Source organism: Ixodes scapularis, unplaced genomic scaffold (assembly GCF_016920785.2).
Source record: "Ixodes scapularis isolate PalLabHiFi unplaced genomic scaffold, ASM1692078v2 PGA_scaffold2__306_contigs__length_199485367, whole genome shotgun sequence".
Lineage (NCBI taxonomy): Eukaryota > Metazoa > Arthropoda > Arachnida > Ixodida > Ixodidae > Ixodes > Ixodes scapularis.
Window position 1 is genome coordinate 49,103,986 of NW_024609857.1, and position 71,772 is coordinate 49,175,757.

At 46.1% G+C, this 71,772-nt stretch overlaps 3 protein-coding genes across 3 annotated transcripts; all 3 read left to right on the top strand.

The window, feature by feature from the left end:
* Window positions 1–11,437: 11,437 nt before the first annotated feature.
* LOC8023210 (lysozyme-like) lies at window positions 11,438–17,366 on the top strand. Its single transcript, XM_029977250.4, has 5 exons — window positions 11,438–11,591; window positions 12,116–12,207; window positions 15,590–15,650; window positions 16,832–16,925; window positions 17,235–17,366. Exons 1-5 carry the CDS (start codon window positions 11,459–11,461, stop codon window positions 17,317–17,319), a joined length of 465 nt encoding a protein of 154 aa, XP_029833110.3. The 5' UTR covers window positions 11,438–11,458; the 3' UTR covers window positions 17,320–17,366.
* Window positions 17,367–23,297: 5,931 nt separating this feature from the next.
* Window positions 23,298–24,188, top strand: LOC121836477. Its single transcript, XM_042291384.1, has one exon. It carries the CDS (start codon window positions 23,298–23,300, stop codon window positions 24,186–24,188), a length of 891 nt encoding a protein of 296 aa, XP_042147318.1.
* A 6,471-nt stretch (window positions 24,189–30,659) lies between these two features.
* Window positions 30,660–37,577, top strand: LOC121836734 (lysozyme c-1-like). The gene is made up of 5 exons (XM_042291853.1): window positions 30,660–30,830; window positions 31,960–32,048; window positions 34,148–34,208; window positions 34,306–34,381; window positions 37,398–37,577. The coding sequence occupies exons 1-5, from the start codon at window positions 30,704–30,706 to the stop codon at window positions 37,462–37,464; spliced, it is 420 nt and encodes a 139-aa protein (XP_042147787.1). The 5' UTR covers window positions 30,660–30,703; the 3' UTR covers window positions 37,465–37,577.
* Window positions 37,578–71,772: the final 34,195 nt, after the last annotated feature.

A 71,772-nucleotide genomic window follows, 5' to 3' on the forward strand; every position in this document is an offset into this window, starting at 1 on the left:
GGCCCGTTTGAGAGTGAATAACTAAAGCGATAACATTAGGAGAACTCTAATACGTTTTAGGCGCAAACCATGGGTATAGCTTGCTTGTAATATAAAGTAATCCTATTTATTTAAAATTTATTTATTTTTCTAAAAATTGACAAACATGCCTGCTCGAACGACAAATGGCAAATTTTGGAGGTCTGTATCTCATGAAATAATTTAATCATTATGATATAATTTGCAGATATTATTCTACTAATATATAGCTAATATTTAAAAAATAACTAAGGTATCTGTGTGATACAATAGTTAGGATATATTTAGTCAAACATGGAAAAAAAATCAAACAAAGAAAAATTCCGATGCGAATAAAAAAAAAACACCACCCTCGATTTTTTTTAAATTTAGGTAACCTGTTATACTCTATTTCGGCATTCATTTCCATTAAAAACATGTTGCATCATTTTATTGAGAAAGAAGATACAACTCCCCAAAGTAGGGTCCTTCTTCAAAGCCTACACTTAGCAGTGTTTTATGCAAGAACTGACTCTGAGTTCCAGTTTCATGAAACCAACACACATCTTTTATATATTTTTATTCAGATGAGGCCAATGATAACTAAAGAAATCGTTCACACACTTAAATTAAGGAGAAACTACTGTGTACAAAGAGGTATCATATTACGGACTAGTGATCTGAGAAAAGATCATGCAGCCATCGGCCACTAGGAACTTTGTTTACTTTATTCTCCTGCGACACTATATGCTATTCCCTCTTCCGCTCTACCTTCATCTCTGTCTCTCTCTCTCTCATATATATCCCTGATATATATCCAGAAAAAAAACATGTTCAAGCATTCCCTTTCTGCGTGGTAGTGTTCTGTGGCTAGCAAAAATCATTTCCTCGCGAAGCTCACGATTATGGCAAAATAGTTGCCGGAAACCGCAGACGACACTCGTCGCTAGTTCTGGCAAAACGGCCGATACAATCTTTTTTTCGCATTTCCCCGCTCGCTGTCAAGGACAAGGGGGTTCGCTTCAACCAGCAAAACATGGCCGCCGACGCCTGTTTACTGAGCAGTCATGCCTGTCGCCATCTCACTCGCTGGCGTCACGGGCGATAATATCAGGCACAAAGGGGCACACCAACCGGCAGCATTATCCCCAAATACTCGAGCCTCGCGTAAATACATAGAGTGTAAACGCTGTCGCCATGTTATCGTAGTAAGACCGCCCCCCCCCCCCCCCCCTCCCTCAACGGGGGACTGCAGTACGCGACGGCGTACTAACACAACGGCGACGATATCGACATCGCGGGCTCCGAATTTTCCCATAGTTCTACTCCACGGGCATTTCTCGAAACGCTTGATATTGTGTACGCCCGCCTGGAAGGATTTCAGGCGCGTAGCTAAGATAAGGCGGTTCTCCGCGGCAAAAGAAAGCAATTTCATAAAAGCTTAAAAGCGGCGGCGACGCGTGTGCGGTGAACGCTTGTAGTTTTGGTGTAGACAGGGTGTGTGTGTTCTCGTTGTTGACACCAGCCGGCGATAAGGCACTGCAGGCGGTAGCTCAGTACAGCAAGGGCTAATCCGAGTGACCATCAACGTAACCCCACCGCCAACCCCTCGCGAACCGGTCGCCGACATGGCTCAGGCTGTGTCATGAACCACGTGGTAGAAGCTCGGGTGCTTTCATATCAGCGCGTGGAGGGACGACAGTGCGATTCCGGAAAGTCTTTTTCGAAGGCCGCTGACCACAATTTTTTTGTCTGGAGACTTTCCCTTTTTCTTCCTTTGACGTGGATCAAGCTTTGCCGACAGCCTCAGTTGTGACCTCTCTTTTCAAATGTACGTTTGCAGTGAGTGAGCTCCTCAGCCTCGGAATTGTAACTTGTGCACCCAGTAGTGCTTTCACTTGGCAATTATATGCCATCAGTTGGGGTTTAATTTCTATTATTTATGTATACATTATGAAGACGTCCTGGAGCTCCGAACGAGTGTTTTGTGCAGATTACTTTTGCAAACACAAAAAAACTATACCAAAGCAGCGGAATTTTCGAAGTGTTGGCGAGTTGGACCTAAACTCGTTGAAGCAAATTCTTCCGCCTGACTGTTCCACCAAAGTGAGTGCGACGGACTACCTGTGCTACCATTGCTTCATGCACATCACTAAGGAGATCTCGATGCGAAGCTCAGAGCAGTGCCCTGACATATTTGTGCCAGCTGAAGAAGCAATTGAAGATCTAAATCGCAGCATACTACCTACAGATGTGTCGCCGCTGAGACAACCAAGCGTCGTAAGAAGTCGGGACACGCCTGCCTATGTCAAGAGAAAGCAGACAGAACTGGAGCAGGTTGCTGTCAAGAATATACGCTCAGGGCTACGTATTGCGTACGACAGGGACGCACCATCGGGGTCGTCCGAACCAACATGCTCCACATGCACTGAGTGGGTGGACAACTTTCGGCAGGCCTTTGAAACCGCCACCTCTCTCCGGGAACGTTGTCAACTGCTTACACTCCTGCCGTCAAGACTGACGAAGAATGAGGTTCAAAAGATGATTCCACAGGCCTCAATGTACCTCATCAGTAAATCCCGAAAACTCAAGGAAAAGCATGGCGTGTGGTATGAGCCGGATCTTTACACGAGGTGCACGGTGAGCCCTGAGAACCTGTCTGCTGCCCTAGAGTACTTCACGAAAGACGAGCTGCAATGTTCGCGCCAAAGTCCCAACCAGAAGGACGTCATCTCTGTCATGCTCAACGGAGAGAAAACGTTCGTGCCAAAGCGCTTCATGACACGCTCAATACGAGAGGCCTTCCGTATATACAAAGACAAGCATCCCGATTCCGGCGTTGGGCTAACGAAATTTTATTCGTTGCGCCCTAGATGGGTCCAATGTATTCCACACCAGGAAGTGTGCGTTTGTGTGCGCTGCGCCAATTATTATCTTTGTATTGCCGCTCTAGAGAACGTTACAGGCTCAACATTCAACACTGGTAAAATGAACTCGGCATTTCTGTGCGACCCAGCAACAGAACTGTGCCTTCAAGGAGACTGTGATCACTGCCCAAAAGGCCAGTTTCTTACACTCCAGGAACTTGATATCCCGGAGGATGAAGAGATTGTGCTTGCAACATGGGAGTCCGGCGACCTTGTGAAAAAAACTTTGGAACCTGAGACTTTCCTAAAAGTCATCCAAGTGACGGTTGGAAGTTGGGTACTTCACAACCATATCCGGCAAACGCAAGGTAAAGCGATCTACGATGAAAAACAGTGCATGCAACGCGGGAGCATTGTCTTTCATTTTGACTTTGCTGAAAACTGGACCATCGTGCTTCCTGACGAAGTGCAAGCATATCACTGAAAAAAAAAAAAGTTTCGATATTTACATGTGTAGTGACGACAAGAAAATCTACAAACAGCTTTGCCATCATCAGTGAGGACCTGTGTCACGACGCCGCTCACGCTTGCTTGGCTCTAGAAAAAGTGAAGGAGTGGGTTGAAGACAACGTTGCGGTATACTCGTACGTGACGTACGTAAGTGACGGCGCCGCCAGTCATTTCAAGAATCGCCACCAGCTTCACCAATTTGCAAAGGACGATTGCCCACAAGCCCAGTAGTTATTTTCTGCATCTGGACATGGGAAAAATGCATGTGACGGAGTTGGCGGACTCGTGAAGCACCAGGCCACGCTGAAGAACCTGAGAGAACGTTCAGTAAGCGCAATTCAGACGGCCAGGACAATGGTGAGCGTTCTATCAAAGAAACTGAAAGGCGTGCATCTTGTATATCTGGACGAAAATGAGGTTGCTCGGAATCGTGAACAAAAAAAAGAAGAGTGGCGGACGGTGCGCGCCTTCCCTGGCATTCAGTCTTGGCACGCGTGGCGGCTCAGCAAGTCATCAACAGAAGGGACCTGTGACGTATATGTAGCACGGACAGTCGGATCTGCTTGGAAGCAACTTTATTAAATGGGTACAGCGAGGAAAACCTTAGCGTAAAGTGCCGAATTTGATTTCCCAAGGACTGCTCATTTTGAATGCAGGGACATCTTATTTATCACATTTTTCTTCACGGGGTATTTAACCTACTGTTTTTGTTGGTGGTTACTAATAATTTTTATCTGATCACTATAAAAAAAAAATCCCAAAATGTTATCCTCGAGCAGGATAAAATATATCGGCTTGCCACGATTCATTCATACACCGAGAGCATCGAAGCTGCTCCAGTTAGGCACTATGGCATCCGTCACCTGAAATTGTTTGTAATCGTAAATACAAAGCCAACCTAAATATCTTACTATTATATCTTTGTTCTTGTGTGTGGAAGTAAAGTTATTTATTTTACTCTAGATGTAAAATATACCGGAAGGTACAACTTCACACTGCATCATCTTTTCTCAAATCATTAGTCTCTAATATGATACCACTTTGTACGCTTATGTAAAATGCTGTATATAGTTTCTCCTCCCTTTTACTGTGTGACCGATCGCTCTTTTTATCAATGACCTCATCTGAATAAATGTATATAAAAAATTTGTGCAAGTTTCATGAAACTGGAACTCAGAGTCACTTCTTGTATAGGACACTGCTAAGTGTAGGCTTTGAAAAAGGACCCTACTTTGGGGAGTTGTTTCTTCTTTCACAGTGCAATGATGCAACATGTTTTTAATAGAAATGAATGCCGAAATAGAGTATAACAGGGTACCCAAATTTTAAAACAATCGAAGGTGGTGTTTTTTTTTTTATTCGCATTGGAATTTTTCTTTGTTTGATTTTTTTCCCATGTTTGCCTAAATATATTGTAACTATTGTGTCACTCAGATACCTTATTTATTTTTTCAATAATAGCCATATATTAGTAAAATAATGTCTGCAAGTTATGTAATAATGATTAAATTATTTCATGAGATACAGATTTCCAAGGTTTGCCATTTGTCGTTCGAGCAGGCATGTTTGGCAATTTTTAGAAAACTAAATAATTTTTTAATAAATATTATTACTTTATATTACAAGCAAGTTGTACCCATAGTTTGTTTGTAAAAAGTTTTAAAATTCTCCTAATTTTATTGTTTTAATTATTCACTTTCAAACTTGCCCCCTCCATCAGTGCGCGTTATTGCAACTGTCCACCTCTCCCTGCCTTACGATTTTTCTTGTCTCCAAATTTTTTTTCTGGTCAAAACTAAGTGTGGATTTGTTTATACCAGACACTAGACAATGTCATATAAAAACATCAGTTGATTTAAAAATGTCGACCAGCCACCCTTTGGTCGATCTTATCTGAAATCACCCAGTAGTGGCCAGATGGTGCAAAAGAAGGCGCTAAAAAGACTGATGAAACTAAGAGATAACGAAACGGCATCGCGCTCAACTTAGATTTGTGGGAGATTTATTGTTGCATGTAAATTTGTTTACATGGTGTCTTTTGTTTAGCTTTCAATTTGAGAAAATCATTATTATTATCATCATCGCAGTGTTGACTAGATAAATAGATAAATATTAACAGCTGTACTTGTAATGGTCGGTAGCTTGCGCTACCTAGCACATAAAATAAGAAATAGCCACTTTTATGGATGGATAAATGCTAGCAGCTGCACCTTTTATATCGGACGGCAGCTTGCGCCACCTGGCGTAGTTGTAGGTCATTCTATTCTTTCTAGATAATTTCCAGCAGTCTTCCAATCTCCTCTTTGTTATTAAAATGCACTTATCATTCATTCTTCCATTCTTGTCTGTTTCAGCTCAGAATTTAGAAAGCGTTTATTGGCCTGAGTACAGGGGAAGGAAAGAGTGACAGCGTCGGTGACTACGCCAACCACGGTGACGCCAATTATGCGGTCTGGACGCTAGCATCAACGAAGAGGGGAGGGGCAAGAAACAAACTTGTCAACACACCCTCCTGCCAACGCGGGTAACTAGTGCGCTCAATATCCCTACTCATTATTATAATTTTTAGAGCGCAGCTCTTAGGCGCCCGTTTCCGGCTTGAACGGCGTCGGCGTGTGGCGTGTGACGGCGTGTATTATGAAGAAGGAAAAAGGCGCTCTTACTGCCATGCCCGCCGTTCCAAAGCCCCCCGGCCCGTGTCCAGCGGATGAGAACAAGTGGATTCTGACGAGGAGAGATCAAACGATTTCATCATGCTATCACTCCTGGAGGAGTTGTCTCACAACTCGGCTGCTGCTCCTCCTAGAGCAAGCCAACCCGCGGGGAGACACCGCTATGCTTTGAGAAAATACAGACCAGTTGATCGACCCTAATGGACGCACGTATGAGAAGCCCGCAGGGGCTACCGGGTGGTCTGTGATTTGCGGGAACATTCTTAGTGTGCTCCTTATTGTTCTGGGTTCAGTGTGTTGTCCCGTTCTGTTCACTGTTTTTAGCGACCACGTGATGGTGTATTATGTGCACTTTACCCAGTGTTTCGATAGGTATCCTATAGTGAGTTCATTTCGGTCTGAAAACTAAGTGTCTTTATGAACCTGAACACAAACATCCCTTTAAGTTTTATCAGGTAAATTTTCTGTAAGAGAAAATTCCTTTTTTTGTGTGTGTGGGCGAGTCTGACGGAATGTATTCCCGACTTATTCGGTGCTGTGCATGCGGCCACGTGTGTGTGTGTGTGTGTGTGTGTGTGTGTGTGTGTGTGTGTGTGTGTGTGTGTGTGTATGTCCCGCCGTGGGCGTTCGCGCCAGATTACGAAGGATCCTCGCCTCGTGGCCAGCGGAGAAAGAAAAGGAAGAAGAAGAGGGGCGGGAAAAAAGGGCGGTTAGCCATCGCAAGCCCTCGGACGAGGAAAGTGTTTCGTAGCTGTCTGTGTCGCGCACTGAAGCCGAGTTTAGATAAAACCACATGTGCCGGACCCGGAACTAGTGCTGGGTACTGTCTCTCCTTGACGTCGGACCCTGACGACGGTGTGTGTGCAGCTCCTAACCAAAGTCTTCACAGGCGTCGCTGTCGGCGTAACCGCGCGTAACCCTCGTGATCCTCGTGGGGGTAACAAACCTCGTAACCCTTACGAAGGTTACTCTCACGAGGGTCACGAGGATTACCCCCACAAGGGTTTCTGGGTTATGAGAGTTACCCTCACGGGGGTCACGAGGGTTACTCTTATGAGGGCCATGAGGATTACCCCTGAGGTCGCGTGACCCCCCGCTGAGGTCACGTGACCTCCCTCCTTCACCCCCTGAGGTCACGTGACCTCAGGGAGTCACTTATCCCTCAGTACCCTACCCCCTACCATCCTATCCCTCAGTACCCTCCCATCCTCCTCCTCAAGAGCTGTGCCCTAATCCGGCGTTACAGGGAGTTGTAAACGGCTTTCTTTCTTTTTTACTTTTTCAATTTCATTTTTTTTTTACTCGGATAAATATTTCCAAATGTTTTTAATCTTAACGGACGTCTTGCTGCTGCAAATGCCGGTGATGTCGCAGCTTTACCTTGGTCAGTCGGATGAACATCCGTCATGGATAGCAGCCTAATAAGCTTGGCGGCTCAAACATTCCCACTTCATCGCGAATATAGGTATAAATATTCGCATATAATAAACCGCCTTTCTACTACTTTCTGTTAAAAAAATAAAAAAAAGAAATGTGTAGCAGTAGCGATTACAAGTTTTCGTCCCGCTTTTGTGTAAAAAGTTCAGCTGAAGCTCAAAAACTTGTCATTTTAAGGGACAAAACAGGATTATTGGTTAAATTAATAAAAAGGACGAGCAACGAGGGTATTGTTTTAATTAGTAGAATACATAAACTTGAGCCCAATACCCAAATACAACACAAAAAATTCATCTAGTCATAAAATACACGGAATCAAAAGATAATCTCGTCTGTGGCATTGGGAAAAAAGGCCGGCGTGGAAGGTACACTTTGCAGCGCTGTAACTTCTAAGGAAACAAAATGATGCAACATGTTTTTCACGAATAAACACGAGAGTACGGTGGAGAGCCACCACTATAAATTTCAAGAAAATCGAAGATGAGTTGTTTTTATTTAATTCCCCCAGAAATGTCTTAACTTCGTAATTTAGAACAAGTTTGGAGAGACATCCGAATTTCTATCTTTGAGATAAAACAATGATTTATATATCATTCGAAAGAAAGTTTTAATAAAAAGATATGAGATAATATTTAATAATTTAGCTATTCAATTTTTGTAGATACGCGGGCTCAGAAATCTAGTAACAAAATGTCAAAGGAGCCCTGTTTGCGCATTTGTGACGCGAAATATATGCCCTCCACAATGCTGTACATATGTCACTCAATAGTTTTGAGATTTCTGATATCTGTAGTTTGCGTAGTAGGTGTCACCAAACATGACATGAACGAAGTCTTCAAAGATCGAATATGCTCTTTTGGCGCACTCAATTTTTGTTTTCTCTTTAAATATTACGTTCCTTGCAAACTCTTTTTTTGATTACGTTCCCTACACATGTTGAGAACAATGAAAAGTAAGATATAAAAATATATTAAAAAAAAGTCCGGACTCGCGTGCATGATTTTCTCTGAAAAGTTTCGTACGGCCACATTGTTACGCGGTGTATAGATGAGAAATTTAGCCAGTACAGTACGACAGCTATCTTCTATATAGGCTCCCTGCCCGCTCATTCACACCGGAAGCGGATCCGCGTTCGCAAAGCGCTTGCGAACGCGGTTGTATAAAGATCCAGTACAATTGCACGTGCACTAGATGACATCAAGTGCGCGTGCAATTGTGAGGGAGCCAGAGTTGTGCGTCTGTTTTCCACGTGCCGCCGCGCCGCTATTCGCCGAGATCCTATCACGTGAGGAGCCGGATCAAGTGTCGTGCAGGAAAGTAGACGGCGCGCGCCCCCCGGCGTACGTTCCTCTGCTTTTGAGCGCGCCCCCACCTCGAACGCGCGGCGCCGCTATTCGCAGAGTTCAGTCACGTGAGGAGCAACTCCGCATGCCGTGCAGCAAAGCCGGCGCTCCGGGGGTGAACACGCATTTCTGGCTCCCGTAGGGACTATAACCTTGCCCCTCGTTCGGATACCTTTCGTGACGTCAGTACCTTGTGAACAGCAAGTTCGATGGTGTTTGTAATGGAATGGCGGAAGCTTGAAATCATAGCGCTCTCAAAGCAACACTGCATACACCATCAAAATTGAAGTTCTTACATTTCTCTTATTTTCGTCGATGAGGCATCCTTTGCTGACGTCCTAGCACGGTGTGCGTCCTAGTCAGCATTCGGCTAATTCTGGTGGGCCGACCACAGCGACGCTTTCGATCGCTCACGTCGCCAATAGGCTCCCTACCCGCTCATTCACACTGGAAGCGGATCCGCGTTCGCAAAGCGGTTGCGAACGCGGTTGTATAAAGATCCAATACAACTGCACGCGCACTTGATGTCATCGAGTGCGCGTGCAATTGCACTGAATCTTTATACAATCGCGTTCGCAACCGCTTTGCGAACGCGGATCCGCTTCCAGTCTGAATGAGCGGTACGGGAGCCAGAGTTGCGCGTTCATCCCCGTAGCGCCGTCTTTCCTGCATGGCATGTTGATCATGTTCCTCACGTGACTGAATTCACGGGCGCTGGGTTCGGCAACGAATGCACAGGGCCCGCGCTTGCTCCGGACGTTCTAACAGTTGAGCCATTTTCGCCGCCACAGCGATTGGACAGGGACCCCATCCCATGTCCGCCAAGGCATTGGGTTATAAGTTGTGACCACGCGCGGTGCTCGTGTCATATCTGCAGACTCGAAAATCCAGCATGTTTACCTTCCCGCAAAGTATTTAAGAGAGCCAACAACTGCAATAAAAACATCTCTGCGAAAGAAAAAAATTGAAGACAGGAAAAGCTTTGCGTTGTGAGATTGTGCATGATGCAATCATGTGAAACGTCATGCACGTATCACAGCACAAACTGTTTTTTTAAATATTTTAATTTTCTCTCTAGCTTCCTTCATAGCTTGCAGCCATTGCCTCTCCTAAGTTCTTTGCGGGAAAGTAAACGAGCCGGATGCCCTAGTGCACATGTATCGCGTTCAACTCAGTGGACTCTTTGGCCCTGGGCTGACCCCTGCGACTCAACGCCGTGAATTCCGAAGCCTATCGCCAGCAAGCTTTGCGAAGGAAAAACCAAGAGAAATAGACAGATTCTATCCTTATAGGATTAAACCGTGCGTGTATAAAATGCTTGAGCAAAGTCTGTAGCATCCAAACCCATGTGTCATGGCATTACATAAGTACTCGGAGTGCATCGCGAGGCAAAAGCATGGAACTTTTAAAAATTAAAGAAATACAGACTTTCACCAACCAGGTCCTAAACAGTTAGGAGCCCAACGACACGACCGTGGATTAAGAAGAAGCTGCTGCTCTTCACGTGCAAATAGTCGCCCCCGATGAAAAAACCGAACCGTTCTTGAAATGTCGGGCTCCTAACTGTTTAGGCCAAGGTTTGTGAAGGTTAGGGGTGCATCAGGACCGTGGGTTTAACTCAATATTGATGATGATAGAAACGTTGTTCTATTAACGTGAAAAGGAATAGACTCCCGGTTCTCTCGACTAATGTCATCCGAGTCAATGGACCTATTTGAAGTAACAGGCGCCGTCTGCAGAGCTCTCTACTAAATACAAACCAATAGTATAGGTCCATGAGAACAGATTGACACCATGCCGTTGTACTGGTTTTCATTGCTGTTTATGCTCCATACTCACAATACTAAAAAGATAATCGCAGAAAAAGATGAAATTTACACAAATACAGGTGCTGAATGTGTTGGTAGTGCGGAACGGTGCCATCGGAAAATGCAACAGCGAGAAGTAAGGCCAGGGGAGAGGCTGCACAATTGTAGAGGATTTTACTAAGGAAAGGAGTGACGGGTTAAGAGGTTAAAGGAAGCTCCTTTACCCCCTTTCCACTTGAGCAAAGCGAACACTAGAGACGCGGTCGCCTCGTTTCTGCAGTGTTCGCTCTGCTAAAATGGAAAGAGGTGGGAAAAGCTTCCACCTTCTTCCCAGCGTTCGCTCTGCTAAAGTGTTGGGAGAAGCGTCCCTCAGGCTTTGTTTTTTAGGTGTTATTGCCTAAGTCGGAGTAGGACACGCCTCGCGTAGTTGACGCGCAGCTTGGATACGAGCCAGTTCATTGACATTTGCCGTTAGGCAAGACGACTTGCGCGGCGGGAGGTAAAAGAATTCGTGCTCAGTTGAAAACTAAAGTGGTTCTCTTTACCAATCTATTCTTCACTCGAGCGTACTGCGTATTTATCTTCCTTTAGACAAAGCGGGGAAACCTCGTGTGGACATTCGAATCGGTTATCGGACCTCGCGTGGTTGCTTGATAACAGCGGTTTTGGAGGTGTTTGGCAATAAACCTCGACTTGATGCATGCAGGGGCGCAGATATGCCCGATAAGAGTGGTAATTCCGGAGTAATTGGTCGTAAACCTGGGCCGTGTATAGCGTAGCGCACGAAAGCTGCTGGAGAAGAGCTACCGCACTCAGCTCGCACCATGAGCTCAGTCCTCGCTGCCGCTCTGGCGGTTCTCGGGCTTCTGGGCGGAGGCGACGCGCGTGTTTTGACGAGGTGCGGGCTTGCCAGAGTTCTCGTGTGGTACGGAACACCCAGGGACCTGGTGCCGGACTGTAAGCGGTGCATCCTCTTTTCCTTCTGCTGTATTCGCCACGCAACATAAGTGCGTTGAGTTTTCTCTCCTCTGTTGCACGTTCCGGCCGCCAGGTCATGCCAGTGTCCTCGGTACAATTGGATAAGTAGAACACGGAGAGAGCCAATCACGACGAACGAACAGTAAAAGAATCGCAGCGAATAATAAAGCTCGTAATACGATTAGACTAAAAAAAAAAAAAAAAAAAAAGCGATCTGCGAAAGGACAGCGAGCATAATATTTCACTTGCTCATTCCTGCGCCTTTTTCAAATCTGGTACTAGTTTGAGCTTCGTCATTCGCTGGAATTTTTGTATTGTTTGTTATCCTTGATTAGCTCTCTCCGTGTTCTCCTGGAAAGTAAACTCAGAGGCTTGTTTTAGTGTGTAGCCCCTCGCTTTTCTCTTTCACGTCTATTCCGCTAGGTGACGCTTCGAATGCTTCTCTGGAACCACGTTTAGTGAATTCTTCTTGGGCATTGTCGTATTGTCCTTCTCTTTCCCAGTCGTGTGCCTCGCTGAAGCAGAAAGCAGTCTCGACACCGCAAAAGTGGCCACCACGGATGGAAGTGCGCGAAATGGTTACGGCATATTTCAGGTGAACACCGGCTAAGTTTTGTTGCAGTTTGCGTGAACTTGATACGCCTTCGGGACAGGAGTTTTTCGCTAAACTCGTATGGTTTAGTTTCTTCTACGGGCGAACAAACAAACATGCGATGCGCTGACCCAAACATGCGATGCTTGACGTAACACCTCTGTGGTGGTGATGATGATGCAAACTAAATACTTGCTTCTGGTTTGAAATTGATCTTTTGGGGGAATAAACTGTTTCAGAAAAATGAGTTCGTATTCTCAATGCAAATTCTCAACGCGCTATATAAACGTGTATAAAACACGTTTATATAGCGCGTAACTGTGTCTATAAACAATACAAGAAAAAAGTCGTATTTTTCGCCCGCAATGTTCGAAGAAATTAAAGCGATAGCTGTAGCGCGGTCGCGCAATGCGGGTGGAATGGTGTCGTCACGTACCGCGACGTGATTAATTGTGATAGCCGTCGTGGTTGACGTCGTGGATGCCACTGGCAACCGCCACCAGTACTCGGGGATCCGTGAAGCATGTTTCTTAAATCATCCAACATTACGCGCAGCAACCGGGTACTGCCAAAGTGGGATTTCGCGTAACGCGAGTAACGTTTGAAAACAAGTTTTTCAAGCAGACGGCACGAAAGACTCTCCTTTCTTCGCGTCGTTACTGGCGGGATGCTGGGTCTCCCTCTTTTTTCTCTCCGCGCTGCGCGGCCGACGGGAAAACCCGACTTCCCTGGCCTTGCGTCAAAAGAGAAGAGAAGGATAGCGGCGACGACATCCCACGAGTTTGAAATCTTTTCAAATTGTCACTTGAAAAGCTATCGCTTAAAAAAAAAGAAAATGATGATGGTGGTGGCATATTGTAGCAATTTAGAAGGATTGCGGGAATCCATGAATAGGGACGCTATTTCCCCATAGGAGGCGGAGCCCTTCTTTTTCAGGGAATTTTCGGACTCAATTTCAATTAAAAGGAAAATGGAAATTTTAACGGAATTGCAGGAAATTTTAAGGATTAACGGCGGAATTCGGGAAACAAATTAGAGACAATTTTATATTAAAGAGAAAATAAAAGTACTGTGGTCCAAACATTTCAAGAAAAGAAAGTGAGAAAGTCACGGTGCGTGAAGGAGAGGTGTCTGAACGGGTGGTTCCCGTTTCGGGGCCATTCCAAATACAACCTTACCGTTTCGACCCGGCTCGAAAAGACCTTCTCGTTTCATCCTTTCCCATTTCGCCCTTTCCCGAAACAACCTTCCCGCTTCGGCCACCGTTCGGATCGTTTGTATTGTTCGTTAACGGTTGATTAGGTACAAGTGTCCAGTGTCTGTTCTCCTTGCTCACATCACTTCTCCCTCTCCCGAAACAACCTGTGTCAGGGAGGGCTCACCCGAACATATACAACTTCATCGACCTGCAAACGGGATGAGGCCTTGACAAGGATATCGCTGCACCAGCTTGTAAATGGTGGTGCCGTGCGGGCCAGGTGACCGCCGCGAACTCTCACAATTGGAGTGTCGTCTTTCTGATGGCGCGATTTTCCTTCTCAACTTCCTCAACCAAGGCGATAGCATTTTGCGGTTTATGATTTTTGCCTGTGTACAGGACGGATCTGTGTTTGAACTTGTAAGAAAATGAAGTCGCGATCATATGCCCATCAGCCTGTCTGATTTAACACTTTTAAAAATATCCCTTTCGCTATAAGGAAGTTTTAGAATAACGTACGCAAGCGCTTTGGGTAGCTTAAAGATAGCGTCGCGATATAAAACTTAGGCAACGATAATTTTTGCTGACTCAAAGTGCTTGCCTGCGTTGCTCTAAGACTTTATTAGGGAATTTTAGTAGACCACGTTTCCCCTTTCGCTAAACCCTCCGCAACGAAGAAGCCGCTACTGCGCCTGCGCGCCGATGGCTTGGACTGTAGATTTCTGGGTATCGTAGCGGGTTGCGGAGGAGCGTCGCGTGACGTCGAAAACGGTCTACGAAAGCGATTGTTGGTTTTAGCTGTTTGTCTAAACAAAATCAGAAGACTGCCATCAATAAGTAAAATTCGAGAAAAAAAAATGCCAACATCGTGTTCGTGGTAACGTTGTCGCGCAGTGTACGTAGTCCATTTCGTAGTTAGACATTTTGGGGACCATCTTGAAAGAAACATTTTAAGTGGTTCAAGTAGACATATATTTCGTTGAAGCTAGCTTGTCTGCAAGTATTGCATATTTTAAGAATACGTTTACAAGCAAAAATATTTCACAACATAACTGAATTGCTCGCCTGCACCTTTGCATTACTTGTATTAACATGATTTCGGGACATATTCTTAAGCAGAAAAACTGCGCAAACCAGGATTAGAACGATGAACACTTTTCGTGAAGACGTTGCGATGTGCGGTGCTTTATACCAACGGGTTCAAACGGGACGAATTCCAACGTAAAATATGTCTTGGCTACGGGTTCAAATATGAAGGGCGCTTCGGGAAAAGGTTGAAATGGGACAGGTTCAAACGGGAAGGTCGTTTCGGGAATGGGTTGAAACGGGACGGGTTCAAACGGGAAGGTCATTCCGGGAATGGGTCAAAACGGGACGGGTTCAAACGGGAATGGGTTGTTTCGGGCTACACCCGTCTGAACGACTCCTAGGAGTAGCGGAACGGTCGCGTCTAAAGGGTATACCGTTTAATTATTAGAAACATAAACTGACCAGTAACATTTTCTTCAATTTAAGCAAGCGATTTTACGCGGCTTTTGTGGGGAAAATCGGCGCCAGGGGTCCTGCTTGACTACACAAATCAGCTGCTGCAAAAATAAAGGTGCAAAATGTAGAAAAATATGCGGGGATATTTCAAAAATTTGCAGGGAAAAGGTATACCTCAAATAGGGAATTTTTCTACCCAAGAAAGGGAATTCTTGAACGTGGTATATGAAACATCACTGGCCACTCCTGTGGTTCATATTTTGTAAAGGACTTAATTTTTGCAAGAACCTAACTTTCGCAAATTTCGCGAATCGCTTACAATTCGCGAAAAATAGATTCCGCGAACAATTTCGGTAAAATGTAAACACATTGGAATCTATATTGAGATCCCACCGCGTCGCGAAAATTAGAACCCGCGAATTATTACAAAACTTCAGCTTTGACCTAAATTTCCAAACATTGATCCTGATTATGTCGTTTACAGTATGTTGCAATGGCAACGGAAGGTACAGGTCCATTCCGGCTCACAATCATAGTCATTTACCGACAACCTAGGAAACACATGGCTTGGCTTGTCGTGGTCACGCTTGCGGCTTTCCGATTCGTTCTTCGATGTTCTTATCGTCAAATGCCGTAATCTCAATGACCAGCGTGACGTCTATATATAGGCTAATGCGATTGTCTGCTATCGGTGTGCTTCAGATAAACGACACAGAGTGGTGCTCCTCTTCCGGCATTAACCGCTGCAACGTGAGATGCGAGGGTAAGTGGGCAGACGCCCGCTCTGAGTGAGAGGTTAAATTTACCGGGCGTTTCAGCGAAGTCTTTCAGAAATTCCTGCCAAAAAAGTGGCCGAGAAAGAGAAAGAGAGAGAGAGAAAACTATTTCCGGGAAGATATCTGCCAGCCACGGTGAACGTCAGGAATTGGAAAAAAAACAAACGTATTTTTAGTTAAATGATTAACTAGGATTTACTAATTAACCCTAAAAATAGTAAAATTAGCGTAGGGTTACAATTAGATAAAGGAATATCCATTAGTGTATCTTTAGGGAATCCGTTAGCGTGAACCTTGGGAAACGGTGCACACACGTTCCCCTTTCGGAAACGCTAACGCCGACCCCTTCACTTTTCTGTTCTGGTTTTCTCTTTTGCTTCCCCTATTCTTTTCTGCCTCTTTTTGGCTTCTTTACGGGGTCAGTGTTACCGTTTCCCAAAAGGGGACGTGTGTGGCGTTTTCCAAGGGTCATGTTAACGGATTCCCTAAGGATCCACCAATGAATCTTCCTTTATTTTTTTTCCCGCCTGCTTGGTCCAGCGCTAGTACTTGGGTCACACTCCATTTTCTAACACAAAGCAAGGCATACGCGCTCAGCACACCTGCAAGTTCATACTCGCCTCAGCATCCTCGCGCGTGTTGGCTTCCGCCCCGTGACGTCACTTCCCTTTCGCATTTGTCCTTCACTACTCTCCTCCTCTCTACGCTGCGCACTTCCCTTTCCACTGCTTTGTCCACAGAAGGACGCCGTCAGATTTTTCCTGTCGTATGGGTATTAATGCTAACGCATTAAAACTTCCTGACCGTCATCGAAAGCCCATAAGTCAGTGAATTGTGGAAACAGCCCATGTGTGACGCGTGTGGATGCGCTTAGGTTTCCATTCGTGCGAATCTGGTGAAGCAAAAACGAGTTTCTAATTGTAGCCATATGTTTATTTTAACTAACTGAACAAGTTATTTAGTAAATTTTAGTGGTTAGCTGATGAGCATGTTTTTCGTAATCCCTGACGTCCGCCGTGGCTGGCTGTATGTTCCCGAAAAAAAGTTTATTTTCTTCTCACTGACCACGCCAGATTTATCGAATGTTTGTGAAAATCTTCGCTCAAACACCCGGAATATATTGTTGGATTTGATCTTTCTAACGACACACTTTATCGGCACTTTTCAGAGCTCCTTGCGGACGACATCAGGCAGTCTCTCGCTTGCGCCAACCTCATCTACAGCAACGCTCTCCGTTACAGCGAGTCGGGTTTTGAGCCATGGTTTGTTGCCCACCTGCCCCTAAAAGTGGTTACGCCTGCGTACTATCTAAAATACGTACTATATAAAATGATTTTCAGGAGAGTAGATGGATCGGACTTTTTAGAGTGCACGCGTTTCGTACGTCAACAGGCGGAAATCGAGGGGAAAAAGTTAAGGCGGCGTAAATGCGCCAGTTGGAGACCAGCTCCATGCACCATAGTGCGTCCGTTCAGCAAACATGATAATTTGCTATGCTTCGGTGCGTGTACCAGAAAATTCGACCAGGCGCGCAAACATTTGGTCCTTCAATCTCTGCTTTATGTTTTCAGGTTGGGGTGGAAGGAAAGTTGCAGGGGCCAAGATCTGACGAAGTTCATGGATGACCAGACGACAGGCAAAGCGTGTCTCTATTAACTTTCTAATATCAGACAGTAAACCAACACGAATATGTACACAGTCCCTATATATAGTTGGAAAAACGTTGTCAAACGCATTTTGAATCATGCGCGCAAAAGTAACGAAATAAAGGAGTGTGTCTTGTCTCCCAGTCCTTTTTTGGTCACAAATAAAGAAATGGACGAAGGCCATGTCTGCCCCGCCCCCCTCCAGCGCTTTTGATCCCATGATTGGTCAAATGGATGCCTTCTTTAAGCGCATGCAGTCTTAAAATATTTGTGACTCCTTTCCCTACTCGGGGAGGCAGTCATGATCTGGCGAACGACGAGAGATATGTTTATATATAAAAATAAAGTCTACAATCTGCCTGCGTATTTGCGATATATGAAAGGAGTAAGTGATGTGGCACGGCGACTCAATCGCTGCGGTGTACCGGGGGATATAATCGAATGATTGATAATGTGCAACCTGCAATAGAGCACTGGTCACGTGTGAATCGTTATGTGCGATGTCCCAGCGCAGGGTGCCTGTTTTTAGCGTAGAAATGTGTTCTGGCATTTATAATCTACTAAGCGGGGCGAAAAACATATTTTCGTAAGATGGAAGAAAAAAAAAATGAAGTCTACGCTGGGAAACTGTGCATAACGTAAACGTGAAATGTCATGCGCATTGTCACAGCGCCAATTATTAATTTTTTTTTCTGGTCTAAACATATTTCCAACCTCGTCATATTAGCCGAACTCCCTCCATACACTGCAGCACTTGACTCTCTCAAATGCTTTGAGGGAAGAAAGGGTGCACGAAATATTTTAATTTCATTTGGGGAATTTCAACCTTACCTCGGCATACATTATTTTTATAGTGCGTTGTGTCTGTGCGCGTTATATAGAGCGCTGTTTCCGTGGACAAATATTGTAACTCGGCGTGGAGTTGGGCTACTTAATTTAGCGTAATTTAAAGGGATGCTGAAACACTTCTTTCAAGAAATGAGATAGAGGATGATTTTAGAATAGTTTTATTCCGTGAATCTGAATATTGCCACTCGCAGGGCCGAACAAACAACGCTCGGTCACGGTATTCTAGAAGATTCGCGTTGATTGTTACTCGGGACGTAACTTTTATCATTTCTTCCTAGTTTCTGGTTCTCGAAAGTGCCTGCTCATTCTCACCCCAACGCTCGATGCTCGAACCTTCTGGGCCAAATTTTCGCTTTGCCGACGTAATAAGGACCTGCCCGTGACCTCGTCGAGTCAGTCTCGCTTTCGCTTGTTGTTACGCCGCCAAATCGCCACCCGCACTCGCGAAAATTCGGCCCAGAAGGTTCGAGCATCGGGCGTTCGGGGTGACAATGAACAGGTACTTTCGAGATCCAGAAACTGGGAAGAAATGATAGAAGTTACGTCCCGAGTAACAATCAACGCCAATCTTCTAGAATACCGTGACCGAGCATTGTTTGTTCGCAAATCGCCGCCCGCTTTTCTGCTCTCTCGACGCTCGTTCTTTATTTTGTTTGGCATAAGTTCGCCGACTAAACCTTTATTTTCAGTTTACATTTGTCGAGCTCTTTTCCATCCGTGACAATATCACGTTCGCTTACCCCGAAGATGCAACTAAACGCTTGAAAACACGAAAAACCTCCGACCAGTTTGGTTACGTCATAAGAGGATCTTTCGGCCGCCAAGCGCGTGTCGTTCGAGAAACGCGCGTGCGATCGCAAGCTTGGCAGGTATATTCCACCGCACTGGCACCAGTCGTGACGTCTTTTTCTGCCCTTTTAAAAAAATAACAAGAGTGCGTGTGCACAGCTTCGATAGACGCTGAAGCTGCGCGAGAGCGCCACTTCAGCGTCTATCGCAACTCCTTTTGTGACGTCCTCCGGGAAGGAGGGCCTTCAGTGGTATTTCGAAAATGACTTTCTGCAGCCTCCGTGCACCAAATAAAAAAATAAAAAGACATATATGTATCTATATAATTTCGATATTCGAAATCCTGGAGGTCAATTGAAGACGATTTAAGTGTGTTTCCTGAAATTCCAAACTGCTTCAGCTTCCCTTAATTGAAAAAAAAAAAAAGAAAAGCGCGAAAGGACACACATACACGGCACTGTGTCTTTGTTCTTTCAATTTGCCTCCTGATTTGTCGCGCTTTTTCTTTTTTTCCCTTAGGCGACAAAACACCGTCTCTGAAATGTCACCATGGGCCTCTTCCCACATATGCCAATGTGGGAGGGCGCCCACTGGTAGGAAATGAACGGAGATTCTCACGATGGTCGCTGTCCGTTTGCAGTTATGGGAAGCAACTTTTGCAAGAGGTGCCACTTTCTCTCATACACCATGCAAAAGATCGATGTTCGCCACAGACGTGATGACAGAATTAATTAATTTATTTATTTATTCATTCCCTCAGGGCCCGAAGGCATTATAGAGGGGAGTGGTCACACACATCTAATTGCACACAAAGACAAACAGTAATTAGGCAGGTAAGCATAAAAATCCAAAAACAGAACATTGTTAAAACAAAACACTGACAACCAAAATCCATAAAAATATTCGCAAAGTGCAGCTTTGAATCCGGCACTCTTGGCTATGCTGGCAACAGGTGCGGACACGCCTCAATCATGCTCGAGCCATGTTTTCTTCACACATTTATGTGCTTAGAACATGTCTGCAAAATTTTTTTTTTTTTGTGTAACCAATTTAACAAGATCACAAAAAAAAAAAAAAAAAGAAATACACGACTCGGACATTGTTGGGAATTCTACTTTGCATGATGTATTAGCAGTGTGACATGGGGTTTAGGGCTCTCTTTAGAGCCGCTGAACATGGCAACTCACGGTATATTTCCCCTTACCAAGTGAATCGTACAAGCCAAATTGCTGCAAGATCGGCGGATGCTGAATTCAGGGAGTCACTGTATTAGACGCTGCCACCGATGTAGATACGGCTCATTCCGTCATAAATGGTTAGGGTTTCGTTGGCGATACGCCGTGCCACCAGCTCAGCAGTGACTCTTCGACGTCTAGGTTGACGATCTCCGTCTCGATCCGAAGTTTGTTTTCCTCGCTGTGATCGGTATTGTTAGTATACTAGATAAATCTAAGAAGAGATACGCCAAATATCCCCTTCTGAAAACTATAGAATATTACTCACGGATCACGATGAACGACGGATACGAGAGAGCAAGCGCAATATTGTCGCGACTGTACAGCGAGGTTGTCTTTCGTAATCTTGCACCGAGGTATGTCCCGAAAATCGCCGCGCGCGCCTACTTTGCGGCAGATTACTTGGAGAGACAATGCTGCGATCTACGGACGGATATCGGAGAACGAAAAGGTCGAAAAAATGTTTAGGCCTAAACGCTGGGGGCGTGCGAATAGTGGCTCCAATTACGTATGTGCGAATAGTGGCTCAATCCGAATTCTGTTTCGTCATTCGTCACATTCGCAGTGTAAGGGAAAGCCACGACTACCGATTTTCTTAACAGTGATGAGTTTAGGGATGATGAAACTGCGCTATTCGATTCGAACTATTATTCGCATACCTCTAGTTCCAATTGAATAGTGCCTTCCCACTTTAACACTGTTAAGAGAACCGGTTGTCGTGGCTTTTGCTTGTAATGTGGAGGCTATGAATAATGCAGCACTTTTCCGAGCATTAGGAAGAAGGTCCAGAATACCTGTACTTTACTTGGAGTACATCCTCTAAGTATGTGTTAATACTGTTTTTTTTGGTACTTTCCGAGGAAAGTACAATTCCCGACTTCGAAGTACAGTCCCCAAGGTTGGTCTTGTTAAATTTGTATCACAAAATTATGCCTTGTCAACTATCAAGTCATTTGACTTCATCTAATATTCGCCGCCATTTCCGAAAATAACGGATGCACCCTCGATTACCACTCGAGCAATCCACACCAGTTAAAAAACAAACGCTGCATAGAGCCATGGAAGGACATCCTGAAAGATCGTGTAAAAAATGCTCGTACTTTACTTTAAAGGCAAATTATATTTATAGTACTTTACTTCAAATAAAACATCACAAAAGATAGTGTTAAAAAGTACTTCACTTTGAAAGTACACAGAGAGAAAATGGGGTCCATTTTCGACCGTTTTTAGTTTCTGGCGCGTGGAGCTCCATGTCTTCGAGAGCTCCGCCGGCCACCATTCTCCCACTGAAATTTTTAGAAAATCACTTATAACTCATAAATAAAATATCGGTTCGGGCTCAGATTTTGGCATCTGGTACGGACCCCTAGCGTTACCTTTGGGCTGAGAATAAACGTTCGGTAATGCGTAGTTTATTTTTGCACTAACAAAAAATCCTGTAATTTTTTTTTTTTTTTGGGGGGGGGGGGGGGGGGGGGGCATTGTACAGTGTATTTATAGTACTTTATTTTAAGTACATTGAACCCGGTGTACTTACTCCTTTACTTAAAGTATATAACCTCTCATTTACTCTGTACTTCACTTCACGCACGTTTTAGATGTATTTTACGCAACACTGACTATTTGATCCGAATCCCTATATTCGCCCAACCAAACTGAAAATGATAGTGGCACTCGTCATGACGTAAGAACGTGCAAAGTCGTGATCGTAGTTCTTGGAATGCATATTCAACTAGTGTAGTATTTACCGCGCTCTCATTTCTGATCCCTCGATTTTTGCGTGATGATGTCGCAGTTGTGTTACGCTGTTGGCGGCCGCGATCTTAGCGGTGGCACAGTAGCGAAGGTGAATACGGTAGACACCTGTCCTGCTCTAGGTCGCTCTATACAGCTCCGCACTTCATGGGAAATTCGATAGTTACGAGTTGGGACGCCGCGACGACGGCGACACCTGCGCTCTAGACACGCGTTCTAGGCACATATAGATGATGACATCGCAAACTTCACTTTATAGCGTCTAACCATATTTTGGGCCACGAAATTCGAGCCCCGTGCGTATATACTTCGTTTCGCTTAAGTGCAGACGCAGTCCACGCTACGAGCTGACGGGACCATAAGATGGCGTCAAAAAAGCACCATGATGGTGTTTGTCATGTTTCTGTACGTGTTCTATCATCGCTGAACGAATCATTAACGGAAAAGACAGAGTGACTTGCACTTTCGACGCTGCTAGATTGGTCTTTTTACCTCGTATAGCGACTAAGCTGAAACGAAGTATAGATCACATTGATTTGCTCTCCGAGTTCTCTGCGAGAAACTTTGACGCACAAACATTTTAAGCTCATTGAAAAAAAAAAAACAGGACAGGGCGCGTTTACTTTTTTGTTTAGCCCGCCGATAGCCAAACACTATATACACTCTACAGATCGCAGTGACCCGAAATGTGTTTCGATTCACAAGCGTAGGAAACTGTACAGCACGAAGACGCGGACTAGGGGCGTGAGCGAGCGAATCGTCGTGCTTCGGGTTTGTGCGCAGATGGCGTTATTGGAGCCTGTCTTCGTGGGCTTCGTCGGTCGCCGGTTGCGTTTCGTAAGTCGCAGATATTTCTTCTACTGGAAACGTAAATGAACAGTACTTACACTGCGCCGCACCGTTAGCGCGAACACCAAATATTTGGAGATTTTGTTTTTCACATCTTTTTTCGGAAAGGTATTAACTAGCTTCAAGATTTATCGCCGTTTGCCATCTAATTTTAAGAGAAGAACACACACACACACAAATTTCAACGATTTATCGTTTGCGATAACACTATTAAATATTGAGGACATCTCTTGCTAAATGTGGATACGTGCCCAATATACACACCTCACAAAAAAAAAGACCAAGAAGCATTTGCTAAGGAAAGAAGAGGAAGAAAATGCTTCCGGCGCGAGCAGAGCCTAATTGGAACCGTTGGTCGGTACGACACCAACCTTCAAGAGCCCTCCCCATGTCTAAACTGTAAATACATTGTATAAATTTCTTTTGTAAACCGGAGTAATCTAAATGATCGAATATTTTGGTGCCGAAACCCGGGACTTTATCGACAATAAGAGATCAGCGAACATCGAACATGGAGCGGCTCCGGACGAAAAGGTTGGTGACGCGAGCCGAAATTGAACGTCTAAGTGAGGAGATCCAAGCGGCGGTGTCAATTGAGGACTACAGGCCTCATCACGAAGAACGCTTCGCAGAAATAACGGACGAGCTGGATGCCCTGGCAAGTGAACTCAAAGAGCAAGAAGCGCTTATCGAGGTCCACGTAAAGAACGAGAACCTCGCCGAAGAATACAGGGCCGTCAGGGAGACACAAAGTGTCATCACCCGAATGCGAACACGTATTCGACGCCTAGAGGCAAGGACATCGTCATCTATTGAAAGCACGGTCGCCGAGACCACAGAACGATCGACCACTCAAACCCAGAACCCAGCTGGACAGCTTAAACTTCCAAAGCTCGAACTCCAACGGTTTGACGGAGAGAAGTTGAATTGGCTTCCCTTCTGGGCGCAGTTCCGACAGGCGATCCACGACAACATCGAGCTCTCCGGCGTGGAGAAGTTTCTATACCTGCGGACGGTGCTGACGGGCAAGGCGGCGGCGCCGGTAAGCGGCATTCAAGCAACGGAGAACAGCTACGCTTATGCCGTGGAGCTTCTGAAGGAGAGATTCGGCAAGAAAGTCGTCCTTGTTCAAGAACACCTCACGCAGCGGCTGAACCTGCCAAAAGTGAAGGCGCTGAGTGACGTCGGAGCCTTCTGTCGGCTACACGATCACGTTCATCGCAACATCCCTTGGTTGAGGACCTTAGGCATCGACTCTGATAGCTACGGGGGTTGCTGTGCGCTGCGTTGTTCTGCGTCCTGCCTGCTGACTGGGCCGTGGACTTTTACAAGAGTCAGAGCACTAGTAATGAGACACCGGGAAGCTCAAATCTTGAGGCTGTCCTGCGGTCAATGCGTGTAGAGCTGGATATCAGAGAGAATGTATACGACGGCGGTACACGGAACCAACCGCAACCTCTGAAAATACACAGCGACAAAGATCGATCAAGCGACAACCTCCGAGGATAGGGGCCTGCTGCTTCCCTCGCAGTTGGTGCCAAGCCCTCAAGCGACGGGTGCCCTCTTTGTTCCTCCGAATTACATGAAGCGCCGCAATGTAACTCTGCGATTCCGATCGAAGAAAAGAGAAGACGGCTAAGGATCGAAGGAAGGTGTTACAGAAGTGCTAAGCAAGGACACACCCCCAAAAAAATGTCGAAATCGGTTCCTTCACTGTGCAAAATGTGGTCGGCGCCATACTTCACTTTGTGGTACGCCACCTCCGTCTCGGCAAGGAGCCACTGGCGCTACCAAGCTCCACTCCGTGGCGCCTTTGAATGCCATCAACAAGAACGCCGTAATGTAACAAACGGCTCAAGTATAGCTAGACGGACAAGACTGGAAGCGTCTTGCTCGCTGTCTGTTTGATGGAGGCAGCCACCGTTAATTCGTCACTGAGCGGCTCTCACGAGAGCTGAGGTTAGAAGTGATCGGCGAGGAGGAAGTGACCATCTATTCGTTTGGCAGAACAGCCGGTGGAACTACGAGGAAACGTCGGCTAGTGCGACTGTGGTTGCGAAGCCAATACAGCCCTTGAAATAGAAAACATCTGTTCTGACCAGTTGGTCCTTCCCAACAACGTGGTTGATCTTGCTGGCGTGGGAGAGCTTGAATTAGCCGATGTAACCCTTTCAGCCTTCCTTAATTCCACGCGGAGCATTGAAATCCTAGTGAGGGCAGATCACTATTGGAATGTGGCGAGCGGGGAAGTCCGCAAGATACAAGGATCCTTGGTCGAGCTGAAGACGGACTTTGGCTTAACACTGCAGGGCCCAGTTCCCCAGGTTTCTTCTGTGCTGTCCTGCACTACTGTGGCCGTCCTGAACACCGGCGTCGCAATACCGACCTTGAGCCTCTCAAACGAACTTCGAGCCTTCTGGGAGTTGGAAAGCCTCGGAATATCCGTGAACGACTCTCCGCGCGGAAAAAAGGAAGAACAAGTGAGAGAAGATTTCAATTCCTCCTTAACTTTGGTCATGGGCTGTTCTGAGGCAAACCTCCCGTGAAAGCCCCTAAATCGACCCCTAGAGAACAACAAAGCCGTTGAACTACAGCATCTGGAAAAGTTGGTTCGGCGTTTAAGAAGCGACACCAAAAGACTGATGCAGTACGACTCAGCGATCCGTAGCTACCTGAAAGAAAGTTTTGCTGAAAGAGTGCCAGAAGGCGAGGTCTACACCGCTTGGAAACGAATTTACTACATGCCTCATCGTGCTGTTTTTAGACTTGACAGTTCTACGGCTAAGGTCCGCATCGTGTTTGACGCGTCGGTAAAGGCATCGGGCTGTCTGTCCCTCAACGATGCCTTGTCTACGGGACCAAGCCTCATTCCGGACATGTTACAGCTGATCATCAACTTCCGACGTCATGCGATTGCCTTCACCCCAGATATTGAGAAGGCCTTCTTACAGATTCTTATCAAGCAGGAGGATCGTGATGCCCTTCGCTTTTTGTGGTACGCACGTTTCCCTACAGAAGACCCCACAAGTTCGGAGACTGAAGCATGGCGCATGACGCGCGTCCCTTTTGGTGCAACGAGCAGCCCTTTCATGCTGGCAGCGACTATCAAACACCACCTTGCCAACGTCTCAGAAGACTTTTCTGAGATTGCAAAAGTACTGGATGATTGCCTTTACGTGAACGACTTGATTGCTGGCACTGAAACGCTGGAAGAAGCAACATACTTTTGCAGGGAAGCCCAGCAAAAATTGAGCTCAGCAGGAATGAAGCTGAGGAAGTGGAGTTCCAACAGCGAGTCATTGCGACAACAATTTGACAAAGATGGGGTTGGAAACCTCTCCTGTGATACTTCCACACCGAGGTCAGGTGTGACGCGGGTTTTGGGACTTGAGTGGAATAGAGAGAGGGACGAGCTGAAGTACTCTTCAGAAAACACGTTGGAGCTTCTGACAATCAACCATGACACAAAACGCTTATTACTGCAAGCATCAGCGAGAATTTTCCACCCCCTCGGCCTCCTCAGCATAGTGACGATAACAGCCAAGATGTTATTTCAAGGACTTTGGGCATTTGGGCTAGAATGGGACACTCCGCTACCTCCAGGCGTAAATCTGAGATGGAGTAACTGGATAAGGGCTCTGCATCATCTCGAGGACATTTAGATTCCCCGTCACTATGCTGCATACAGCGGTCGAACTGTGCTGCATGTCTTCACGAACGCTAGCCCCCAGGCCTATGGGACAGTCGCGTATTTGCGTAGTGACAGTGATAACCAGACGACAGTGAGCCTCGTTATGGCCAAGACGCGCGTTGCGCCAGTAAAGACCTTGACTCTAGCGAGACTGGAACTGATGGGAGCGTTACTAGGAGCTCGACTATGTGCCTACTTAAGGAAGTTCTTAAGTCAGATCTCTCAGAAGTGACGCTTTGGACATACTCTATGATTGCTCTACACTGGGTAAAGGGCCTGGCTACTCAGTGGAAACCATTCGTGGCAAACCGAGTTATGGAGATTCAACAGAGGACAAAACCCAGCAACTGGAGACACTGTTCTGGAGCTGAGAACCCGGCGGAATTACTAACCCGGGGTGTCCCTCCGGATTGTCTACAGAAGTGTTACCTATGGTGGAAAGGACCAAAGTGGCTGGCAGAGTCACAACACATGTTGGCCTACTATGCCCACTGGTACCCAAGATACTGCAGCCAAGGAAGAAAGAAGGACCTCAGAACTAACGGTGAGCCATACTGCTACGAGCTCCTGTATGCCTGTGGTAAATATCGGAAAGTTTGGGGAGCTGAATTGCCTACAACGAGTCACTGCTCGGGTGCTACGTTTTGTCAATAATTGTAGACACACCAAAGAGAATATCCAGGCAGGGTCCACTCAATACTGAAGACATAGGGGAGGCCCGTCTTAGGTTGCTCTGTCAAGTTCAAAGGGAAGCCTTTAAGGGTGAACTAAACCAACTAGAACGAGGCGAACAGTGCAGTGGCTCGTCAGATCTGCGCACTCTGAATGTATTTATAGCTGGCAGAGGGTTGCTACGACCGAGAGGACCCCCTACAACATTCAGACCTCGGTTATGAGACGGTACATCCTGTCAATTTGGTTTCGATGCACCACTTTGTGAAACTGCTGATCTTTAGCAGACATCGACGGCTGCTACATGCAGGGTGCATGGACACTCTAACTCAGCTGCGCGAGACGTTTTGGATTTACGAGCCCGACAAGTGGTTAAAAAGGCCTTGAGCCGTGGTCTTTTCTGCAGAAGGATGATCAGCAAGAGTGCGACCGAACCAGTCGCGCTGCTGCCACGAGAACGAGTGTTGGAGGCGGGCCCTTTTGCGGTCACGGTACTCGACTTCGCCGCACCTGTCCTCAATAAAGACGAAGGCAAGATAAAAAGAAATCATACATTCTGCCACTGACCTGCACAGTCACTAGAGCAATACATCTAGAGGTGGTGAGCGACTCGTCTACAGGTAGTTTCATTTTGGCATTTCGTGGCTTTCTGGCCCGGCGCGGACCCTGCCGCACGATCTACTCTGTCAATACCCTAACTTTCCACCGAGCGTCGGCTGAATTCAGAAAAATATAAAAAAAAAAAAAAGAACACGAGCCACTCAATTACCTGTCTAGTCAAGGCATCAACTGGAAATTCATCGCTCTACGAGCGGCTTGGTGGGGCGGGTTTTGGGAGCGATAGGTTCGATCAGTTAAGACCCTTCTGAAAAAGGTTCTGGGGGTGCAGTTACGTAACCTTTGAAGAGCTGAGCACCATATTGACGGAGATAGAGGCTGTGATCAATTCTCGACCTTTGACCTCCATCTCCTCGCACCCGGACGAACCAGAACCATTGACACCCGCACATTTCTTTGTCGTTAAATGACTGACTTCCTTGCCAACTCGAGGAGGACAGCCTGCGTTGTCATCAGCCAAAGATTTAACTCGCCGTTGGAAGTACCGTGAGACGCTATCGACCACACTATGGAAGCGCTGCCGCCAAGAATACCTCTACACATTAAGGTCATTTCATCACAGCTGACCGGCAGCCTCGAGTACTTTACGGGTGAATGACTTAGTGCTACTGCACGACGACTTCCATCCGCGACAAACCTGGAAAACTGGCCGCGTTGTGCAAGTGTTCCCGGGACGAGACGGCCACGTCCGATCCTGCTTGGTCCGTTTGTCAGGAGGAACAACCATTAGACGTTCCATTCAACTGTTACATCAACTGGAAGCTCATAACGAATGAGCAATGCTCATTCGGTGGGGAAGATATTAAATATTGAGGACATTTCTTGCTAAATGTGGATACGTGCCCAACTATACTCTGCTTCACCTTGTGTTGTACCGCACGAAAGGATACAAGCGCGAGCTCCTTACTGTAGGGCACATCTCGGCGGCACAAGCTCTCGTGCACCAAGGGCAGCTGCCAACGATATGAGTTCGCGCTTCTAGCCTTCACTGCGGTACAACAGAAGGTGAAACGGAGTATAGGGAGTATTCACTGGACGCCATATTTGTGGGTGCTGTTTAGAGCGCATGCTCAGAACGAGCTCACATCAATAGGCTGCTAAGACCAGCACTCTTGATGGTGCGGAATGCACGTTGCGAAAGAACAGTGGAAGCTCGCCATCAACACGCGCTCAGCATTCGCGCACACAGCTATGGCCTCCAGTGCATACTCCCTATACACACCTCACAAGGAAGAGAACAATGAGCATGTGCTAAGAAGAGAAGAGGAAGAAAAGTCTACCGGCGCGAGCAGAGCCCAGTTGGAACCGTTGGTCGGCACGACACCAGCCTTCAAGAGCCCTAGCTGCCATGTCTAAACTGTAAATACGTTGTTTAAATCTCTGTTGTAAACCGGAGTAATCTAAATTTTCGAATAAACACTATCGACGCGCAGTACAGATAAATAGATAAATAGATACAGGGAAGAAATGCGCCTAAAAGTGTCTGCAGACTGTTTTTTGTGCGATGTATTGGCAGTGAGACTGCGGATATATAGAAAACGTACGAAAGCGCGCCTTTCTTCTTGCGTACATCTACGAATAAAACGGCCGTCAACAAAGGCTCGTTCGAGTAATTGCGACTTGAGAAAGCGGCGGTAAAAGCAATGGTCACGCTTTTTTCCATCTTATGGGAAGTAGGACTTTAGATATGTGAGAATTCTGCGGCGTCACTCGCAGAGGGAAGTTAGTGTAGCGGGTGTTAGGATGCACGCACCGACTCAAACGTTTTTGTTTTTTCGCGACGCCAAAATGTTTGTGTTACAACCGTGGAACGGCAAGTCGCACTGTAACAGTACGCGTGAAGTTCTAACGCGGGATGTGTTTTATAATCGGCCGAATTCTATCGGAAGACCGTCATAATAAAGAACCGGCGCGAAAGACTGTGACGTCACGTGGTACCGTCACGGCGTGTGATGTCACCCGAGCATGACATGTGACCAGCCCATTCACAACGTGTTCTCTGCTACCATGTCTCTGTCAGCACGATGAAGCTAGCGTAATAATTTTTTTTCTCGATGCTTTTCACCGCCTGATGCACTCCGACTACTATCTATTCTCCTATTTATCGGTAAAGTAAAAATATAAAAGTACTGAAATGCATTATATTTTTTGGAAAAAAAAGACAAAAAAAGTGTATATGTATATATAGAGAGAAAGCGCGTGTAGAAGCTCTAATAAAACATGAACAATTAAAAACTAGGCAAAACAACAACGACACCTTTATAATTTGTCATACGATTGTCAATATTTCTCCCGACAAAATGAAGAACCAAGCATATAAAAAAAAAAGGCAGATATACGACACGGATATTTACAGAATAAGGTTTCACCCGGGGAGCATAAGCCAACAGGGAAAACCCAAGTCCGCGTGAAATGCAAACACAGAGCAACCAAAATAACGGATGCCTTTTGCACCCGTAATCGCGTAGTACGCGAAGCAGTTACACAGGAAGGGGTCCTTGCCCCCATCGTTATTTATTTGTACATTCGCCTTTCTCTCACGGCGACTCATTTAGCAATGGGAAAAACCTGGACACCCACCCCAGCGCGAACTTTGTCTCCGACCGGCGACCGATGCTGTCAGTTTACCGGAGGATGCGGAAATATCTGACGCGTTCACCGGTAAACGAGGATGCGGGGTACGTATACCGCCAAACAGGACCGATAAGCGTCCGCAGACCGGGTCAAAGTGTGTATGTATCTGTGTGTATGTGTTTGGGAAGGGGGGGGGGGGGGGGAGGGGCTTTCCGCTGACAACGTGGCATGCAAGAATCGGACTCTGAGAGCAAACAGGAAAACCGGGGGACTCGAATAAAAATATAAATCGCAACGGGTTGTACGATTTCTATCTAGAAGATATTGGGTTCGTTGCTTGTTTCAGTCTTTCGTCCATCACGATGCGCGTTCGCCTGGCGCTGCTGGTGTTTGCGCTTCTCGAAGCGTCCGCTGCCAAGAAGTTCACCAGGTGCGAACTGGCTTCTGCGCTGGTGAGGGACGGCGTTCCCAAACCGCAGATTCCTGACTGTAAGTCCGATAGTTTAGAACGTGCCGACAACTGTTGGTGCGGGACGGCCGTTTGTAGTGAAAGGCGCCTTTTTCTCAAACACTTACTAAAGTAACTTTAGCGTTTACATAGCCGTTACTTGTAGGCGCAGACATTACGTCGATCGTACGTCACTTCTGCTTTACCGCTTGTTCTGCTATGGCGTTCCAGTGACCCCGAAATTGGCCAGACAATAGGGAGTTTTTGTACACAGTGCTTCCTCCTCCGTTCTTCACAACGATGACGCCGACTGCGGATGCGTGGCGCTAGCCTTTTCTGTAGGGTTCCGGATCCTGCAGCATGTTGCGAAGAATGTTGCGGGATGTCGGAAACGCTCTAAGAGAACTCTATAGTGGTGGCCTTTTGTAATGGCTAGTAGACACGACAGGACAAGCTATAAAATAGGTGTGACATTATAAGCGCGACAGGCAGCTTATAGCAGCAATGGTGCGACGAGCTTTAAACGCCAAACTTATTATAGTCTGTTTTTGCTGCTTGCCGGGAGATCCGCCTGTTATGTCAAAATACGATTATAGCGAACCGCTTCTGGACTGGAAGTGTACTTCCGTTAAAATGTGTTTTACGTTGTCTGGTTTCCACTTGGCCTGGAGGCAGTTTGAGGTCGGCCCTTGCAGCGATAAGGCGAAGCATTGATGGCGTGAACTATATGTCCTAAATTGTCTTATAAACACAGATGGCAAAAAAAAAAAAATGCGTATGCTTTGAGGATTTTGCAAACAGCGTGCGTTACGTATTCTAGAATGACAAAAGTAAAAAAAAAAACTTTGTGTGTTTTTTTCTTGACGGATTGGCTAATTTTATTTATAATCCTCTTTTTAAAATTCAAAACCTTTTCTCGTCTCTTTCTCTCTCTCTCTCAGGCACGTAGCCAGAAGGGAGGCCCATGCCCCCCCCCCCCCCCCCCCCCCGAAATCTTCCATTTTGCTGGGGCCTCCTCTCTCCCCTCCCACTCATATAGCATTTTGTCATGGACGGGCCCCCCCCCTGAAACAAAATCCTGGCTACGTGCCTCCTCTCTCTCTCTCTCTCTATATATATATATATATATATGTGTATGTATATTACTTTTTTTTTTACGTCATACGACAGGGATCTGCCTGGCTCAAGCTGAAAGTAGCTTGAACTCGAGGGCCACAAACAGGAACAAAAATGGAAGCACCGACTTCGGCATTTTTCAGGTAAGTTGCGCTAATTTTTCAAGTTAGCCTATTACTCATACCAGGAGGATTCCGGTCGTGCCTAGAAAGCTGCAGCAGGGGAGTACCCCACCCAGGTGGTAGCACAAACTGAGATACTAAGCGCACAACGCAAACATAACACACAATGCAGATTTGTCAACTATATTTGAGTGAAAAATAGCACCATGTCCGTTTTGAGAGAAAAATAGTACCAACTCCGTTTTGAGTAAAAAATAGCACCAACTCTGTTTTGAGTGAAAAATAGCACCAACTCTGTTTTGAGTGAAAAATAAAAGCAACTGATATTTAAATGATACAGCACGAACTCTGTTTTCAGTGAAAAATACTCTGCGACATGTACCACTGTCGCGTTCACCGTGCCCGAGCTCGAGCGTCAGGGTTTTCGCCGAACTCTGGCGCAGTACTCGTGTGCAGTCGTACGGTGGCAATTACCCCTGAAATCGTGTCCGTCGGCAAACAAATGGTGGCACAGAACTCTGGACAGCTACCGCCATCTATGAGCGATGATGGCAACCAGACAACCGGATTGCCGGTTGTCTGCTTGCCGCCGTCGCTCATAGATAGCAGCAATCTTTCCAGACTTTCCACTCTGGCTTGCCGACTTGCGGCCGGCCATTACTTCATTCCCACCATAGTACAGGTTCGCTGGTCTTTCTTCTTCACCTGAGTGGAAAGGTTGAAAGTTTTATCGTGTTTTTTTTCTTGCGTTTTAGAAGTGAAGACCGCGCCTGCACAGCTCTGTACACAGGTACCCATATAAAGCTTTGGCTTCATCGCCAGAAAAAAGTTGTCCCTGAGGATAGCCAGTGTATAGCAGCCAACGTATACCATGCTTAGAAGGAGCTCAATGTCTTAGCGAGAGTCGTCTGCCACCCTAAAACCGTGGTCGCTTTGCTAATATATCACAGAAAAGACAGCCATCGTTTGAGGCGTGCTTCTTTCTTGTATGGCGGTCCCGTCATATTGGTCGAACAAGGCCTGTCTGCAAACATGTCCTAAGCATGTGTAAAGCAAACATGCTTAGAACATGAATCTTGAGGCGTGTCTGCAGATAGTTCTGCTTTCTTATCCGCGCAGCAAACGCCGTGTCTTGAGTGTGACGTTTGAACAGCGATACCACGGTTTAAAGGGACACTGACAGGGTATTTAGGCTCGCCAACGTTTTCATTTGTACATGGCATATGAGAGTCCAACTTCCCAAAAAACAATTCGCGACTCGAAATTTGTTTTCTTTCCGCCCGAAAAACTGCCGATCGAGAACTGGCCGGTTCGAGTCGTGCTCACTCTCTTCTCCGTGGTCACGTGCCGTTTTCCATGGTTTAGACACAATCACCAAATATAATCGAAGTCGTGGGTCATCGAAGGCCGCCACACAATATTAAAAATAGGAAAAATAAGATACCGATTTTTTGTGACTTCTTAAAAACTGCAAATACGTTGATTGGAAAAAAATAAAAAAAGTTGCACAGCCACGTAACTCCTGCGAACTCTCTCCTCTATATTTCTTCTTCCTTACCAGTCCAGTTTCGATGTCGGTTTTGAGCAGTTGCCTCTTTTTTTTTTACTTTATTAAAAATATGTGTGACGCTGTAGAAAAATATTGATTGGGCAGTCTTCTGACACCATAATAAATCGCCTGGCAAAAGATTAAAACATTAGGGGGGCTGTCAGTGTCCTTTTAATGCTTCCTAAAGGGGGGGGGGGGGGTTCCTTTTTAAGCTCACTTTTAAAATGCGTTTGCTTACGACTGAGTCCCACTAGAGCGACAAACAGAAATGAACGACAGCGGCAAGCCTCAAACCAGTCTTTCGCGATTTGGCGAGCGTCATGCACACGAGAATATCTGTGGCAGGTTTGCAATCACTCGTTTCTAACTTCACGAGCACCCAACGACAAAACGCCTGTCAGAGGTACAATCCCGAGCATGATGCGTGTGTTTGAGGCTTGTCGCTGTCGTTTGTTTCCGTGTATCACTCTAGTGGGACTCGGGCTTTACTAACATCGTAACACTCGGGCTCATTTACGCAAGCTTCGTATTAAAGAGTGGACACTTTAGGAAAACGAATGGCGTTGCGCAGATAAACAACGGCTATTGGTGCAGTCCTGGAAGACACAACCTGTGCAAGGTATCCTGCTCGGGTGAGTAAATCGCAGTCCAAAAACCATTTGTCGAAGCGTTGTATATTTGACAGAGTATAATGGTTTTCTCTTTGTTTCTTACGTCTCGTTCTTACAGCCTTGCAGTCGGACAACATAGGGCCGTCCATCAAATGTGCCAGGCAGATCTACAGGAGTTCTGGCTTCAATGCATGGTACGACATGCCAATCTACAAAATGCTCCGCCCCCCCCCCCCCCCCCCCCCCAACTTCCCAAAAAAAGCAAACAAACATTTTTTTTTGTTACCATAAATATAAACTACGCATCGCCGAACGCTCAATCTCTACCCAATGTAACGCTTGAGGTCTAATACAGATGCCAAAGGTTCAACACTAACTGTTGCCTTATTCAAAAAGTTATAAGTGGTTTTCCGAAACTTTCAGTGGGGGAAAATGGAGGTCTATGGAGCTCTTGAATACATGGAGCTCATGAGGCCAGAAACCGAAAACGGGCGAAAATGGGCCCCATTTTCTCATTGAAAATTTTCCGAAAATATTTGTAACCTTTGTATAAGATATTCGTTCGTGCTGAAACTTTCGCCTATGATTTGGACCCCTAGTGCTACATTTGGGCGGAGAATGAGGGTCCGGCGATGCATATCTAACTTTTGCGGAAAAGAAAACTGTATTTTTAATTTTATTTTTTTTTTTGGGGGGGGGGGGGGGGGTGGGGAAGGGGGGGTACGTACGCCTTGCACATGGTCTATTAGAGAAAATGAAACTTTGTTTTGCGACACGCCATAATATACTACGCATCGCAGCAAGCTGCAACTACATGTGAATGGCGCGTTTTCAGGAGTGATAGAATGCGAAAGTTTGAGAAGAGGACGGTTACCAGGTTGAGATGGTAAAACCAAAAAAAGGAAATTTATAATTGAGCCGTCCATCTAAGCCTAATATTCGTGAAATCAATGCATTGGGTTGTGGGCGCCTGTATAATTTATTTCAGCAAAACAACTTGTCAGCAAGAAATAAAACAAGATTGTCTTTCTTATTGATAAGATTGTTTCATTGAAGTAAATGCTATAGTCGCCAAAAAAGTTATTTCTTAGTCTCACGAGTCACGAGTATTATGTTGGACGTTTGCTCATAAAAAAAATAGTTTTTCGCCTTTATTTGTTTGGTCCCAGTCGTGTTTTGAAACTTTCGCATTCTATCACCTTGGCAAGCGTCACATTCTCAAGGAGTTTAAGCTTTATGAGATGAGTAGTGCACTTATGGAAGCCGAAAACCAAGGTTTCCTTTTCTCTATCGGACCCTGTACTTCCCTTCTCGGAGCGGCTCTGTTTACCAACACGGCCGGAAGGCCGCGCATGCGCGGAAGCTATGTGGGCAAAAGCGGCCCAGCTCTCCGTGTTTTCGCCATTGCGTTGTGTGGCGTGCGCTCGTTGGTGACGCTGTAGGGACGCTTCTAGCTTTATTTGTGCGTCGTATTTCCTGACAACGTATGTCGCATGCTATGCCCGACTATTTGAGGTCGCTACTGGAGCCTGAACGGCAGTGGTATCGAAACAAACTGTGCGTGGACGGCGTTGCCTTCGAGGATCCGTACGCCGCAGACAAGGCCTGCTGGACTTCCGACGTGGAGTTGCTGCCACCGAAATCGATGGCTCGCGCCGTCGTTTTTTTTGTTTGTTTTCGCCAAGCCAGTTCACGGCGGACACGGTGCAGACGTGCAAGTCTCTCGAGGCCTATCCGATTACTTCGAGTTGGTTTCCGCCCATGCCGGCGGGATCAGCAGACTGTGGGTCTGCGGAAGTGTATTTATTAATTGATTATATACACACAGCGTCTTCAAGTCAAGGTGTGATATTTTTCCTACCCCCATGACCACAAGGCATGAGAAGCAGTAACACTTCGTCCGTTCTACAGTCTTGGCGGTAACCCGTTACAAGTAACGGCGTTACCAGGAACGCGTTACCTTTTTTCATTAGCGTAGTAACCTACTCGTTACTTTTTCGACACAGAAACGAGTAACGTATTTACGTTACTATTTCAAGTAACGTAGTTATGTTACTCGTTACTACTTCCCAAGCCTTCAAGAAATTACACAAAATTTTTCCGTGTTTTTAGGCGTCAAGCCATGTAAATTTCTGAGTTTTCTGCGTTTTTCTGTGTGTTTTTCTTGTGAGTAATTACGTGAAACCGTAAAAAGATATAAAGTAATTATTTTCAGTTTCTGCATCAACATAATGTTTCTTGATATATAAGCTTATGCATAATTGTATCGTCAAAACAGTAAAACGTGTTAAATCATAATTTAAAAAGTAACGCAGAAGTAATGTGCGGTACTTTTTATCGGTAGCGGTAACGCGTTCTTTTTATTTTAAGGTTACATAGCTCGGTAACGCGTACCTTTTATTTGCAAGTAACGAGTAAAGTATTTCGTTACTTTTTTTCGGTAACGCTTACAACACTGCCATTTTGTCGCCGATCCCCTTCTGCTTAGTAGCATGCACGGGCGTAGCGAACCGCCGACCAGCGCTTGGCCGGTGCTTTGTGCGCGAACACCGTAGGAACAAAATCCGGGTGGTCTCGATCAGACGACGGTTTCCTTACACATAAGCGGGTCTCGGGACGGAGATTGAAATGGAGGGCGCACTTGCCTTCAAGAAAGTGCTTGCCGCACAAACGGTCATTCGCGCGAGGCGACCATTCTTTTCGATCCACGAATATTATCCACCTTCTGTGCCTTTCAGAGTCTGCCGGGAACTTGTGGAAACTTACTCCGCTACTTTTTTTGTACCTTTCGGTCCAAATAACGGCGACGCAGCTTCGCGGCATGCTGCGCTATGACGCCCATACAAAACGCGCGCCCTTGCCCACACCACCCGTCTCCGGCGCGATCGCAGCGTCGCCGCAGCTCCGTGACGTCAAGCCCGCGTGTCGGTCTATACGTTGCTTTGAACGTCGCTCATCATTCACAACAATGGAGAGGAAAGGGGCTTCTGCTTTGAGCGACCTTTTACGAGACACAGCCTACCTCCTTTCTATCGTCTATAGTTAGAAAGGCAAGGAACCAACTCAGTAAAGGAAAACAAATGAATAGTGTCCCGGGCGTATTGTGATGGAGTTCAAAGGGCGTATGTTACGAAAACGTCGTGACGGTTCGTCGAGCATACATATTGTTTATTTTTTCGTACTCATACGGTTGGTTCATCGGTCACGCAGGTACGGATGGAAAAACAAGTGCCGAGGAAAGAACTTGAGCTCGTACGTCAAGGGATGTAGGTACTGATGTCTTCAGGGTCATTGCGTGTCACAGTTGACCCAAGGCAATCAAGATGATGCGAGCCGCGTCTACCTCTACCTTTACCCACCGTTCTAGTCAGGCCAAGTTGGTGATCAAGTCAACGCTCATTTAGCTAAATCCAGCGGCGTAAAGGCCGGCGGCCTTTACGCCGCTGAATGGCGAGTATTTTTTGCAACGTTAATAAAGCTTATGAATGAGTCAGCTCTTCTTTGTTTTATTTGATCACTTAAATTCCCGGACCCGTAAGTACCTATTGGATAAGCTAGAGGGACTTCCTATCGGAAGATTTTTTCCAGTGTCATCGGTACAAATTGGTTGTTATAAAATTCAAGCTTGAGTTCAAGTGTGCCTTTACTCTGCGAAGAAATGAGAGTCCATGTTCAAAGAGTGACAAACAGTTGCTCATCCTTTTGCACAAATAAACTCTCGTTATTAAATTATGGGCATTTGAATATGGAGACTGTCGGTAGCTAGGAGGATCGAGAAAAAAAAGTAATCGTGTTGTGCGTATGTTTATACAACGAAGTTAGTCAGCCCGTTGGTGTCTCCGCCGTATACGGTAAGAAATTTAGCCAGTGCGGTACCACTGCCACCCTGGGGTCTTTAACGTGCATCACGCAGTAGCGATACACGATCGCACGCCGGTACAATGCACATCCAGATCGAAACGGGCAGTGCTGGGGATTGAAAGGATCGGATCAGGAAGGAAGTCCGCGCTTTGTGGTAGCGACTGAGTCACTGGAGGCATTGAAAATCGAAGCCAATTGATCGAACTACAAATCGTGCGTTCTCGTAAGTGGACGCTAGTAGTTCATTATATAATTTAACCTCTTCAGTTATGTAGAATCATATTTATGGGGTGTTGGGGAACCACACCAATTATTAAAGGCTGGACTTTATGAAGTGCAATACGGCCGCGAAAAGCCGACGATCTTTGCCCGGAGGCAGGTTCGTCTTGCGTGCGGCGCAAACAGCCACTGTTCTGACAACGCGCGCAGAGCAAACGCCGCTGGGCGAACATGCTTTTCTTTAAAGAAATATCTAAATGTCCTGAATTGATGGGGACCAGACAAACAGCAGATCAAACAATGCTTCGCGGTTTACCAAGGGACAGCCAACAACTTTGGTCAACTGAACAAGCATGTTAACTTCGTTATGTTCCTCCGCTATCTCTCGTTTCAACAGCGACCTTACAGTCTAAGTTAAAACCTGATGCTTGAAACTTAAAAGCACATTTATCAAAAAGGTTAACGTATTACGTTTCTTTTTTTTTGCAACCTGAACCTACAAAAAATCAACATGAATGGTAAAAGTTTCGCGCTTAATTTTTATTCAATATATTACAGAAATTTCCGAAGAATCTTTGAACACAGAGAAAAATAGCAGTCCATGGACTGTTATTTTTTCTGCGTTCCAGAAAGTGGTCGTACAAGGTGCGGAAATGCAACAAGTAACGCGAACTGAGACGCTTTTCCGGGAGGATGTGAAGATGTACAGGTGTGAAGATATGCTGGTTGGGCCCACACCACCTAAAAGGCTCAAAGGTCGTGCACTAAAATTTTGACATAATCGCAGTGAGATCGAGCGCAGAAAAAGATTATACACAAGTGCTTCGTCCGCGTTCAGCTGGGCAACGCGTCCTATCAGTCCATCGAAGGACGCTCGACGTCAAAAGATCGCCCTCCGAAAGAAAAAACTCAGGGCGTGGTTTATAAGATCCCTTGTGCAGATTGTCCAGCCACTTACATCGGCGAGACAAAGAATTTTAATGAAAGAATACGCCAACACAAAAACGACGTTCGCAAGCTCGACCATGAGCGCAGCGCAGTCGCCGAGCACTGCGAAGTCAAAGACCACCGGATTGACTTCGACAACACCAGCATTATCGACGCAGAAACTAACAACCGACATAGGCTTTTCGTCGAGTCCTGGCATATTCAAACGACGCCAGGCAACATAAATAGGTGCCTTGGTGCTTTACCAACAGTGTATGTGAACGGGCTTTGCCATATTCATGAAAGAAGAAGATCGAGAAATGCGCCACATCCCTGAGAAAAGAAAAAGAAGATCGAAAAACGTCGCTCCTCAACGGCCACAGTCGCCCCTGACGAAGAACCGAGTCGGTTCGAAACGTAGGGCCCCTACATGTTTAGGAATTGGTTGGTTGCCATATTTTAATTATTGTATTCCCCAACCAGAGAGATTTCTCTCAAATGTTTAGTTTCAAGTCTTTACGCGATGACTTCGGAGAGGAGACCGTACAACTCTCAAAAAGGTATGTGAATGCCACTCGAAGTATCTCCACGTTCAAGGCACACCGGGACTTTACGAAAGCCTGCCGGGACCACCACCTGGTTCCCCAAAGCCTTCGTCTTAAACGGCTCGTTCATACGCCGGAGGGACACAAGATCTTCGAGCAAGCGGAGCACCGTTTGGTCAAAGCCCGCATTCACCAGTGCCAGACCACCATAAAGAAAAAAGAACTGGATCTGTATTTCATCCGCAGGCAACTAGAACACCGCATGCCAGCTATGCGCCCTCACTTACACTCTTTTGCTGAAAGCATTGCCTCCACCTCTGCAGGAAAGCAAAGAGTTTCTCAGAGTAAGAAATTCTCGAAGCTGATGGAGAGAGAAAATACTAAACACGAAACCGATACCACCAGGTTTGTCATTAACCTCTCATCCAGGAATCTCACTTCTTGCGAGACCAAGGTTTTAGCCAAAGGCCACGGATTTAACATGACTACCACGAGACCGCCTCTGCCGAAAATGGTCGCAGCCCTGGAGGACGGCATCGCGCACCTGAATCCTAGCGATCGTGAGCGGGTGCGACAGAAGGTGATCGGTATTTTATCAAACATCCCGCAGCATCAACGACACAATCTCTCAAGAGAAGAAGGAAGTGCGCTCCGGGCGCTTCACGATGATGAAAAGATTGTGCTTCTTCCAGCAGATAAGGGCAATTCGACCGTTGTCCTCGACCGGGATGTCTACGACCGGAAGATACACGACCTGCTTGACACCTCTGCTTATGAAAGACTAAAAAAGGATCCGACACCGCGAATCCAGGCAACGCTGAGCAAGATCCTAACTGAAATTTTCAAGAAACATCCAGACTCGAGGAGCCTCCACCTGCACCTCCTTTGTAGGAATGGATCTGCGCCTGGTTTTTACGGCCTTCCCATGATCCACAAGCCTAGCCTTGCTCTCCGGCCCATTGTGGACTTTAGAACCTCACCACTTCGAGCCGTGTCGAACTATCTTCACCACACCCTCTCTCCTCTCGTCGGAAAAACGACGACTTATATCAGCAACTCCAGCGACTTCGTGGAGCGCATCTCGAAATTGAAGGTGAGCGCTGAGGAAAGCCTAGTCTCTTTTGACGTCATCTCACTTTTCACAAGTGTGCCGGTTCCCCTGGCAGTTACAGCTGCCAGGAAGGCTCTCGAAAAAGACAAAGACCTGCACAACAGGACCGCCCTTAGTGTGGAGGAACTGTGCCGCCTCCTTGAGTTCTGCCTCAGCAACACCTACTTTAGCGTCAAGGGAGAGTATTTTAAACAAGCCAGCGGAACCGCCATGGGCGCATCTGTCTCCGTTACCACGGCTAACCTGTGCATGGAAGCCATTGAGGAAGAGGCCCTGCAGTCATTCGCCACTGCGCCCAAAATATTTGTGCGGTATGTGGACGACTGCTTCTGCATCCTTCAAAGATCTGAAGTGGACAGATTCCTCTCACACCTCAACTCCATCGAACCGGCTATCCAATTTACAGCGGAACTTGAAAAAGACAATTCATTGCCTTTTTTGGACGTGCTCGTGAGAAGAGAAAAAGAAAATTTGAAGTTTTCAGTCTACAGGAAGCCCACGCACACAGGACGTTATCTCCACTTTGATTCCTATCACCCAGCCTGCCACAAAGCATCGGTGGTTAGGACACTGCTGTCCAGGACGAAGGCTATATGCTCCTCTGAGGATGACAGAAGAAAGGAAGAAAAAACCGTCCGTGCTGATCTGAAAAAGAACGGATACACGAGCACCTTCATCCAACGCGTTGCCCGTCGTCAAGCTCGAGGTCAAAGACAACAGCAACCATAAGCCTGTACGCAGCCACGCCCAACCTCGCGCATCTGCGTACCCTACATCAGAGGAACAAGCGAGGCGCTTGCACGCGTGCTAGCCAAAGAAGGAATCCGCGTAGCCCACAAGCCAATGTCCACGCTTGGATTACTCATGCCCCGTCCAAAAGATCGCCCTCCGAAAGAAAAAACTCAGGGCGTGGTTTATAAGATCCCTTGTGCAGATTGTCCAGCCACTTACATCGGCGAGACAAAGAATTTTAATGAAAGAATACGCCAACACAAAAACGACGTTCGCAAGCTCGACCATGAGCGCAGCGCAGTCGCCGAGCACTGCGAAGTCAAAGACCACCGGATTGACTTCGACAACACCAGCATTATCGACGCAGAAACTAACAACCGACATAGGCTTTTCGTCGAGTCCTGGCATATTCAAACGACGCCAGGCAACATAAATAGGTGCCTTGGTGCTTTACCAACAGTGTATGTGAACGGGCTTCGCCATATTCATGAAAGAAGAAGATCGAGAAATGCGCCACATCCCTGAGAAAAGAAAAAGAAGATCGAAAAACGTCGCTCCTCAACGGCCACAGTCGCCCCTGACGAAGAACCTAGTCGGTTCGAAACGTAGGGCCCCTACATGTTTAGGAATTGGTTGGTTGCCATATTTTAATTATGGTATAATACCAACACGCGGCTCTGACGTCGCTCCTCTGCGGTGGCGCTGTTGTCGCCACGGCGCATGCGCAGAAGCTTCACCTCACGGGAATTGGGTTTGTGCGCTTGCGCGTTGCCCACACCTGGTGTGGGCAAGCACGGGCTTGTTTGTAAACAGTGTGTCGGTCTATAGGGTGATGGCGTAGGGAAGCTGTTCACAGGCTTTGAATGGTATTGGCCCAGCCCTAGATTTATTATAATGTACGCTAGAGGTTCAGCTGGCTCTAGTGTGCTGTCGCAAAGTGAAGCAGACAGCAACCAGTCGAAAATTGACTTCCGGTAATGCATTTCTATGGGAAAAGGGGAGCGCATTTTCTCCCCGCGCTCGGTTATAAAAGCGAATATCCCAAATAATTCGAACCTGCTAGGTAGCCTGGAACATTTTCCAGTCAGGCAGACGAAATAATTGGTCAGTTACGACGTCTTTCTCTCAAATTTATTGCAATATAGAAGGTGCCAAAACGGCTTCGTACATGTATTTATTTGCACCGTGGTAAATACTGTTCGCGCGAACACGGCGTCGGCACTTTTCAGCGTGGGGGATATACGTGCCAAACGAACGGAGAACATCTGGAAACCACGATAGACGGCAAGAACTACGCAATAACCCTGGATCAGTAACTACCCGTGTTAGTACGATCAAAATTGATTGAAGACCACGTAATATAGTCCGATTTTCAATGAGTAATGCCTTATTATTTTTGCACTGCAGCGAAGATGCTTGTTTTACATTAAAAACCTCACCCGCACGCTTGAAATCTTTGAGAACAAGTGCCTGATAAAAGCTGCCCGGCATACAAAATATTAAAAAGAGGCACCTTCCATAGCCAACGTACTTTATTATTTAAGTTTTGAATGTCTTTAACCTCTCCTAAAGATGCAAGACGGGGTCATTTCCGTATAGTGAATGACAGGACTGGCATACTAGTAATATATAAACGTCACCGGAATGCTGACGAACTTTCACCACACTTATACATTCCTTTAGGTTGTTATTGTGCTTAGAATCGTCACTAGTTTTTAAACACCTGCTGTGGAACTAAGGTTTGGGAATGAAATATAACGAAGTTAAACATCGTTCACTGATAAAGAAAAATGCTGTAACTAAAGTAATTACACTTTTACAATGAAAGGTACATACTATTCGGTACGAGCCAAGTAACAAAAGTGTTCTATATTGTTTCCTGGGGAAGAGACAAAATGCACGCGCGTCTTTCCATACGAATGCACGGGGGCATCGCAAAGGCAGACTAGTTGCTGTCCGCTTTAATTTGCGTCTTGGAAGTAGCATGGACACCAGCGCCAGTTGAACCTCCAGCGTACATTATAATACCTCTATGGGCCTAACCTAGGACAGACTTGTACGTAGTTCAACTACTCTACTCAAGTTACTGTAGTTTAACTACTTTTCTGAGTAGTTTAGTAACTTTCAATTACATTTTTATTTCGGTGATTAGTAGTTTACTTCAATTACTTTTTCTCAGTAACTTCTACTCAAATTACAAATTACTTTTGAGTTTTAGCGGTAGGTATGCTGGACAACAAACATTCCTGCACAAAAATATATAAGACGTTTGAAGATCAGCAGATATATGCCAAGAGGGGGAAGCATGTGGCGTAGTCAGGGGGTGGGGGAGTGGTTTGGAGGGTCCGAAACATTCTAACATTTTTACGAGCACCCCACTGCAACAACCCTGCTACGAGGCGCTGGGAGCGGACAGACACGTCGCAAGTGAGGCCCAGTAAATGGAGGATTAGCACCGAACACTGGCATTTCTTTGTGTCCCGGAGCTCAAGGAGACTTGACGTATTTAAAGAAAAGGTTTGTCTCCGCTTCTCCCAACGTAGGAACTCTCGCCCACTCGAGGAGGTGTACACACTGCAGCCTCACTCAAAAGGGTCAACAAAATGCACCACCCACTCTGAAGCCCATCTGGTGCTCCCGTAGTTCAGGCTGTACTTGAAGGATCGCGTGCTAAAGGGCAATACCAAGGTGACCTCTTTGCTTTGCCATTCCTCCAAAAACACAGCACATGCACGTCTTCCCAGATTAGAAGTTCGTTCGAGATGCTTAGTAATCCCCTCAACGTTTTTACAAAAAAAAAAAAAAAAAAGAAGAAAAAAAGGAAAAGATGAAAAAGCTGTGTTGAAACGTACTTTAAGAAAAGGGTACTTAAAGTTCTTTTTCAAGTAGGATTAGAAAACGTTTACTATGCTTGAAGTACATTCTCTGAGCATGCACTTGTACTTTACTAAAGTATTCTTTCTGGTAATTTCTGAAAAAAGTAAAACTCCCAACTTCAAAGTACATTCCTCAATTTTGGAAACAAAGAATGGTGTATCGTCATGTGAAAACGCGCTGTCGTCTTTCGAGACGTCATCTGGTCATTTCTCTAAGTAAAGTAATGGCGGCTAAAAGACCGATAGAAAAGAGTGCTGTATAAGTGTATCGTGTTAAATCGTTCGTCAGCGAGAGTAAAACTACTTTGTGGCGACGACGTTATCCAATATTTGCTGCCATTTCTGCAAAAAAACTGATGCTCCCCCGATTACCCCTGGAGCAATGCATACCACCAGGGATTTCCCTAGACCCCCCCTAGGGGGGGTTAGAACCCCCCTCGTTCTTCCGAACGCACCCCCTTAATTCACAACGACTCCTATATTCGCAATGCCCCTCCCCCCTTTAACCCCCCCAAAAAAAGTTAGACACCCCCCCTGATTTTAATTCCTGGGGAAACCCCTGCATACCACTTAAAATAAAGTTAAAAAATAGGGTAAGAAAGGGCATCATGAAAGATTGTGTTAAAAAGTACTTGTTCTTTACTTCAAAAGTATGTTGTATTTATAGTACTTCACGTACAGTGCACCCAGTGTCTATACTTGCGGTACATAACCTCTAATTGACTTTGTACTTTACTCCAAGTACTTTCAGATGTACTTTACACAACATTGTCAACAAGCAAACACTATCTTCAAAATAAAGCTCAGGCAGTGCTAAACCTCAGAGTCGAAATGATACATCCGCAGTACATCACTGACCAGAAGACAAAAAGTACAAAACAATTAATCACACAGAAGCAGAACCAGCTAATAAAGCATTTATTTGAAAACAGAATATCGCTAACGGATCAAAACATTTATGTACTTTCTTGTTACTATAACATTATAAAAGTAACTTCAAAAGTAATTCGCTACTTTGTTAGGGTAGTTAGTCATTTGCACAATTACTTTCAATTTGAGTAGTTTCTACTCTACTCATATAAATTTTGAGGCCAATGCTCATTAACTTAATTAAATTACATTTTTTCAGTAACTTGTACATGTCTACTTTCGTCCCAGGGGAGCACACGCGCCGGTCGCCGCGTGTGCTCCACTGGTGACCTTGGGCGCTCCGCGCTGATGGACACGCAGTGCCATGGGGTGAGCGGTCGTAGAAACTGACGAGCGCAGCGGCCAATGGGAGCCTCGTCGACGCGCGCCAGCCAATGGAACCGAAGGAAACTATCTGCCGTTTTTGCGCTTCAGACTGATGACGTCAGATCGCACATTAAGACAGCTAATGCTTTCGCATTAAAATGTCCTCCTTCAAGACGTCCTTGGTCGCTTGAGTGGCTGTGAACTAGAGGAGGGGTAGTAAGCTCAGCGAGCGCGGCTGCCGCGGGGCGCCGCTAAACATGTTCTAAATAGGCTGGATGAAGTGGGTAGCCAGGGCGGCTCGCATTACATTTGATGCGCGGTTAAACACTAATTCAGCATGACACTGTATTGGCCACAAACGACAACTAACACTGGGTAAAGATCAGTTCAGAACGGGAGCCACCTCGCGCTGCCATACCGCCAAACCTGCTCGCCGGCGGCCTTCGGAACGCTCGGAACCGGTCGGATATGACTTCAGCGCCGCCGCGTACATCCGGGACCTTTCTGCGCTCGCCGCTCGTCGGTGCCTGATCCCAATATCCCTTTCTAGTATGCGCCGCGATTTCCACCGCTTGGTGGCGGGTATGTCGACGGGTCATTTCTTGTTTCCGTATTTTATAAACTGCATTTGTTTCTTTTCTGATCTACAATACTGAACAAAAACTACTTTCATGAAGAATTGAAACGGTTCGCGCCAATTATATTTTGTATTTCGACTAAAAAGAATCTTTTAGCGGCTCTGACCAGTAGTAAGCCCAGGACCAAAGACTTCACAAAATGCGCGCATTCGGCACCGCGGGTCACCCCCTTAGGTGGAGGAAGTTTATTCTGCGTCGTCAGGTTAAAATATGACACTGATATTTAGTTACTCTCCCCATGCCCGCTGGTTTGCCCAAACCCCAAGCGATGTGAAAACCGCAGAAAGGATAGACGCTTAAATATAATTGCAGGGTCTTTTTAAAGACCCCGGGCTAGCGGTTGTACTGTACTGGCTAAATTTCCCATCAACAGCTGGGAGACTCGTGGCCCGTTGAGGCAGACGGAGCTTTAGACTGCATAAACATACACACACCCCAATTTTTGTTTTTAAATATTGGAATGGTGCCTATTATGTTCACCCTTAAGCTGAGACTGCAGCCAAAGCTACAAGCGCGAGACAGCCGCGCGCTTCTTGCTTTGGGACGTTCATTTTTGGCGCAAGTGCTCGTTCTGCGGAAGAACGCTTTAACAGAGACATTGAGCTCTCGTGCTTGTGGCATTGGCTCCAGTCTCAGCTTAAGGGTGAACAGAGTATAGGGAGTATTCAATGGGCGCCATATTTGTGGCTGCTGTCTAGAGCGTATGCTCAGAACGAGCTCACATCAATAAGCTGCTAAGACCGACACTATTGATTGTGCGGAATGCACGTTGCAAAAGAACTGTGGATGCTCGCCATCAGCACGCGCTCAGTATTCGCGCACACAGTTATGGCCGCCAGTGAATACTCCCTATTAGCGATGTGCGCGACCAAAATCGTCGCTGCGGTCAGCATTCCAGGATTGGCCAAACCATGGGTATATGAGCGTTGAGCGTTGTGAGGTTGTCAACTTTGACGGTGTTAGTTTCGGACTGCGATTGCTCTTAGCTTCCACTGTGCTTTTAAAACGCACCATCGAACTCGTCGTCGCACCTGAAGGTAAGTAGCCAGGGTAACAACTGGTGACGTCACGGCGAGGCAAATCCCAGTCGTTACGTCACGGATGGAAACCATAAGAAGGCACCACCTAAACATCTCGGCGCTAATAGACAAGACGACCACGACACACGCTTATTCTATAGTCGGTGACAGGTCAAGAACGAAGTGGAAGCTCCTCCCTCCTCTTCCCACTTTAGCACAGCGAACGGTGGAAAGGAGTTCGCCTCCTCTCCACCGTTCGCTGTGCTAGAGTGGAAAGAGGTGGGAGGAGCTTCTACTTCGTTCTTGGCCTGTCACCGGCTATAGCTAATTCTATCCCGACGCGCGCTCTGCATGTGGTGGTTAATTTTTTTTAAGAACTCCTCTCGCGCTACTGATTATCTTCAGTACAAGCAATAGACCTATTGCTAATTTACCCAAGCATCAAGGAGAATGCAGGGATTTTTGTTCCACTCGCCAAACGTGCTGGCCTCAGCAGTAGTAACTTTTCTAAAGCAAATGCCTAAAACAAATTCCATCTTGCAAGCGCGTTCGTCAACGCTTTATTTTGGTTATTTACTTCGAATCTTTTATATAGGGAAGGCGTACGCGTGTGGCGCGTGGAACACCAATCCCTGCATCATCCTTGATGCTTGGATAATTTAGCAATATGTTTACTTATTATAAGAGATATCTTTAATATTTTAAGACCAAAGCAAGAAAGAAAGAGTGAAAGAGAAGAGAGAATCTACAAAATTAAGTGTTCAGAATGTCCATTGCTTGTTATATATCAAGACCGTTTAATCTTCTAGTTGCTCCGACGCTAGCCAGGCACTCCCGTAAGTAAGAGGGGGGTTAGGGAGGATTTGAGTAGAGATAGCAACCGGGCACTGTAGAAAGCAATGTTCTACATTGGCGTACACGGGGGGGGGGGGGGGGGGGGGGGGGGGGGGGGGGGCAGCTAGGGCTGTAGAGATCGAAACGGCGTCGAAAGTACCAGAGCCTAGAGTTAGAAGGGTATTTGGACCTTTTTACGGATGTGTGTTTGCGTCACATCGAGGTCTAGGGTTTGGCCGAGGTATACGCGTTGCTGAGAGTTTCGGAGCTGTTTGTAGTGGGATTTTAATTAACATTTGTAGATTAAAGCCTCATCGCTGGTCGGGGGGCTAGGGCAGGGATTACGGGTGCCCGGATATGCATTTCGCGTGCGAGTTGATGGGCCAGCTCTTTACGAGGAACCTCTGCACGACCTGATATCCCACCGAATGTTGAATCAGGATGGGTAAAGTGTGAGTAAGCTGCCTTTAAGATGAAATTGTTGTAATATGCCATGCACACATCGAAGACTACGTTGAAGAAGACCTCTATACTTCATCTCATCCTGCGATGGACTAAAGGCCAAAGCCACGGGCCGCCCAGGTCCAATCACGTTCCACGCTCAACTATGACACGCGTAGCATTGGTTAGCTTTGGACGAATAATGCTCCGTATTCAAAATCGCTGCGTCATTTTTATAGCCTCGACAATGCAGAGAGCCGGTACGTCGTGGCTTTCTTTGCAATGTAAAATCTTTGAGTAACTCATTGCTCGATCCGAACCACTGTCCGCCCGTTCCCATCAGTGATCCGAGACGCGGGCAGCAATGCGTGCATCGAAGCGAAATACCACGCAATGTCCAAGTGGCTCGTGATTGGATCTGGCGGTTCGTAGCTTCTGCCTTTAGTCCATCGTAGGGTGAGACGAAGTATAGGACGATCCCAAGAAAGACAACTAGGACTACTTCAAGGATGACCTTTAGGACAACCTTAAAAACGCCGCGTAAGACGACGTCAAGGACAGGTTGTTTTTTGTCGTCAAAAAACAACCTTTAGAACCTCTAGGACCACGTCAGCCTCGGCTACCGATGCTTACGAGAACAAAGCTTATGTGACCATAAGCTTCAGTTACGGAAATTACAACCATTATAGGACATAACCTTGAGTGTGGTTAGGCCTATGTTTTCTGACCATGTCAAAAAACAACCTTCATGACGACGTCGGGTCACGTCAGCCTCGGCTATCAACGCTTGTGAGAAAGCTTATCTGACCTTCAGCTTCAGCCACGGGGTTTAGAACCATTATGAGACATGACCTTGAGCGTGGTTGGGCTTATGAAGCTACTACTTTAAAAGAAGCCTTTTGCATTTGGTGTGTCTATTTTGTCAAGATAGGTAACTAATCTTAAATGCACATACAAGTGTCACAATTCGATACATAAAGGTGGAAGTTTCTCCAAAAGTAACGAAATTACTGTTACATATACTTCAGAAGTAGGTTGTTTACACTTACTGAAGTTTCACTGTGGCATCGCAAGCGTTTGCAGCTACTAAAATGTCATTGTAGCTTGGGAAGTATAGAGTGTTTGAAATGCCGAGGCTTGATCTAAAATGGGCCGTAAGAATCGGCGCCTGCACATAGCGATCTAACCCTTTTGTCAAAGGTGTATTTTACAGGTGGGTTTTACCTTGTAAAATTACAAGGCATAGCTTATTTTCGGTAAAACAATAGGGCCGAAAGACTTGTCAGGGTTAAAAGCGGACGGCGACGCAGACGATTGAGTCAAGTGGCAGGGCGCGTTCGGCTTTTGTATTGATAGATCGCACTAACCCGCTTGTTCCGGTATGCTTTAAAAGGTATTGAGTCTGCCCGTGACAATTGTGGTCTATTAAAATTAGTGATGGACCAAATCTGCCGAACTTGAGATTCGACAAAGTTGGGCACATGCCAAACTTTTGAAGGAAATTTTGGGAAAAATTTGGCAAACGTATGCGCATGCGCAAGAACGCGATGGGGCCATAGGAATTGCAAATGAACACCGTGCGGTCGTGTGGTTACCATCAAAGTGTAGTGCTACCAGCAGTTACGGCGAGATACGGAGTAAGCGACATGGTAAATGTGTGTTTGTCAGCCTTTGTGAGTGTGGTTCTCTTCAATACTTTCTGCCTCAAGAAGAGAAGATCGACCAGAAATGGATGCAAAAATGATGTGGTCCACAGCGCAAGTGACAAATGATGCGGTACATTCAGGTAACATGATTTTCATTTGATTTTTTCAGTGAAGCAACGTGGTAATTGCAACATTGACGGACAAGTACTTTAAAGCACTCCTCGCCACTATAGGAAGTATTCACTGGACGCCATATTTGTGGGTGCTGTTTAGAGCGCATGCTCAGAACGAGCTCACATCAATAGGCTGCTAAGATCGGCGCTCTCGATGGTGCGGAATGCACATTGCAAAAGAACTGTGGAAGCTCGCCATCAGCACTCGCTCAGAATTTGCGCACACAGATATGGCCGCCAGTGAAAACTCCCTATAGCAATCCTGTTTTCGGCTCACAAGTAGTTTGTGCCAAAACAAAGTAATACTGCTTTTCAATCAGCGTTATTTCGCGGTTTTCATCTGTCCGCATAAAACTAAACACAAAACTATCCTTCTCGACGTTGCACATCCAACATTCCTAACTCTTCCAATCTTCCTAAACGTCCAGTGTGTATTAACATCAGAAACCGTCATTTTAAAAGTTCAAAACGAGATGTTGCGAATATGGGACACACTTCTATGCAATGCTGAAGTGACTCAAATCGCAAAATATGCATATTTACAATAATATTGTCCTCTCTTCTGGTGAAAGCTCAACAGCCATTGCATTAATTTGCACGCACGAAACGGTGACACGTGGAGGAAGTAAAGAACACAGTGTTTCCGCCTTTTTAACAATACAGAATTGCAGGCTTGCACTGATAAGGCCTCAAAACCAAAACTCGCATATCGTGACTGCGCTCGCTACTACCCAACCCCGTTGTCGCACCACTTCTGCAAAAAGTAGCTTTAAAATTGCCAGTAAACACACAAAAATGACACCGATACAATTATCTTTTCAAATATCACCTTGGTAGTAATCACTGTCAATACCCAATAAAAAAAAGCTTTTTTTGCACGGAAAACAATATATTTTTTAGGTATGGCAACAAGGCATTTTTGCCGAATCCCTGGCGAACCTTCGGCAAAAATTCGGCTTTGCTGAATCCAAAGATTCGGCACCGAATTTTCGATTCAACAAACGTTTGGCCCATTAATTAAAATGAACATAATCATTTTGTAATCTGCCAGGCTTTGTCAGTATAGAGGAGGCTATGGTATGTCTTCCTTTCTCCGGTCAGTTACACCTTCCGACGCTGCTCCCAAGACTTTTACATTTGTTACTTCAAGGTTTTGCTACCATTGTCGGCATTTATTTTTAAACCAAAGGTCCATTACAAAAAGATTCCTTTTAATAAATCACAGTCGTCGCAGGCGGTCTCCATATTTTTTTAAGAGCTAGCCGGAACTACTGGTAGCGCCATCTAGCAATATCTGTGCCAAACACGCCCCGCCATTAGGCTCGGTCTGCGTCGCCGTCCGCTGCTGCCCCTGGCAAGTTTTTTGGCCTTATATTATACAGAAAGGGAGCTACGCCTTGTAATTTGCCAAGGTGAAACTCACCTGTGAAATACCTTTGACGAAAGATTTAGATTGCTACGTGCAGGCGCCAATTTTTATGGTCCATTTTAGATCGATCCCCAGCATTTCAGACGCCCCATACTGTTTTCTGCAATTTTAACTATGAGGAGTGTACCATATTGATTTGCAAAATATTTTTCTGCTGCGAATACCGGCACCTTGCAGGTCAGTAGGTATCTCCGCCTTGTTACGTTCCCCAGATAGTCGAATACTCTTGCACCACCGGTGTGGTAGCCTCTTCATGCCGTACCAGAACTACTTTTTTCGAAGTGCATTACACCCATCCCCAAACAGCTGCTTCCAGCTCATCAGCGACCATGAAATAGTGTTCTTCAAGGAGTCTTTTCATAGCCTCAAACAGGTGATAATTGCTGGGGACCTGATCACGCTGTCCGCAACTAAATGTCCGATAGGTTGTATGTTTAGTCGTGCCAGAAAGGTGGCCGAACCCAAACGGGTATCGTCCAGTCACAACCTCACATGAATGCACATGACGCCATGATCGACGAGCACCTAATTGGGTTTGGTCATCTTTCTGATGAGTCGCACAATTTGCCGCGTGCTTAGCATTGCGTGTGTATTGCCTGATCTGACTCCCAGGGGTTTTTTCACCTCTTCGGGGCCATGAAAAAACCCCTGCAAGGATGCCTCATTGCGGCCGCCGACAAGCTGGAAGCAGCCGTCCGGTGTGGGTACGATGCACTTCCAAAAAGTGGTTTCAGCAAGGCATGGGAAGGCTGCCACATTGGTGGTACGAGTACATTAAACTCCCCGGGGAATGCAACGAGAAAGTGGACATATCTATCGACCTGTTAAGTGGCCGATATCTGCAGCAAAAAGAAGTTGTACATTAATGTAGTACAACTTTTAAGCAGTAACTAGGGGTGTGCGAACAGTGACGTCTGCAACCAAATTGAATATAAACTGAATAGGTGTGGCACCCAAATGAACACAAATCTAATCATTTTTAACAGTGTGACTTGACAAAGAAGGGTACACTACGTAGAATACAATTTAGTGTTTACAGTTTCTTAGAAATCGTAGGAATGCAAGGCTAGGCAAAAATGACAAATTGAATGATCGAAGGGAGAAAAACAATGTAAATTAGTAACTTGAGCATGCAACACAAACGAAGCACTTGAATGAACCAGTGCCAGACTTCTACTTTTCTTGTGCAGAGCGACAGTACTATAGCAATTACTAGTCACCAATTTATAGACAGAAACATCTCGCATGTTATGCCCCAAAGGCACGCAAGAGCAGTTTTTTAGGGAAATGCACAGTTAACCCTAGCTTTTTTTTTAGACCAGGGGTCTCCAAATGTTTTGGCTCGAGGGTGCAAGATTTTACTATTTATGATATAAGAAAAAAAGCTTTGATCTCTAGAACTCACCAGACATAAATCAAAGCACATTGAAACTTTCACGAATCTGCACAGCACAGAATGAAAATGATATCAGATTGGATCACTATGCACAATATACACAAGAATGCGAAGGAAATTTTTCATAGTTAAGCAGACACAAAGCAGGAACTACAAATAGTAATTCTGGTGATGACAATTGTACAATGAATAATATGCCGAGTGAACCAATGTTTTGATGCAGTTTTCTAGGCATGTGCAGATAGTTAATTTCGAATTTGAGGCGAATAGTGGTTTTGGCCAAATATTTCTGAATCAAATAGTTTCTCTATGATTTTCTCCAGTGTGCCATTCCTAAAGGAAATCCCATCTGAGCTAAGGGTTGCTCCAAAAGTTCCACTTGTCCACATCTAAGCTAATTTGAATCTAGCTATATTTATGAACTGTGGCCTCAGAAAATACATTGCTTACATGGAAATGGTGAGTAAACAATGCATTTAACATAAAATTAAACCTATACAGATGCCCAGCTACACTTAATTGAGGGGAATTATCAAGCATCTTGCTATATGCAAATATTCTTTATCAAATCTAGAATCTGAGAAAACAGATTTATGATTCTAGATTCATGATTGAAGACAATCATGAATGATGAACGAGGATTGTCAGGGCATCTGTGCCTAACATACTCTTGCATAATAGCCACAGTTTAATTTTGAAAATTTTACTGTAGTGTAGATATCGGCGTTCACAAAGTTTCCGTTCTTTTTAACATTCACCACTCGCACCATCCCACTTTGAAGGTGGGCCTCTTAACATTGAGTGCGCTTCTTACCGAGCACCGGTGCAATGCGGAGAAGAAACACCCGCAAACACAAGCTCCGCAGGCGTTGCTTCTCCGCAGTGCACCGGTGCTCGCTAAGAAGCGCACTCAACGGGGCTAACCCGCTGCAGTCAACACTTAAAAAAAAAAATGAATATCAGGGTTCATTTCGAAGCAAATATCGAATAGTGTATTATTCGACACTACTGTTCGGAAATTCGAATATCCATGCAACACTACAGTCTTCTCTCAATCTTTCTGGTATCTTCATTTGCGATTTTCATGCGTGACACGGCACTGATTTTTTGATAAGAGTTAATCGGTTTCAATGCAGCCTTCATCAATCGAAGCAAGATTCTCCAGGTGTGGCAGAGTATAACATAATTCGGCAACGAGAATGAGAATTTATTTTCCAAGTTGTGGAGAAATACTGCAGCAACCAAAGCTGTATTCCCTCTTGTCCTATCAAGTACTCTTGGGAAAACTTTGCAAGATACAAACTCGGATGAATCTTTCTACCATATATGAAGCCCTGCAAGCGAGTTTCCAGTTATAATAATGATAATAATCTTTATTTTGTGTCCACAAACAGCTCATGGCCTTTTGTGTGGTACACAACACATTTCTGGACATAACACAGGAAAGTAAACACATTAAAATAAAACTACACAGAAGAAAATGTGCTGAATGCAAAAAGCATGCACACACACAAGTTGACTTCACCAAACTCTGCAACATCAAATTATGAAAATAGAGATCGACAAGACCCCACTAGAAATTTTTGTAGACATTGGTGCATGAGTGAATCTGATGGGAGATGAGTCCTGGAGTGAGCACCTCTGCATGTAAGTGAAAAAGATGACATGACTGACTAGTTCTCTGTGGCATCACCTAAGAAATCCTAGTTAAAGGGATACTGAACCGCAATTTGGATTTCGCAAAGTAAGGCTGCAGAAGTGTTGAACGGGACGCTACGAACTCCAAAACATCACTCGTACATCGATATCTCAAACGGATGGCCGTACTTTTGGAAAAGAAGGGCGCAATCAAGCGAGTTCTTTGATGTAACTGTCCTCCGGGAGAATTTGAGAATGGGGAGAAGCGGCCTCGCTTCTCTCCTCCTCGTTTCGGTTCACCAGCTTGGCGGGACTTAGCGAAGAGGAGAGAAAATGGGAATCGTGACGTGCCTTGTTTCGTCGGCCGGGCTCAATCGCGCACTTCTTTTCCGAAAAATACGGCGATCCGTTAGATATATCGCTGTACGAGTGATATTTTTTGGTTTTGCAGCTTTCCGCCTATCCGCCCGGCCTTGTTTACTGAGCTAGAAATTTCGGTTCAGTATCCCTTTAAGGTAATGTTAACTTTTTCTTCTTTTCCGTATGGTTGACAAGGCGTGCTGTGGTACCTGTTGGTGTCGCATTCAGTCACATGTCGTGCCTTGCGCCACTGATGCCATCATCCTTCCTTGCAGCATTTCTAAATGGTGCTACCCCCTTTTAATTTTTGCGCACAGTCCTTCGTTTCTTTGCTCTGAAAATGGCTCATTGCAGTCGTTTCCGTTCACCATGATACTGGTAGACGAAGTAGTGCAAGAGCAGACATACAATTTTTTAGCAGTAAAATCGGTTAAATCAAGAGTTACATAGTCAGGAAAGAACGCTAGAACCGAATATTACTGCTTCCCCATCACTGAGTGAACGTTCTTGGAGCGAAGAGCGGCCCGCCTAAACGGTAATGTTGTGGTTCTGATGAGCTTGCAGTACCCCTCTCTTTCCAAGGTCTGCTTCTCGTCCTTCAATGTGCCACTGTTTTTGGGATAGCTGCTTTGGTAACTTCAGTGTACTCTATGAAATAGACAGGTTTTGAAGTGCAGCATCTAGATGGCACTTCGCCATACTCTATAGAATACAGTCTTGAAACTCAGCCTCAGATGGCAGTTCAAACAATGGGTAATGAACTTTGGGGGGCAGTGGGTGGCTACCCCTCCACAAAAGTTCTACAACCGAGTTAATCTAGTAACATCGATCTCTCCCTACAGTGCAGGAGCCATACATGTTCTACTAAACAAGGAGAGCCATGAAGCTCCAATAGGCACCCTGCGTCCGCTAGGAGCTGCTACCGATCCCTCAGCGAACACCGCCGCGCGTGGCCACTTTTGAGTCAGCGTCGGGAGAGCGGCAGGGCTCCGCCGCCGCTCACGCTGTAGCTCCCACGTTTCTGCCAATATGTCAAGCAGGGGACACGTAAACAAAGAACAGTCCCGTGGCGCCTGTTTGCATCGGTTTGGTTTGGGTTCGGTGCTGTGTGTGTCTCAAACGCTCTCATGAGAACGTTCCAGTCGTCTGCGAAGTTATCCGAGCTCCCAGGGGTGACAGGGAAGGTGTTGCAAAACCACCATCACAACTAGCAACGGGCGGCTCTTCACGAACAACGACAACGGTGCTGACAAGCGGTGGTATGAGTTCAGCGTGGGGAATCTGTTTGCCGGAATGTTACTGCCACTGCCGATGGAGGAGTTAACACGAGGGATCAAAAAAGGATGCCGAGATGGTGCGCTTTGTACCAGGGAGACATTTGGCGTCGCCAGGTTTGTCAAGCCAGCCATTCTATGCCACCGGGAGACGAAGAAACATGTTGTGTGTTTTGGAATTTCTCTGCTGGGTTAGTATTTCGGACTGCATTGGTCGGCATTTACTCCCATGTATAATGCTTTTGTAGTGCAAGCTACACTGGCCGGGGTTGAGCAGTTTTGCTCAACCTCAGCCAGTTTTGCGCCGTGCTGCACATGCGCGAGGAGCAGTGATGTCACACGGCGCACAGCTGGCGCGCCAGAGCCGCCGCTGCGCCCGCCTCGCCGGTCTGCGCATTCCAGAGGAGTGACGTCATAGCCACGGCAGACACACTGGCGCTGCTGCGTGCCCAGCTGTGCGACTCCGTTGCGCAGTAGCCAAGTCTGACGCACCTGAGCCGCTTGATGGCGCCTCTCATTTTGTGCGCATAAGCTCACGCTCTGATATCCTGGGAGCTAAGCCACCGCAATTTTTTTTTTTATAATGTTCGCACATAACGTTTTGCCACTGCTCGTTTGAATGTCACAGTCATAACGCCTGATAGTTACTGCATTCAGTGCAACTTCCTTGGCATAAAGTCAATAAAACATCTCCATGTTTTTTTCGCACAAAAGTGCCAAGCTTTTATGAAAGCTGCTTGCATCTCATACGAGCGATTTAAGCTAGCCTTTTCTGTTCAATCTGGACCTCTTCGGACCCCTGAACGCGGTGCTCAGGGGTTTGTATATGTTTCGCGGTATGTTTTTTTCAGGTCCGATAAGCCGTGCGCCTAAAATTGTTTCAGCGAAGTTGCACACGTTGCATATGAATTTCTAAATGACTTCACTATTATTCACTGGAACGATTTTCATTTTTTTTAAATTTCTGCTTGATTAGGTAGAAAAGAAAAGCAAACACGGCGTTGCTGGTGTTGTGAACGTATGTTTTGTGGTAATGTTTTCTTTAACATTATTACTGTAATAGTAATTTTATGGTAGCACAAGAATGTTTGCGCCAGTTTTATTTTTAATCTGAGTGCTTAATTTCTTGTTTTCGACATAAATAGTGCTTTTTAAAGCGCAGTACTGCCAGTCGTTCTACTATCGGTGCCCCAGCAACTATGTGTGTCGCGTGACGGGCTTTTGCGTTCATGTGTTTTGATACACAAATATCGCCGCATATCGCCAGGTAGTGCATCATACGGAGTCCTGCGCGCCGCCCAGTTACACCGCTCATGTATCCCCTGCTGTAGCCAAAGAAGGCATGTCGACTTTGCAACACCCACCGGAGTACCACTGCAGTTGAGCTGCAACTGCCGAGGTCGCTTCTCGACGAGTACACGCGAAGCCGCCGCGAGAGGCGTGTGTGTCGGCACTGAGTTAGATCTGCAGTGTGCCCATAGCTTATGGGTATAGAACTCTAGGGAAGAGCAAAACAAACTATGCCCAGATTGACAGAGAAGTCTTGGCTATAGTGTATGGCCAAACCTACTTCCAATACTTAAAAATCAGCATACTGCTGGAAGGTTTGTGATAATAATATATACCAGGGGTGGCCAGGCTGACCCGGCCTAAGAGCCGCAAACAAGACCACGAAAAATCCGAGATCCGCGGGGGAGGGGGGCAAACTTTAGAGCAATAAACGAAACTCGAACTACTTTAAATCTATCCGAGTCAAAAGCAGTCCAATTGTACTTAACGTAGCCGTAGCACGACTACCAAACCGCAACCTGTCTTTCGATTTAAAACGCTTTCTATTTCTTTTTTTCGGGAAGTGCTCGTGTGACCGGGAGGGAGGCGGGAGAGGGGGAGAGGGGGGAGGGAGGGAGCCGCGAGCCACACTTCAACACGCGAAGAGCCGCATGCGGCTCGCGAGCCTCAGCTTGGCCACCCCTGATATATACAGACCCCAAGCCCATGCTAAACATTTTCAATTAGGACCGGGAAATGCCATTGGTGCCTCCATCTTCAGAGTGATGGCTACAATTCTGGTCTACTGGCCCGATGTGCTCTATCAAAATACAGACGCATTTAGCCATCTTCCACCACCTAGCAACATGGACAAACCATATGGTCCAGAAAGGCCATTCTTCTGAGAAAAAGATGTGCCATGTCTTACAACAAAGAGGCCTTCTATTGTCGAGTCTACCAAGCCATTCACGGAGCCTGCAAACACATGGTTGGTGAACCGTTTGCGACCTAAGCGAGTCGATTAACCAAAATATCAACCCACGAGATGTATCTTATGGGGATTACATGTAGTTATTCCAAAGCCAGCAGCCACGAAACGCTGTGCACGAGGTCGCCTTTGGTAGCTTGAGTTTGACAAGGAAATCGAGATGTGCATCAAACTCAGCTCACAATGTTGACAGCAAGTAAGTGCTCTTGTTGTTGCAAAAGTCCAAATTTGGAACGTCCTCAGAAGGCATGGAGTGTGCTTCACATGGACTTTGCCAGACCTTTTGCAGGAAAAATGCTGCAGTTCATTGTTGACATATTCCAAATGGTTGGCAGTTAACATCGGCTTATTAACAGCTGATGTCATCATCGATGCATTGCATCTGCATTACATATTTGGCAAACATGTAATGTCATGTTTGCCATGCTTGGCAAACATGACATTACAAAAATGATAAACAAAAAGCATGCCAAAGTCACCTTCAGTGACAATGGCATGCTTTTTGTAGCCAAAAACACATATCAGATTCCAGCATTCAACAAGCGCTTTAATACCCCAGTCAGACAGGCCAATTTAGTGCACTTCCTCTTTAGTGTCATTTGTGTAGACTCCCACAAGGCTTCCTTCTGAAGGACACACTTGACTTCAAGTGAGTTTGCTACTTCATCTTATTTTTCTTTATCTTGGCTTGTGATGATTGATCAGAATCATCCAATTGGCATAAGTATTATCAATTAACTTAATGCTGTCTTTAAATGTCTTTATTAAAAATATTAAATATTTCTGATACATTTATGCCTTTACTTTAACATTTTAGGTGTCTAATAGTAGTTTACCCATTGCTATTGTCATGATTTTCGAGTGATACTAATTTATCCCGTGTGGCGCTGAAACACTTGAAGTGACATTCAGTGAGCTGAAGTGCACTTGGTTGAAGAGCACTAAATTAGCTCGTCTTGACACGGGTACAAGAAACTCATCATCTAAACTTTAGGGGCTGTAATGCTTCAAAATCTGTGCCACCTGACAACACATTCACCATGATTGCCAAATAACCACAAACCTATTGCAACATAGTCATATTACGGTTGAAGAGCGACAGAATAAAACCATGCAAACAATGATTGCGACAAACTTGCACCAATTGTGCCTCTCATAGTATAATGATAAATAAATAAATATGCTTATTCAACCTGCAAGGGTTCAGCATTGCAGAGATCATAGCTTTGTGTGCAATGCTGGAAGGCCTTGGTGCTATCTATTTTCTATTTTGATGAACCATGGCATACCCAGGTTATGCTCTGTTGTAAATTGTTTCGAAGCTCGCCTAGTCCCCTTTCTTTCAGTACGTCCCTCCACACTTATTTTTGTCTGTATGGCACTGAAGTTAACATTATCGTGAAGTATAATTAAGACTGTCTTTGACAGTAGTGTAGTACCTGGAGCACATCTCCGACTAGTGTGTTTAGCATCTTATCCCGCCCATACGCCAAAAGTGGCCCAGAAGTGGCAACAAATGACGTCATAATAGCCGGAGTGTCATGCTGTCAGATGACGCGATTTTAGTGGTTCATCGTAGAAGTGCTGGCGAAAAACATGAGCAAATGTGAGTGTCGCTGTCTTCGTGGCATCCCAACTTCTGGCTGCCATACTGCGGAGCGACCTGTAGCAGAACAGGCGTCTGCCACATACACCACCGCTGTTGGATCGGGACTGGCAACAGCATGACACTTCTATGATGTCATTAGGCGGAAATCGAGGGACCACTTATTTGGAGGTGGTACACACTTCAGTCGGAAACGCGTTCCAGACACCATAATAGTAGTCACATCCTGCTCAGCTTCCAACTGTTGAGTAAGTCTCCTCCCATAAATATTTGATCAATCCTCCTCTGGTGTCGTGCTGCTGTCGGTGCTCTCAACTGTCTCGTACAGCTAAAACTCTGAAAATGTATCTTCGATTGCCAGCCTAATATATTATATACAGTGAAACCCGTTTCGAACAAACCCACGTACAGCGAAATATTGCCAATATCAAACTCGCGGAAAATTTAAATAAAAATGCATGTAAAAAGTAATTTTATAACGAGCAAGATATTGGCTATAACGAACTTTTTCCCCCGTGAGGTTTTCCAAAAACACGCAAACAATTGTCTTCTAGGCTGTCCCTTCTCCCAAAAAAGGAGGAAAGAAAGAAAATTCTAAAAGCTCAAGTTGCAAACTTAATTGAGCAAAGAGGAGCGATTCAGAAGGGGAGGAAGCTAAAAAAATGCACAAAGCACGCAAGCACAGAAAAAGAAAATTTTCATCCCAAAACAGTTGCCCATGAAAAGAAGCGATTAAAAAAAAGATAAGCTAAAAAAAAAAGACTCTGTACGCATGCAAAAAAAAAAAAAGAAAAAAACCTTTCCGCCACGTTGTTTTAAGGGAAGTGAAGAGATGAGAAAGAAAGAAAAGCTCTCGCTTTACAACGAACACTTCGTGGAAGTTCATTGTAAATGTTTTTTGCTATATCAAATTACTTGTGATATCGAACTGATCGTAGCGTTTCCTGCTGTTCGTTATAAACGGGTTTGATTGTATATTGCAGGCGATCGACAGATTTCAAACTACTTCAGCCCTTCTCTCTTTCTTCCCAATGCACTAATACATTCCGAAAACCACTGTGCTGCACCAATACCTTTCTGATTTATCTCCATCATCTGCAGCACTCCTAATCTTGGGCTGGATCAGGGAAGCTGCCTCTGTTCTTTCCTGGAAGCCTTCCCATTTTGGATGTTACTACAGCCCATGTGGTCCCCCGTTTCTTCGCCTGTCTATGTTCCCTAGATGCCTCTTGGCGTCACAGTATGGCCGCATTCACTTCCTTACCCACCAACTTTCGGTCTGTGCTTTCACCTTCGTTTTCCGCTGCTTTTGTAGATGTCATTGGTACAACTACTGGCCATTTGCTATCAGCATCGCTGATACAAGGTGGCAGTTTTGATCTAGTTCTTCAAAGTCTGCATGAAGGTGATACCACGGCATTCCTGGGTCTTCCCAGTGATGCAGAGGGACTTGCAGTCAATTGTTAGAGGCGGATGCATAGCACTTGCATCGCTGAGTTTCTTTTTCGATTTCTTGGTCAATCCCTGGCCACCAAAGATAGGATCGTGAAAGCATCTTTATCTTCGTATGACCTTCATGAAGCAAGTCAATGATAGATGACCGGAGCTTGCTTGCAATGACTGTCCAAGCATTGCACAATATGCATTCTTTTGATCTTTGCTTGTAAAAATGATTGCAGACTGAATTCGACAACCCCAGTTGGCCAGACTTCTGTAACGTGTTGGCGAACCCTGGACAGCGTCCTGTCTTTTGCTGTCCCCTTGGTGATGTTGGCAGCTTTGATAGGTAGTTTTGCCAGGCTTGCGTTGTAAAGTGCAAACAGATTTCCAGATTGTAGGTCGATCGAAAATATGCCTTGTTGCATTTCTTGATTAAAATCTTGATCAGGGCCTTCAGGGAACCGGGACAAGCCATCAGCATTCCCAAATTTCTCGGTTGGAACATACTCGATGGTGTAAGCATAATTCATCAGAATTAGTGCCCAATGCTAAAGTCTGTTGGCTGAAGTGACAGGAATGCCCTTGGCTGGTCCAGAAATGGTGGTCAGAGGTCAAAGTTGGATGCCACTTCCGGCTTCCACCAGGTTTGCTTGGCCCGCAGTTCCCAAGAGTATACGAGTATACCACATTCATTACTCTGTTTGGCAAGTACTGCTACTGCCGCCTCCCCTTTGGCTTGTGAGCAGGAGGCCTTTGCAGTTATCTGGGCATTGAGAAAATTTGACAACTGGTTGTTTGAAGTGCAAGTTAAGGTAGTGTCCGACCATAACCCCCTTGCCTGTCAGTGCTCCAAACAGCGCTAAGCTGATCCAGTGAGCGCTAGCGCTCCGGCACTATGTGGTGGTCATCCACTAAAGAGGCCACGAGCATCTCAACGCCGATGCGCTCTCCCGACTCCCGAACGGCTGTTGGGACAAGAAGCGATTGCTTGGCAGGCAAAGGCATGGAGGGTGATGTCGACCGGCGCGAGGGGTATTTATTTATTTATTTATATCAAAATACTGCGGCCTCAATGAGGTCATTGCAGGAGTGGAAAGAAAACATACATATACATTCAAAAAGGCAAACAATTAAAGATGTATACGCCCAATGGAACACAACTTAGAAAGCTGTGAAAAATGCAATATAGTTGAAAAATAGTACAAAAACAATCACATACACTTCACTAGTAGACTCACAGGCACCATACCAAGGAACCCACTGTATTTTTAATACAAATCTATCAAAATTGAGATAACTGATCCACTTATGTTTTTCCAGTTTTCTATTGTTCGGGGAAACAAATAATGTTTGAAACATTTAAGGTGGGGTTTGTACGGTAAAAGATTTAAAGGATGGAAGCTACGAGTAACGTGATTAACTACACATGCGTGATTGGGTAGGGAGACGATCGCTGCCGTGGCACCTGCAGAGGGTCAATACTCTTGAACATTGTGCACCTTTGTTTTGTACATGTAGTGGTTGTTGATTTTATATACAGTAATTGTGTGTTCGAACACACTGCTATGTCTAGCACAGGCTTTTTTTTTTGGAGGAGCCTAAGTAGGCTTTATTCTCACCTTTTACACTGCTTTTTTATTTTTTTGCATACCGTAGTTAAGTGTTATCAGGAGCGGCTTGTTCCTAGTTGCAGTGTGTCGGTTAGTTCGATATGTTTTTTTATTTATTTAGGGGCACTGTATTCACTGCATTACATTTGGATTTTGTCAAGTCACGTGGCTTTCACCCCAGGAAAGTGTTTTTTGAAAATATGCTCAACATATTTGAGAGTAAGCTTACTCCCGACTATCCTTTTAATGAAACTACTGACCAGTTCAAGCAGTTCAGGTAGTATAGACATCGCTCAGCTGTTCCGACGGCATGACGGCTGCCGCGTGAGGGTAACGCAATCCTCCTACCGCCTCGGTTGCTGGGGCTTGCGTATGCCTGCCCATTGCTCCAAAGATCGCGGCTTGGCGCCGAGGTGGCGGCCAGCCTAGCACAAAAAACTAAACAAGGCATTCCGACGTGAAAGTCATGTGCTCAGTGGATGTTTGGGTTAGCACCCAGGTGTTCATTGGGCATGGGCTCACCAACATGACGCCGACATGGCTGAGACCGATTGGCTAGCGTCGGACAGAGGGAGAAGATCTGGCCCTCTAGAAAAGCCAGAGACGGCGGAGGAAGAGCAATTTTTGGTGTGAACTTGAGCAATCCATTGCGTGTCATAGGCATCAAATATTCTCTACTTTGTACCAATATCTCATGTACATAGTTTGCAAATTCCTTAAATTAGCACTCGTTTCTATTAAAGTCAACATCTGGAAGTCCTACTTCACCACTACTATTACCGCAAGTCAGCCCCAGCCCCCAGATAATCATTCTAAGCCCCGTTGACCACAGAATGCGCGATCCCAGCGTCCCAAATGGGGGGCACGAAACAATATCATGGAAAGAACCATCTTTACTCCGACCATCAGCCTCAGGTCAGGCTCCTCGGCACCGCCGACCTAGACGTCATGCCACCACGAATCCAGCGTTTCCTTCTCCGCCTGCTCCAGTACAAACTTGACGTCAAGTAACAGTAGGCTACAGTGGATGCATTCTCCTGTGAGCCGGTCGACTTGCTGGCCACCGCCCCTCCCATAGACAAGGTGGAGCTCTATGTTCAAGAGGTGCTCAGTGCCATTCCTTTCAAGTTTGCAGTCGTCCTTAGTAACTTCCGCTCCCATCAAGCTGCTGACTGGGAATGTGCAACACTCAAGTCCTACTGTGAACACGAGTGGCCTCGAAAGGCACACCTCCCCACCAGCTTGACTCAGTATTGGAGTCATCAGGGTGAACTGACTGTTGGCGACGGCCTACTCCTCTGTGGGGGATGCCTGATGGTACCTGCTTTTCTGTGGAAGCAAGTTTTGAGCCTCATCCACAATGGGCACCTCAGCGTGAACAGGTGCCGCGTCATTGACTGTGAAGCTGTCTTGTGGCTGACCATGGAAAGTCGGGTCAAGACAGTGGTGGAGAACTGCTCCAACTGTGCAACCACAAGGGTCCAAAGCGCGGAACCACTTCTGCCTACAGAAACTTCTGGCCACCCTTGAGAGAGGGTTAAAAAGGACATCTTCCATCACAAAGGGATAGACTACCTTCTACTCGTTGACCACTACTCCAGATACCTGGAGGTGTTGTCCCTCCGCTCGACCACATCCACGGCGATAATCACAATCGTCAAAAGTGTCTTTGCTAGGCATAGGGTCCCAGAGACCCTCGTCAGCAACAACAAACCACAGTTGTCGTCCACTGAGATAGATGCATTCTACCAGGACCACGGCTTCACTCCCATCACCAGCAGCCCAAGCTATGCCCAGTCTGATGGTGAAGTAGAACGGATAGTGCGGACGGTCAAAAAACTGTTTAAGTCCAAGGACTGGCCCTTGTGCCCACCTGTCTTACCGTAACGCGCCGGGTGTGACTGGACTCAGCCCTGCACAGCTTCTCATGGGACGCAGCCTGAGAACGCACCTGCCTGTCTCCACTGCCAAGCCGGTTCCAGACAGGATCCTTGTTGCAAACTTCCAGAGACATGACATGGCTCAATGGCAATGCCAGCATCAGGACATCAACCATCGTCATGCCGCACATGATTCACGTTCCCTGGTGGAGGGAAAGAATTTCCGGGTTAACGACGCAGGCTGCACAGGCATTGTCCTCATCCCAGCACAACGGCCACGCTCTTACGTGGTTCAGACCCTGTCGTGCACGCTGGTTCGCAACCGAAGACATCTGGTGCCTCAACAAGTGTGGTCTTCGGATCGTCGTGGGTTTGGCAGCTGGCAGTCTCAAAGACCAGTAGCTTCTCCAGCTTGCCTGGAATCAGGGTTGGACACCCCAACGTCAAGAGCACCTGCTCCTTCTCCTGCGACAGCAGAGGCACCTCAAGCTGCCTCGACTTCTCCTTCTAGACAGCCAACAGCGCTTGTTTGCACAAGGTCTGGGCGTGCAGTCGAGCCACCAGTGCGCCTGAACTTGTGACCTGGTATTTTAAAAAGACTTGTTTAATCTGCATCAGGGCACTGAAAAATCTTTGGCGCGTTACTTTTGTCCTAAATGGGGAGATGTAGAGGGCATGCTAGCCTAATACTGGTGCCCTCTGGTTTGGCTTGTAGATGCCTATAAAAGGCAAGCGCTAGAAAGCAAAAAGGTGTTTTGCATCACCTCCCACATGGTGTGTTGTCTCTGCTTGAGCCCCTCGGCTTGGCCACCTCGGCTCAGCTGCCTCCGCTCCCACGGCCCTAGGCTCAGGCGGCTAAGTCCCGAACACTACATGGAGGACATACTTGTGTCCCCAATGCATTAAGATGATCTGGTGGGCTAGTTGGTTGTCCATAATGAGGGTATACTGTAAACCCTCATTAACTCGAAGTCACAAAATCTAAAAAAAATTTGGCGAGGTACCGAATTTTCATTGCACTGATCGTGCGTTGTGGGAATGAAAAATTTCCAGCAATTGCACCAATTGGCTTGACAGCAAGACCAGGAAGTAAGAATGCAAAAAAAAAGAAGAAAAAAAAAACCAAGAGCCCTAAGAAGAAAAAGACTGAAAGATTAAGAGTGGAAGATAACGTTGACGGCGAGGGAGATAGAAAGCGCGGCACTGACTGCCAAGCCATATCAGGGGGAGAAAAAAAAAGTAAGACAACAAACGTCCTTAAGGAGCATGCTGATCAGAGTGAGCGGCAACTCATTGTGTTGCAGCACTCATGACACAAGATTTTTTTTTGTATGTTCCGTGTGCGCATCAATGCATCACTTTTTTAAAAATTTTTTTTGTGTGTTTCTTTTTGGATTGTTGTTTCTTCCCCAACCAATGTTTAGGCCACCAGTTCATTGTTTGCTGTGCCCTGCCTGTTTCTTTAAAATATTTGTTGTCGAGATTTTGAGATATCTGAGGTGGGTCTTGAAAACTTTTCGAGATAAGTGATGAGTAAAATGCACTGTCCCTATGGGAGTTCATTCCGTGACAAGGAAATCTTTCAACTTAACCGATATTTCTCAATAGTCGAGTTTGAGTTAATGAGAGATTACTGTCGCCCAAACCAACAAGAAAGGAAGGACGAGGGAGACAGGATGACCGCTCGTCCGGTCTCCCTTGTCCTTCCTTCCTTGTTTTATGCTATATATCCTTATGACTGTGTCCCCCAAAAACTGGTAAACCTTTTTTTGCGCCAAACATGACTGCTAGTGCCTTTTTCTCGATTTGGGCATACTTGCACTTGGCCTTTGTGAGTGTCTTTCAGGTGTGAGCAATGGGGCATTCTCTTCTCTTGATTTTACGGTAGATCACTGCCCCTACTCCCTCATGGAGCATCTACCACAAGGTAGCTTGTCTTGCCAGGGTTGCAATGAACAAGAGCTTCGGTTGCCGTTAGCTGCGCTGTTTGATCTGGTCATAAGCATCCATGCAATCCGAGGTCCAGTTCCAGGCAGTGCCCTTTCGTAGCAGGGTGTTTAGCTTTGCAGTCATCTCGGCTAATTTGTAGGAATTTGCTGCAGTGTTGAACCATCCCCAGAAGAGATCTCAGTTGACTGATGTTTTTGGGCTCAGGCATGTTTAGGATGGCAGAGATCTTTGAGGACGGACTGAAATCATCAGCATGAACCATTTGCCAAAGATATTCCACCTATTCTTGAAGAAAACTGCACTTTGATTTCTTCAGGGTGAAACCATACCCTTGGAGCTGCTCGAGGACTTTTTCGAGATTTTGAAGATGGTCAGAAATGTCCTTTCCAGTTATGAGGGTGTCGTCTAGATAAGAAGCCACGCCATCCAGGCCTGTTGTGACCTGTGTTCTGAATTCTTGGGATTTTTCAATTTGTGTGGCACGAGCGAAGAGGACAGTGGGTCAGGTGACAGTTGATCATGAATGCGAACGGACACCAGCAAACCTTGCTTGATGCTTCCCTGTACCTATTGCTGAAAATATGTAAATATCCTACTAGTAGTATTGAACAACAGTGTTCAAAAACGATGGAAGAGAGAAAGATAACTGCCCAACAGCTGCAAAATGGTGCCAAAACCCAGGACTGACGAACGAGCAAGGTAAGCAAAGTTATGAATGCCATTGATCATCATCACTACTGTGGGATCGTTTACTAAAAGCATGGACCGACTAAAGGAGAGACGGGCCATACGGCGAGCGGAAAATACTCCTGTTATAAATAAAGCCACTGCTGTTATTGCAAAAGCAGACTCGGCCTCCTTAACATCTCCCCTAGAACGATTGACGACGAGCAACAACGAGCTGCGCCAGATCAACAACGAAATCGAAGATCACATCGGAGGTGGCAACTGCGTCGCGGAATAAACAACTGTGGTCTAACATGACAACGAGGCCACTCGAGTGATGTCATTGCTGAGCATACCTCGGCTAACCTCACTCATGAGGGGCCCTCACTCACCCTCATCTTCACAGGTGAGGTGAGGGTGAGTTTCTGAACCAGGAATATTCATGAGTGTGAGGGTGAGTGAGGGCCGTGAGGGCGGTAAGTGCGTGAGGGATGTGAGGGCCATGAGTGAGTGAGGGGCGTGAGGACGATGAGTGGCGTGAGGGCCATGAGTGCGTGAGGGGTGTGAGGGCGGTGAGTGTGTGAGTGGCATGAGGGCGTGAGGGGTGTGAGGGCCGTGAGGGTGATGAGTGCATGAAAGCCGTGAAGGGCGTGAGGGCAGAGAGTGCGTGAGGCCCCCTTCAGACGGAGCAACTTTCTCAGCAATTTCGATGTTGATGGCGGATTGTTCCCTAGCTTTCCCTAGATCGACATGAATTGCTGAGATCCAATCCGGCTCGAAACAAGCAAGCAACTCGGAGCAATTCGAAGACGCTTCAGAAGCGGGTTCATCCAATCAGGGACGCAATATTTTCACGTGATACGTCGTGCCGATGATGAACAAAATACTTGGTTCGGGTTTGAAACTGATCGTTTTTGGAAATAAACTGTTTCAGAAAGATGCATTAGTATTCTCAACAAGATTTAAATGCTTAAAAACACGTTTATAGCACGTAATTGTGTGTCTAAATAGTGCAAGAAAAATAAAATTTCATGATGATGATGGCAAATTGCAGCAATTGGTTGCTGCGTGTGAACACGGCGGCTTGTGTTGCTGGTGTTGCAACGTCAAGTTTCTGGTCGAAATTGCCCCATCTGAAGCGGGCCTGAGTGGCGTGAGTGCCATGAGGGCCATGAAGGTGTTGAGGGCGGTGAGTGCGTGAGGGGTGTGAGGGCGGTGAGTGCGTGAGGGGTGTGAGGGCGGTGAGTGGCGTGAGGGCCATGAGTGTGTGAGGGGTGTGAGTGCATGAGGGCGATGAGTGGCGTGAGGGTTATCAGTGCGTGAGGGCCGTGAGGGCGGTGAGTGTGTGAGGGCCATGAGTGCGTGAGGGCTGTGAGTGTGTGAGGGGCGTGAGGTTCAGTGAGGGTGAGTGAAGAGCTGAAATGAGTGTGACTGTGAGGATGAGGGGGAGTGAGGGGCTGAAGGTGAGTGTAGCTGTGAGGGTGAGGGTAAGTGAGGGGCTTAGGTGAGTGTGGCTGTGCGGGTGAAGGTGAGTGAGGGCGACCTAAAATGCGGACCTCTGTTGCTGAGTAGCAAAACGTCTTCCCTATGGCAAAGGGAACTGGAGCCAGTGGCGGATGCAGGTGTTTCCACAGGGGGAAGGGAGGGGGGGGAGGTCAGCATATCAAATGTTTGAGAAAACACCCACCCCCCCCCCTCACCCCTCCACTTTTTGCAACCCTACATTTTAGACATGCGGAATCCAAGGGAGGGAGGGGGGGGGTGATCAGGACATCTGGACACCCCTCCTAAATCAGTCACTGACTGCAGCCACCAACGTTGCCGGTGACAACGCAATCAACAACAACAACGAATGCAGAACGAGCTTCCAGAAATTGAAGCGCTGGAGTCAAGCTTCCAAAATTGCAGCTCCAGAGCTTCGACGGTGACATTGGAAGGTGGCAGATCTTCTAGGAGCAGTTTCGCAGCTCTGTGCACAAGAATGAGAATGTAATGCGTTGCCAAAAGTTCAACTATCTGCAGAGTCTCACCACCAGACAAGTGGCTGCAGCGATTGCAGGCCAACAAGCCACTGATGCCTGCTATGATAGCGCAATTGATATTCTCTTGAGGCCATTCGGTGACTGACGATGGATTGAACAAAACCAGCTGGCGAACCTGCTAAAGCTGTCCACGGTAATCTCCTCTAACGACACCGAGGGTCTACACCAGATGTACGACCACATCCCAGTCAATGTCCGTGAACTCAAGGCTCTTGGATTTGGATTAGAAGCATACTCTGCAATGATGTCGGACATCTTACTAAAGGCCTTACCGAAAAAAACCTTGTCCTGGATTATTACTGACTTGTGAGCTCCTCATCTTCAATTACGAGAAGCGAAGCCATCTCTCTAAGGGCTGGAACATCAGGAGATACAAAGAACCGCTCGGCCACTCCATCAGTGCTGCATCCACAGTCCCACCGGTTTAGGGTGAGGTCTCCAACATCTTAAGCTTTCTTCGAATGGAATTGGAAACTAAGGAAAGAGCTGGGATTACCGAGACACGTAGGGAGCCACGACAAGAAAAGGATACCGATCGGACGCGACGATTGGGGATACCAGCAGCTGCAGTTCTTCAAACAAACACAAAACCCAGTTGCTTCTGCAGATCGACAAAGCACTCAACTCAGACTTGTGGTGGTAACCTGTCACTTGACCAAAAGAAAAAGAAACTATCCAGAGATATGTGGCACTTCCGATGCACTAAAAAGGGACACCGGGTCAGAGACTGTCATGCAAAGGTGTCGTGTTCCTGTTGTGCGGGAAGACACGCAACGTCCACGTGTGACACCAATTGAAAGCTGAGCTCAAAAGACAACGGACAAGAAACAGTCATCACAAGCGTGCAGAATAGCAGCTCTAGGAATGTGGAAACTTCCTTTGACAAAGAAATCCTTCTCCAAACCTTTAGAGCACAGGTCTCAAACACGCAGCCCGCGACATTTTGGGAAACAGCCCGCAAGCATCCCGCGCCTGCGAGCTTCCCGTTCATATGCCTCGAGTGCCACATGCGCCATGAAAAATAGTTTTATATCGTCAATTTAGTTCCGCTCAAAAAAAAAAAAACTCTGCTTCTGTAACTTTTCTTCACTATTCTGCTTATCTTTTGGACGGATGATTTTTTCGTCTAAATATTGGCTTCTCATTTTTTTCTTCTCTAAATCAACCGGAATGGCAATACCACCACTAGGCTGCAAGCGCGAGCTCTTTGCCCAAGGAGGCACCCCGGCTGCACAAACTCTTTATCAGAAGAAATGGCCAAAAAGAAAGCTGTGAGCTTGGGCTTCTAGCTGCCATACAGAAGCTTAAAAAAAAAAGATTTTAGTGTTGTTACAAAAATCGTTAGGAAAGTAGAAACTGCTGTATGAAGAGGAATTTGTATATACCTGTTGAGCCTAGTGAATTGTTTGACAAGGCAACGACGGTGTGCTTGCTCTCGTTCTATTAAAAAAATGCCAGTGCTGTGGTGTGCCGGGGTTTTAAATCTTCTTCTAACATCATTTGGGGGCCCATAGTAGTCGTACATACAAATGAAAGCTAAAGACGGCAAAACTGTGAGCTTACAAACAACAGGCAGCACAAGGTTCCTTGTCTATAAAATATTTGGGGTGTCGCTGGGACAGTCAGCTGCTTTGCAACGTGAAACACCACTGCTGTTTGTTCATTTATACATTTGTCCCCAAATAGCAAAGTATACTCTCCCCCCCATCCTTGGCCCTCATCCTTTCGGAGGTGGGCTATCGGCCCCCACACTCGAATGAGTTTGAGACCACTGCTTTA

Bases quoted from the DNA above. Each gene is read 5' to 3' on its own strand.
- LOC8023210 (XM_029977250.4), top strand. From the start codon at position 11,459: ATGAGCTCAGTCCTCGCTGCCGCTCTGGCGGTTCTCGGGCTTCTGGGC. The intron at 11,592-12,115 runs GTAAGCGGTGCA...TCTCTTTCCCAG, and splicing joins CAGGGACCTGGTGCCGGACT to TCGTGTGCCTCGCTGAAGCA. The intron at 16,926-17,234 runs GTTTGTTGCCCA...TTATGTTTTCAG, and splicing joins GAGTCGGGTTTTGAGCCATG to GTTGGGGTGGAAGGAAAGTT.
- LOC121836477 (XM_042291384.1), top strand. From the start codon at position 23,298: ATGGAGCGGCTCCGGACGAAAAGGTTGGTGACGCGAGCCGAAATTGAA.
- LOC121836734 (XM_042291853.1), top strand. From the start codon at position 30,704: ATGCGCGTTCGCCTGGCGCTGCTGGTGTTTGCGCTTCTCGAAGCGTCC. The intron at 34,209-34,305 runs GTGAGTAAATCG...TCGTTCTTACAG, and splicing joins GTGCAAGGTATCCTGCTCGG to CCTTGCAGTCGGACAACATA. The intron at 34,382-37,397 runs GTACGACATGCC...TCGGTCACGCAG, and splicing joins AGTTCTGGCTTCAATGCATG to GTACGGATGGAAAAACAAGT.